This window comes from Equus quagga, chromosome 2, assembly GCF_021613505.1.
Source record: "Equus quagga isolate Etosha38 chromosome 2, UCLA_HA_Equagga_1.0, whole genome shotgun sequence".
NCBI classification, from domain to species: domain Eukaryota; kingdom Metazoa; phylum Chordata; class Mammalia; order Perissodactyla; family Equidae; genus Equus; species Equus quagga.
This window is the reverse complement of record NC_060268.1, coordinates 184,780,464-184,852,153: the sequence shown is the minus strand read 5'-3', so window position 1 is coordinate 184,852,153 and position 71,690 is coordinate 184,780,464. Positions and strand designations below refer to the sequence as shown.

Below are 71,690 nucleotides of genomic sequence, written 5' to 3'. Positions count from 1 at the left end.
TCAGCGCAGGGCGAGACTACATTTCCCACAAGCCTCTTGGCGGGTTAGGAAGGGTCTGAGGACATTTTCTTTATTTGCATGGTGCTCTGTCTTGCTTCTCTGAGACCCAGAGGAGATGGGCGAGGTCTTGCCTGTAACCTACACTTGACAACCACTGGAGTTCTGGGTTGTTATTTGAATGCAAAGTAACCGATAACCACTCTATAGTTAAGAGAAATGAGGTCAGTTTACTTGAGCTGGAGTGAGGGTTGTAACCCAGGAAGGCCTTAGAAAGTGTTCCCTAGAAGCATGGTTTTCAGTACAGTCTTGTATCTTTTTTTTTTTAAAGATTTTATTTTTTCCTTTTTCTCCCCAAAGCCCCCCGGTACATAGTTGTATATTCTTCGCTGTGGGTCCTTCTAGTTGTGGCATGTGGGACGCTGCCTCAGTGTGGTTTGATGAGCAGTGCCATGTCCACGCCCAGGATTCGAACCAACGAAACACTGGGCCGCCTGCAGCGGAGCGTGCGAACTTAACCACTCGGCCACGGGGCCAGCCCCTTGTATCTTTTTAGAACAAAAAACATATATTAAACACACCCAGGTATATTTTCATCAAAATTTCAAAGAGGTATTCAGTTGCAAATTAGCAGGTCAACATGAGGTCATGTCAGGAAAGGGATTAATCCCAATAGGGCGTAGGTGGGGAAGTGTGCATTCTTATCTTTAGAGTGCATTCTTTCATAGTCAAGCAGGTGTACAACGTATGTTTGATAGGCTATAAGTCAGGCTTTTTGTTCAAACAAATCAGTTTTGAACTCAAAAAGTTACCCCATATACCTCAATATGTGAAAATCTCTTGTCATTTTTAAATCCGGATTTGACAAGCTGAAAGACATGTTGTGGGAGGAATGTGGAAATTCTGATGTGAGAGAAACATTCTAGGATCTTAAATGTTATTCCTAATTATATTAGCTTATGACAATGGTAATGGGGTTTTACATGGCACATCTGTTTTTCACTGTTGCATACTGTGGAAATTCATTTTAAATGAAACCTCAAGAAACACACAGGAGGGCCTGTTATGAGAGCTTTCACTCCTATCACACATTTAACTACACTAAAGAAGAAGTGACACACTTGCATCTCCAACAGGAAGTACAACCACTTTACTATGAAGGAAGATTTCTCTTCCACTCAGCAACAGCCAAGCCAAGGAGAAACGCTGCAGCCTAGCCAATGAGAAACACACAGCTCAGCTAATGAGAAACACCACAGATCAGCCCATAAGAAAGGAGACAGCTCGGCCAATGAGAAGCTATTGCCACTCCCATCTGTGACTCTCCTCCAATGGACTTTCCTTTGGAACAGTCCCTTCTTCTCCTTGTTTCCTCTATAGAAGGACCTCTCTCTTTTTTTCTCTGGATTTCTCTGTGGTTCTCCTTACACGCACATTCCAAATTGTAATCATTTGGCTGTTCTTGAATAAACCCATTTTGAGGTTGAAATAGCTAGTGAATTTGCTTTTGAGAACACTAAAACATGAATGGTGAAATATCACAATGTCTGTATTTTATTAAACTATTTAAACCAATATGACAACTGTTGTGACTTTGTTAAATTAACTTTTTTCAAGTAAGTCCCCAGCGTGTGGGATGGTGAACCATAGTTCGACAAAAGACCACAAGGGAAAGTGGAATAGAGAAGCTTATTACTCAGAGCTCATGGAGAAGCTATATGGCATGCTCAGGGGCCACAAGGGGGGTCAAGGCACGGTGCAGCCAGAGTGTGGCAGCACCTGAGGCACGTGTCTTTATTAGGGTCTGCAATTTAAGTGTTTTGGGGTTCCTAGGTTAAGGCCGGATTGGTCAATTCAAAGCAAAAAGAGTGATGTTTTGGTAAGCCCTGTGGGGGTCTTCTCTAAGAAGCACAGAAGGGAAGGTCCCGGGAGGGAGAGAAGCTGTTGCTCCCAAGGGCTGCTGGGGAAGTCATATCAGGAACCTACATTTGTTTGTGACTCTGTGGACTGTTGTGTAGGGCATATGCTTACAGGAAGGACTAGTGTCAGCTCGAGGTTTCAGCAGGCCCCTTGGCCACACAAAATGGATGCTGAGGCAGCAATATCATGGAGTAGTTTAGCTAAACTCTTGACAGCAACGCTCCTTGAATTAATTTAAAAGATGCTAGTTCTCATCCACTAAAGTAATTTTTAAGCCATCAGTAGATGATATTCCACTCTTGGAAAACCTGCTCTACTGCATATACATGAATATAATAGCTGGGTCGTAGGATGGGTGCACTCCAAAATTGTTACGTAAATTTACACTTCCAGTGTCTGGCAATTATTCACCCAGAAACTCCAAATATCTATCCATTCATAAATCTACTTATGAAATCTTTACTTATTTTTCTGAGAGATGGACTTGAATGTGCTCTTCCCTTCCCTGGTTTCTGCCACACACTAAATGAGGCATTCAACACAGTTTCTCACAGCTCCTGCTGCCACTGCTGCACCTCTACAAACAGGGGTAGACCTGGCTTGTGTGTTTGGGTGTATCAGGGCTTCAGTGGCAGGGGTGGGGACTGACTATCTGGCCCATGACCTATCTGATCTATCTCTGTTTTCTCTTTTCCTAAAGCATTACCTCCTCTGTTCAAAGTCATGTATTTTTTCCTGATCCTGCAATTGCCCCTCAGTGACTGCGTTATGCATATCTAGGTATCTCAGCCTTATCTTCTTATTTCCTTCTTCTGTCAGAATCTGGAATCCCTTCCTCAGTCCCCTGGATTCCATGGTCCTCTCTTAAACACCTATTGATGTGATACTTGGAGGTCCTTTAAATCCGGAACGATCGGCAGGAATGCGGGGGTAGGGCATCAATGCCTGATACTCATCTCTCCAGGATATGGAATGTCATTTCCTCTTTCTGTCGCCTCAGTCATCCCATCTGTAAAAACAAAGACAGTAATATAAGCTTGGATCTGTGAGCCTAACCCTGAGCATGCCTCTGACAATATATGGGCCAAGAATGGAATCGCTTTTCCCCATCTATGAATCTAAAGTCCTCAGAGGCAAGGAGAGGAGACTCAGGGATAATACCTAAGTGCTTCGAACTCTGGCCACAGAGACAGTTGTGCACTGCATAGATAAGTCTCAGGGGTGTATTTCATGAAGGAGAAAATGGACTTTCTGGGATCAAGGAGGTAGACTGATACCATGGAGTAGTGGGATCTCATGTCCTTTCCCAGGAATTGTTCCTCTGCTGTTTTTCAATAGGCTTGGGGCCAATTTACCTCTGGCAGCACAAATTGTTCATACTTTCCTAGGGGGAAGCTCCAGAGTCCCTTGTATATCCATATGAATTTTAGGATTGGCCCATCAATTTCTGCAAAAAAGACAACTGGGATTTTGATAGAGATTCAGATAAATCTGTAGATCCATATGGAGAGTATTGCTATCTTAACAATATTAAGCTTTTTGAATCATGAAGATGAAATGTCTTTTCATTTATTTAGATTTCCTTAATTTCCATCAATGACATATTGCAGTTTTGAATGTTCAAGTTTACATTTCTTTTGTTAACTTTACTCCTAAGTATTTTTGTTTTTTGATACTATTGTAAATGGAACTGTTTTCTTAATTTCATTTTTAAAATATTCATTCTAGCGTCAATTGTTTTTTGTATATTGATGATGTAGCCTATTACTTTGTTGAACTTGTTTATTAGTTATAATAGTTCTTAGGAAATTTCGTAGCATTTTCTATATAAAAGATCATACTATCTCTGAATAGAGATAACTGTACTTCCTCTTTTCCAATATGTATGCCTTTGGTTTATTTCTGTTGCCTCATTCTCCTGGCTAGAACCCCAGTGTGATTTTAAAGAGAAGTCATGAGAGCAGATATCCTTGTCTTGTTCCTGATCTTAGAGGAAAGGCATCCAGGCTTTCACCATTAATTATGATGTTAGCTGTAGGCTTTTCATACATGCCCTTTATCAAGTTGAGGATGTTTCCTTCTATTTCTAGTCTGTGGAATGTTTTTTATCATAAAGTGATGTCGAATGTTGTTGAATGCTTTTTCTTCATCTAGTGAGATATCATGAGCTTTTGGTTTTTATTATACTGATGAATTATACTAATTCATTCCTGGATGTTAAACCAAACTTGTATTCTTGGGATAAACCCCACTTGCTCATAGCTTATAATTCTTTTTATGTTTTTCTGATTCTGTTTTCTAGTATTTTGTTGATTATTTTTGTATATTCATAAGACATATTGGTCAGAATTTTTCTTTTCTCATGATGTCTTTGTCAGGTTTTGGTATCATGGCAATATCGGCCTCATAAAATTAGTCAGAAAGTATCTCTAACATTCTATGTTTTGGAAGAATTGATATTAAATCTCATTCAAATGTTTGGTAATACATCACTGATGTTTCCAACTTGGGCTATTCTTGATGTGATTTTTTTTTTTATTACTAATCCAATCTCTTCACTTGTTACAGATTTGTTCAAATTATTTATCTTTTCTTGAGTCAGTTTTGGTAGTTTACGTGTTTTTAGGAATTTATCTATGTCATCTAGATTACCTAAATTGTTGGCATACAATTGTTCATATAATTCCTCTAATACTGTTTAATTTCTGTAAGGTCTGTAGTAATTGTCACACCTTTCACTTCAGATTTTAGCAATTGGAGCTAACATCTCTGTCAATCTTCCTCTACTTTGTATGTGGGTCACCACTAAAGCATGGTGGACAAGTGTTGTAGGTCTGCACCTGGGATCCAAACCTGGGAACCTGGGCTGCCAAAGTGGAGTGCGCTGAATTGAACAAATGTGCCACGGGGCCAGTCCTTCTTTATTTTTTTCTTGGTCAATCTACTTAATGTTTGTCAGTTTTGTTGATCTTTTCAAAGAACGTGCTTAAGGTTTCATTGATTTTCTCCATTGTTTATCTTTTTATTTTTTTATTTTTTGCAAGGGAAGATTTGCCCTAAGCTAACATCTGTTGCCAATCTTCTTCCTTTTTTTTTTTGCCTTCTTTTCCCCCTCCCAAAGCCCCAATACAGAGTTCTGTACGTAGTTGTAAGTTCTTCTCATTCTTCTCTGTTAGCCAACACCACAGCATGGCTATTGACAGATGAGCGGTGTGGTTCTGTGCCTGGGAACCACACCCAGGCTGCCAAAGTGGAGCACGCCAATCTTTAACTGCTAGGCCATCAGGGCTGGCTCTTCTTCATTGCTTTTCTATTCTCTATTTCATCTTTAATCTTTATTTCCTTTGTCTACTTGCTTTAGATTCTGTTTTCTCTTCTTTTTCACGAGTCTTAAAGAGGAAGATTTAGTTATTGATTCAAAATATTTTTTCTTTTGTCATATCGGCACTTATTGAAATAAATTGCCTTCCAAGCACTGTTTTAGCTCCTTCAAATGAGTTTTGGTAAGGTGGGTCCTTATTTTCAATCATTTCAGTATCGTTTCTAATTTCCCTTTGATTACTTCTTTGACCAATAGTAATTTTGAAGTTTGTTAACTTCCAACATGTTTGTGAGGTTTTCCACTTTATTTCTGTTTTTGATTATGAAGATCACTCCACTGTGATTGGAGAACATATTTTGTATTATTTCTATCCTTTTACACGTGTTCTGGTTTGTTTTATGGCTGACTATATAATCTCTCTTGAAGAGAGTTTATGGGCAGTTGGGAAGAACATAGATTTTGGTTTTGTTGGGTGGAGTGTTCTGCACATGTTTGTTAGATCTAGTTGGTCTGTGCTGTTGTTCGAGTCTTCAATTTCCCAGGTACTCTTTAGCCTGGTTGTTCTACCTATTACTGAAATTGGGTATTGAAGTCTCCAACAATTATTGCTGAATTGTCCATTTCTCCCTTTATTTCTGTCAGTTTTGCTACATATATTTTGGTGTTCTATCATTAGGTACAGGTATATTTATAATTGCTATATCCTCCTGATGAATTGACCCTTTTATCATTGTAAAGTGTCCTTCTTTATCTGCAATAACTTTTTTGTTTTAAAGTCTATTTTGTTTAAAATTAGTATAACCACTTTAGTACAGCGCTCTTGTGGTTTTTTTCTTTGAATTATATTTCTTTTTCTATCATTCTACTTTTAATCCATTTTTATCTTTGAATCTGGTGTGACTCCTGTATACCACAAAGACTTGGATTTTATTTTTTATCAAGTCTGACAATCTCTACTTTATGATTTGATTGTTAAATCTATTCACATTTAATATTATTGATATACTTGGATTATTCCTACATTATTACTTGTTTTCTGTGTTATGTCTTTTTTTGTTTCTCTACTCCTCTTTAGTGTTTTCTTTTGCAAAAAGTGAATATTTCCCAATGTAGCATTTAAATTTCCTTAATGATTTTTTCACTACATATTTTTTTAGTTATTTCCTTAGTGATTGCTCTTTGCCTTACCACAGACATCTTATCAGGATCAAATTCATATTCATACTAACTTAATTGCAGTTAGATATAAAAACATTACTTCTATATATCTTTATATCCTCCTCACCCTTTTTAGAGGTATTATTGATACACACATCACATATATAAATACCACAAACTAAACAAAACATTGTTATGATTCTTACATTATACAATTTTATGTCTTTTTAAAAAGTTGAGAAGAAAGAAGAGCAAGGATAAATGTATAGCTTTCATATGTTAAACTTATTTATTGTTCATAGTTCTCTTCAATCATTCTTGTACATTTGAGCTACCATCTGAAGGCATTTTCTTATCACAATACATCTTTTCTCTCACTCATCTCCTTTGTACTGTTGTAGGCAAATATATATCTTCATATATTACAGGCCCAATACATTATATACACACTGTTTTATATAATGCTTTCTAAGTCAGTTAAGAAAAGAAAGTAGGAAAATGTGCATTTATATTGTATTTTTTTGTTTTTTTTATTGAGTTCATAATAGTTTACATCAATGTGAGATTTCAGTTGTACATTATTTCTTGACTGTCACCATATAAGTGCTCCCCTTCACCTCCAGTGTCCCCCAACCCCCCTTCCCCTAGTAACCACTGAACTGTTTTCTTTGTCCCAGTACTTATTTATATTCCACATATGAGTGAAATCATATGGTGCTTGTCTTTCTTAGTCTGGCTTATTTTGCTTAGCATAATTCCATCTAGGTCCTTCCATGTTATTGCAAATGGGATGGTTCCATCTTTTTTATGGCTGAGTAGTATTCCATTGTATATATATACCACATCTTCTTTATCCAATCCTCGGCCGATGGGCACTTGGGTTGCTTCCATGTCTTGGCTATTGTGAATAGTGCTGCTATGAACATAGGGGTGCATATGTTATTTTGGATTGTTGATTTCAAATTGTTTGGGTAGATACCCAGGAGTGGGATAGTTGGGTCATATGGTAGTTCTATTTTTAGATTTTTGCGGAATCTCCATACTGTTTTCCATAGTGGCTGCACCAGTTTGCATTCCCACCAGGAGTGTATGAAGGTTCCCTTCTCTCCACACCCTTTCCAATATTTGCTATTTTTAGTCTTAGTGATTATAGCTATTTTAACACATGTAAGGTGGCACCTTAGTGTAGTTTTGATTTGCCTTTCCCTGATGTTTAGTGATGTTGAACATCTTTTCATGTGTTTATTGGCCATCTGTATATCTTCTTTGGAAAAATGTCTGTTCATTTCCTCTGCCCACTTTTTGATCTGGTTACCTGCTTTTTTTTGTTCAGTTGTGTGAGTTCCTTATATATTTTAGATATTAACCCCTTGTCAGATATATGATTTGCAAATATTTTCTCCCAGTTGGTGGGTTGTCTCTTTGTTTTGATCCTAGTTTCTTTTGCGTTGCAGAAGCTCTTTAGTCTGATGAATTCCCACTTGTTTATTTTTTCTTTTGTTTCCCTGTCTGAGAGGACATGGTATTTGAAAAGATCCTTTTTAGTTCAATGTCAAAGAGTGTACTGCCAATATTATCTTCCAGGAGTTTTATAGTTTCAGGTTGTATCTTCAGGTCTTTGATCCATTTTGAGTTTATTTTTGTGTATGGTGTGAAATAGTGGTCTACCTTCATCCTTTCACATGTGGCTGTCCAGTTTTCCCAACACCGTTTATTGAAGAGACTGTCTTTTCTCCCTTGTATTTTATTGGCAGCTTTGTCGAAGATTAGCTGTCCATAGATGCGTGGTTTTATTTCTGGCCTCTCAGTTGTGTTTCACTGATCGGTGTGCCTGTTTTTCTACCAGTACCATGCTGTTTTGGTCACTATGGCTTTGTAGTACATTTTGAAGTCAGGGATTGTGATACCTCCTCCAGCTTTGTTCTTTTTTCTCAGGATTGCCTTAGTAAATCAGGGTCTTTGATTGCCCCATATGAATTTTAGTATTCTTTGCTCTATTTCCATGAAGAATGTCATTGGGATTCTGATAGGGATTGCATTGAATCTGTAGATTGCTTTGGGTAGTATGGACACTTGAACGATATTTATTCTTCCAATCCATGAGCAAGGAATCTCTTTCCATCTCTTTAAGGCATTATCCATTTCTCTCAGTAATGTCTTATAGTTTTTTTTGTATAAGTCTTTCACCTCCTTGGTTAAATTTATTCCTAGGTACTTTATGCTTTTAGTTGTGATTGCAAATGGAATTATATTTTTGAGTTCTCTTTCTGTAAGTTCATTATTGGAGTATAGAAAAGCAACTGATCTTTGTAGGGTGATTCTGTACCCTGCAACTTTACTGTAGTTGTTAACTATTTCTATTAGTTTTACAATGGATTTTTTTGGGTTTTCTATATATAAGATCACGTCGTCTGCAAACAGCGAGAGTTTCACTTCTTCACTCCCTATTTGGATTACTTTTATTCCTTTCTCTTGCCTAAGTGCTCTGGCCAAAACCTCCAGTACTATGTTGAATAAGAGTGGAGATAGTGGGCATCCTTGTCTCATTTCTGATCTCAGGAGATGGTGCTCAGTTTTTGCCCATTGAGTATGATGTTGGCTGTGGGTTTGTCATATATGGCCCTTATTATGTTGAGGTAATTTCCTTCTATCCCCATTTTGTTAAGAGTTTTACCATAAACGGATGTTGGATCTTTTCAAATGCTTTCTGTGCATCTATTCAGATTATCATGTGGTTTTTATTCCCCAATTTGTTGATGTGGTGTATCACATTGATTGATTTGCAGATGTTGAACCATCCCTGTGTCTCTGGTATGAATCCCACCTGATCGTGATGTGTGATCCTTTTGATGTATTGCTGAATTTGGGTTGTAAAAATTTTGTTGAGAAGTTTTGCATCTGTGCTCATCAGTGATATTGGCCTGTAGTTCTCCTTTTTCGTGCTGTCCTTGTCAGGCTTTGGTATCAGAGAGATGTTGGCCTCGTAGAATGTGTTAGGAAGTGTTCCATCCTTCCTCATTTTTTAGATTAGCTTGAAAAGGATAGGTATTAAATCCTCTCTGAAAATTTGGTAGAATTCCCCAGGAAAGCCATCTGGTCCTGGGGTTTTATTCTTTGGGATGCTTTTAATTGCTGTTTCAATCTCTTTTCTTGTGATTGGTCTCTTCAGATTGTCTGTTTCTTCTTGACTCAGCTTTGGGAGGTTGTAAGAGTCTAAGAATTTATCCATTTCCTCTAGGTTATCCATTTTGGAGGCATATAGTCTTTTGTAGTATTCTCTTATAATCCATTGTATTTCTCTGGAGTCTGTTATTTCTTCCCTTTCATTTCTGATTTTGTTTATTGGAGCTTTCTCTCTTTTTTTTTCTTTGCAAGTCTGGCTAGGGGTTTGCCAATTTTCTTTATCTTCTCAAAGAACCAGCTCTTTGTTTCATTGATGCTTTCTACTGCCTTTTTTGTTTCAATAGCATTTATTTCTACTCTGATTTTTATTATTTCTCTCCTTCTGCTGACTTTGGGCTTTCTTCATTCTTCTTTTTCTAATTCACTTACGTGTAATTTGAGATTGCTTATTTGGAATTTTCTTGTTTGTTAAGGTGTGCCTGTATTGCAATGAATTTCCCTCTTAATACAGCCTTTGCTGTATCCCATATGAGTTTGTATGCCATGTTATCATTTTCATTTGTCTCCAGATATTTTTTGATTTCTTCTTTAATTTCTTCAATGATCCATTGCTTGTTCAATAGCATATTGTTTAGTCTCCACATCTTTGTCCCTTTCTCAGCTTTTTTCTTGTAATTAATTTCTAGTTTTATAGCATTATGATTAGAGAAGATGGTTGTTATTATTTGAATTTTTAAAAATTTATAGAGGCTTGCCTTGTTTCCCAACATATGGTCGATGTTTGAGAATGTTCCATGCACACTTGAGAAGAATGTGTATTCTGCTGTTTTTGGATGGAGTGTTCTATATATGTCTATTAAGTCCAACTGGTTTAGCTTTTCGTTTAATTCCACTGTTTCCTTGTTGATTTTCTGTCTGGATGATCTATCATATGATGTGAGTGGGGTGTTGAGGTCCCCTACTATTATTGTGTTATTTTTGATAATATCTTCTTTTAGGTTTGTTAATAGTTGCTTTATGAACTTTGGTGATCCTGTGTTGGGTGCATAGATATTTATAAGAGTTATTTCTTCTTGATGGAGTGTCCCTTTGATCATTATATATCGCCCCTCTTTGTCTCTCTTTACCTGCCTTATCTTGACGTCTATTTTGTCTGATATGAGTACTGTGACACCTGCCTTCTTTTGTTTGCCATTAGCTTGGAGTATTGGCTTCCACCCCTTCACTCTGAGCCTGTGTTTGTCATTGGAGCTGAGATGTGTTTCCTGGAGGCAACAAACTGTTGGATATTGTTCTTTAATCCATCTTGCCACTCTGTGTCTTTTTATTGGAGACTTCAATCTATTTACATTGAGGGCTTAATGCTTTCATCATATCACTCATTTTTGGTTTTCCTGCATTTCCTTTGTTTCTCGTCCTGTGTGTTTTGATCTACCCATTGAATTATGCAGTTTTTTATGTTGGGTTTCTTTATTTTTTGTGTCTCTGTTCTGCTTTTTAGTTTAGTGGCTACCCTGAAGTTTGTATTCAGAATCTCGTGTATAACATGGTCCATTTTCTGAGGGCCTCTTGTTTCCTTAGTCTAAAGTGATTCGGTCCCTTTCCTCCTCCTCTCCTAAGTTTTTATTCTCATATCTTATTCCAACTTGTGCTGTGAGTTTGTGGTTAAAGTGACAAGATTGTCTTTGTTTTTGATTTTTCCTTCCCTTTAGCCTAATGCTATAGTTGAATATTTGCTATCCTATTCTGATTCTGCCTATGTATTTGTTGCCTTACTCTGTGTTTTGTGACTCCTTTCTCCCTTTTTTCTTTTCTCAGGAATGGGGCCTTCTTGAGGATTTCTTGGGGGGGGGGTGGGTGTGTCTCATGGCTACAAAGTCTCTTAGCTTTTGTTTGTCTGGGAAAGATTTAATTTCTCCCTCATATGTGAAGGATGTTTTTGCTGGATAGAGTATGCTTGGCTGAAGATTCTTATCTTTTGAATTTTGAATACATCATTCCATCCTCTCCTAGCTTGTAAGATTTTTGCAGAGAAATCCACTAAAGCCTGATAGGGGTCCTTTTGTAGGTTATTTTCTTCTGCATTGCTGCCCTGAGTATTCTTTCTTTGTCATTCATTTTTTGCCAGTTTTACTACAATATGCCTTGCAGTAAGTCTTTTTACATTGACAAATCTAGGCGATCTGAAATCTTCCTCCACAGACATTTCCCTCTCATTCCCTAGATTTGGGAAGTTCTCTGCTATTATTTCTTTGAGCACGCTTTCTGCCCCATTCTCCTTCTCTTCACCTTCTTGAATACCTATAATTCTTATCTTGCATTTCCTCATTGAGTCAGATATTTCTCAGAGACTTTCTTCATTTCTTTTTAGTGTCAGTTCTCTCTCCTCCTCTGTCTGGAGCAATTCAACACGTCTAGCTTCGATTCTGCTGATTTGCTCGTATATGGTGTCCACACGAGCATTCAGGGAATTTGTATTTTGTTTTATCTCTTCCATTGTGTCTTTCATCTATAATATTTCTGATTGATTCTTCTTTATAGTTTCAATCTCTTTTGCAAAGTAGCTCCTGAACTCATTGAATTGTTTGTCTATATTCTCTTTTACCTCATTGAGTTTTTTGACAATAGCTATCTTGAATTCATTGTCATTTAGTTTACTTATTTCTGAGTCCTCAGGACTGAATTATGGGTATTTATTGTTTTCCCTCTGTTCTGGAGATTTGATGAACTGCCTGATGTTGGAAGAATGGGGTTTTCCCATTGTGATATTATTCAGTTGCAGTTACAGCCTATCACCACTTGGTGGTGGTGGGGGGTCAATAGCCGTGTACCCTGAGCCCTCCACCTTCAGCCAAGATGGTGTGGCATTGTGCGGGTTGGAGAAGGGGCGCTTTCTCCTGCATGCAGTCCCTGGTTTCCCCATCAGCTCTCGCTATCTGGTCTCCTGGGGTCTTGGCTTGATGAGGTCACCCGGCATGAAAGCTTTCATCCCTTTGGAGGGCTTCCCTAGGGAGTCCTGGGTTATTCCGTAGACATGCGACCCCTCTACTGCTCCTTCCCTCATGGAGCCTCCCCTGGCAGTGATCCCAGTCTTTAGGGGAGAGAATGAAGTTCTCTCTTACCCTGTTCCAGCTCCTCCCAGGGATGCTGCAGCCTCTCCGCCCTCTGTTGTGTGGCTGCCATGACTCTCCGAGGATTCCTGTGCATTTAGGGTATTTTCTGTTGGAACATGCTTGCTCCTTTTTGTTGTATGTTGGAGGGGAGAGAGTCCCGGGCAAGCTCATTTCACTATGTTGCTGACATCACTCCTCTATTGTCTTTTATAGTTACTTAATTATCTTTCTTGGTGCCCTTTGTTATTGTTGCTGTTTTGATATACATTCAAATTACTGTCTGGGGTCACTTACTTTCATCCTGAAAAACTTCTTTTAATATTTCTTGTAAAGCAGTTCTGACTGCAATAAATTTTCTCAGTTTTATCTGGGCATGACTTTTTTACCTTCATTGTTTTTCCTGCTTTTCCTTCCTACATCTCCCCAGTACATAGTTGCATATTTTAGTTGTGGGTCCTCCTAGTTGTGGCATATGGGATGCCCCCTCAGCATCGCCTGATGAGTGGTGACATGTCTGCGCCCAGGATCCAAACCAGTGAAACCCTGGGCCACCAAAGCAGAGTGTGTGAACTTAACCACTCAGCCACAGGGCTGGCCCCACATTTTTTTTTAAGCATGATTTTTGAAGTCTGTATCACATTAATTGGAAGACTAGACAATTTATTTAGCCAATTCTTTATTTTTTTTTCTCCCCAAAGCCCCCCAGTACATAGTTGTATATTTTAGCTGTGGGTCCTTCTAGTTGTGATGGCCCCATATGTTTGGTGGATATAGAATTTTTGGTTGACAGTTTTTTCCTTTAAGCACTTTGAATATGTTATCCCAATTCCTTCTGACCTCTATTGTTTCTGCTGGGAAGTTAGTTGTTAATCTTACTGGGGTTCTTTTTTTTTTTTTTTTGAGGAAGATTAGCTCTGAGCTAACTACTACCAATCCTCCTCTTTTTTCTGAGGAAGGCTGGCCCTGAGCTAACATTTGTGCCCACCTTCCTCTACTTTATACATAGGATGCCTACCACAGCATGGCATGCCATGTTGTGCCATGTCCACACCTGGGATCCAAAACAGCAAACCCCAGGCTGCCAAGAACGTACAAACTTCACTGCTGCGCCACCAGGCCGGCCCCTGGGGTTCTTTTAAATCATAAAAAAGGGATTCCTTTCTAAATAATAAGGGTTCCTTTTTTTCTATCTTCCTCCTTCAAATATTTTTTCCTTGCCATTACCTCTCCTAATTTTTAGGATCCACAATGTATGTGTAGATTTCTTTCTGCTTATCCTACTTGTAGTTCACTGAATTCCCAGATGTGAGCGAATGTTTCTTCATTTGTTATATGTCCTTGGAACTAATTCCACAGACTTTAAATGGTTGCTTTTTTTTGTTTTGTTTTATGTTTTTCAGTTTGGCTAGGGAGTGGGTCAATGGATTTCTTCCCACTATTGTGCAGGAAGTCCTTCCAGGAATCATATAATTTTCAAGTTTGCATGCTCAGTGACTTGTGAACTTTGTAATTCCCACAGAGTAATGACACACTGGCTAGGAAACAAAATTAAACTCAATTGTCAGTATCATAGGAGTCGCATTATTATTTATGAGCACTACAGGATTTGCAGATGCTATGATAACCTGGGTTACTATAACTTAAAAAAGATGTTTTTAATTCTATAATAGGCATCCATGTGTTCATTAAGTGGGTAAAATTACTGCAAATGCCAAAAAACACATCTAACAATGATCTAAAAGAACTGTCGATATCATAAAAGTCCATCAAGCAGCTGAAATAGCCACTATGATACAGAACAACTTAGTAGATAACGCAGAGAAAATAAAAAGAGGTATTAACTAAAACCTTTGCTACAGTATTTGCAGATATATGCCTTCTGGGAACGTATCTTCCCTAAATGTCATATAGGCCTAGGTGGAAGTTCTTAGAAACATTAAAATTTTCAAGGTCTTAAGGAGGACATAATGGATGTCAATTGCAGCCTTGGGATCAGTTGAAACAGCAGGAACTGTGGTTTTTAACACCAGCTATTCTATTGTGGTCTATTTTAGATTTTGTTGTCAGCCACTACCTTGAAGCCACTACCTCTACTACCTTGAGGAGCCTTAACATGGGGTTTGAATGTCTCTGACCACCACCAAGAATGAAGTGCAGGAGACCCATTGGTTGCCCCAGCTAACTCCCTCAGCCCAGGTACAGCTGTGGAGGACAGTCCCTTTCACGTAGGCAGAGCATCAGCATAAGTCTCCACCTTGTCTCTCCATTATTCAGCCTCGGGAATTTTCCAAAGCTAAGGGAGCTCACTCACCCCATTCACAGGGGAGTTCAAGCCATGAATTCCGTATGGCCGGCAGCGTAGACAAAGGCCTCAGCTTCCTATGCCTCAGTGGGTCAGCTGAGATGCATACGACCCAGCTCAGAGTACCCAGCAGGATGGACGTCAGCTTGTTCACGGTGGTTGCCAGCTCAGTAACACACCCTGCGTTGGCTTTTCATCCTCTCCTGTCTCATTTTCCCCATTCTCTTATTCTTGCTTTTTGTGATCACTTCCCTAATAAACTACCTGCACAAGCTCATCCCAGCTCTCTTTAAGGGAATACAAATCGAAGACAAGAGACCCAAGTGAGACAAGGACCCTGACTCTGAACAAGCCAAGGACAAATATAAGAACTCCAGCCAAAAAAGGAACACACCCCCACCCAGCACGGAGGAGAGGCCAGGTCCCCAAGCCAGCAACCCCAGCGCGATCACCCAGCAGAGTCAGTACCACCACCCGCAGAGTCGGCAGCACTTCTGTCGTGTTTTTCAGATCTGATTGCTCCACTGACACTGTCACTTAACGTCGGGTTCATCTGTTTGATGGAAACTCAGTCACACGTAGGATTGGGAGTGTGGTTTCCTATCTGCTGTGTTTAAAAATTACCACAGAAGTAATGTTTTAAAACAACAGAAGCGATTCTCTTGCACTTCCGGAGGACAGGAGCCCGCGATCAGCGTCGCTGGGAAGAAACCCAGCGCGGGCAGGGCCGGCTGCCTGCAGAGGTCTGGGGAGGAGCGGCCGCATGCTGCGGGCGGCCATCCTCCTTCGGCCACAGCACTCGGCTCTGCCTTCTAGCCACGTGGCCGCGTCTTCGCCGCGTTACTGGCGCCCGACAGGGAAGCAGGCAGACGAGCCCCTCGGCAGGAGATAACGGCAGCCACCCCGACACAGGCTCCGAGTCCCGACACGCGACGGCACACCCTCGGCGGCGCCCGTGCAAACTTCGCGGGACCCGGAGCAGGCGGCTCCACGCCGGAGTCACCGAGAGCCTCTTCCGGAGACTGAGGGGAAGGGGCTGCAGCGCGCAGACGCGGCGGGGAAGACCCAGAGGGTCGGGGTCCCGAGAGGGGGTGCGCCAGGCCTTCCTCGTCCTGAACTCGGGGCGGGAGAGCACAGAGCCCCAGGGAGAGCGCCGCAGGCTCCGGCTTGACAGAGGCGGAAAAAGCCCGCTTAACAGAGACAAGCAAGGAGGCCGACCGCAGACGGAGCGGAGCCCACACTGAGGGAGGCGGGCAGAGCCGAGTTCAGACGGAGAGGGGCGGAGAGAGCCGAGTATAGACGGAGAGGGGCGGAGAGGGCCGAGTACAGACAAAAAAGGCCAGAGAGAGCCGGGTCCAGGCAGAGCCCGAGGGAGAAAGCCGAGTCCAGCCGGAGAGAGCCGAGAACAGGCGGGAAGAGGCGGAGAAAGCCGGGACCAGACGGAAAAGGGCGGAGAAAGCCGGGTTGAGACGGAGAGGGGCGGAGAGAACCGAGTCCAGAGAACCCCAAGGAGAAAGTCAGGTCCAGAAAGAGAACGCCGAGTATAGACGGAGAGAGCCGAAAGTAGACGGAGAAAGCCGAGTATACACAAAAAAGGCCGGAGACAGCCGGGTCCAGACAGAGCCAGAAAGAGAAACCTGAGTCCAGACGGAGAGAGCCGAGTGTAGACGGAGAGACCCGAATATAGACGGACAGGGAGGGGAGAGCCGAGTATAGACAGAAAAGGGCGGAAAGAGCCCGGTCCAGAGCCAGAAGGAAAAAGCCGAATGTAGACGGAGAGAGCCGAGTATAGACGGAGAGAGAAGGAGACTGCCGAGTTCAGATGGAGCGGTGCAGAGAGGGCCAAGTATAGACGGAAAAGGCAGAAGAGAGACGGGTCCAGACAGAGCCGGAAAGAGAAAGCCCAGTATAGACGGAGAAAGCCGAATGTAGACGGGGAGAGCCGAGTACAGACGGAGAGGGGCGGAGACAGCCGGGTCCAGGCGGAGAGCGCCGAGTTCGGGGGGGGGGGGGGGGGGGGAGGGCGGGGGCCAGACGGGGAGGGGGGGGGGGGGGGGGGGGGGGGGGCGGAGAGCGCGGAGTCCAGACGGAGAGAGGCGGAGAAGGCCGAGTATAGACGGAAAGGGACGGAGACAGCCGAGTCCAGATTGCGAGGGGCGGAGAAAGCTGAGTCCATGGCTTAAGGCTCTTGCATTGTGAGGGAGAAGGGTCGAGGCAGTGTGGGGGTTTCATGCCTTACCCACACAGCTCGTTTCCTCTTGCATGCCTGTATTACTGAGGGCACTTTCCCTTTTCTCTACCCGTTTTCATCCTGTAAGCACCTGGTGAGTGATTGAAAGCCCCCTCCCTCTCATGTCCAGGACCCCAAGCTATTCCAGTCTGACACACCAACCCAAACTTGGCCTCCAAAAATTCATTAACATTTTGGTGGATTTCTTCCTACCCGCTTGTGCGACGTCGTCCCCATCTGCATGCTCTTTGCCACAGCCAAGCCTGCTTCCTCTCCCCGCTCTCCTTGGAGGGGTGTGTTCCTCCCGGGATTTCAGGCTGTTTCACAGCTGTGTAACATCAGCATCTCATGAGTAAGGAAAGTTTGCCTTGTGGTTTATCTTACTTTTTCTTGTTGTTAGGGCAACACTCTTTCCAGCTTTCTACATCCTTGGTGGAAGTGGAAATCTCAATTTCCTAATCGTTTTCCTTTGGTGAAGTGTACTCATGCCTGAAAATATCTTCCATGTTATAAAGATACTTGTGAATGAGGTTCACATCCAGTTGTGACTTGTCATAAATAGAATTGAAGTTGTTTACAACAGTAATTACTTAATATCTAATGAACATCTACTGTATGCTAGCTCTGATTAAATTGAGGAAATATATCTTGATGACTTTTTTAACCAGTTATGCTGACTCCCATGGGTAGACAAAAAGGATGTTTCATTGTTTGATTATTTTGCTTGCTTCTTGTTTGTTTTTATTTTAACCTAGGTAAAAAGCAGAGCTTGAAAGGCTGAAGAATGTTCAAAATTGGAGTTAACATTGGGTCACTGCTCAGTTCCCTTGGATCAGTGATAGGCTTTAAGGTCAAATTCTGCAGAATGGTAGTAAGGAGTAAAAATATCTCTGTTGGAGCAAGACTTTCTCCAAGACACGCCTGTGTCCCTGGGAGAAAAAAGTATTTTATTAATTGATTTTTGTTAAAACTGTTGAAGGAAAATGAAAGTTGTTAACATACAGAGTTCTGTTCTTTGTCCACTAGGAATGGCTGAGACCTGGAGCCTGCTGTTTTCAGGTCACCCATCAAGTGAGAACAGGTGGGAAGTTGTCGTATTGTCCAGTAGGGAAGGAAGCAATCCAGGCCCTCGTCCCCGGGTATCAGAGGGGAGTGAGCTAGATGTTGTTTTCAGAAAAGTTCACATTGAGCTGAGGGGGCAGCCTCTTTCACCATCTAGAGATTAATGTCAGGTGTGTACAGGAATAGTTTGATCTTTATATTGTAATTGTAGATTGCCGTGTAGTAACAAGGGATGAATGAAGAGTATCAGAATTATTTTGGTAAAAAAGAGGTTTTTAAATATATTTAATTGATGGATTTGTGATTACATTTTAATGGATCAAATTGATAGATAGCCAGAAATATGGAGCTTCATTTACTTATTGAGAAGGGAATGAAGAACTTCGAAAAGTTGCCATTCTCTAAAAATTTATTTTACTGAGGTCATACTGGCTTATAACATTCTGTAAATTTCAGGTGCACATTATTATATTTCAGCTTCTATATAGACTGCATTGTGGTAACCACCAATAGTCTAGTTTTTATCCGTCACTGTACACATTACCCCTTTTGCGCCCCCCCCAACTCCCTTCCTTCTGGTAATCACCAATCTATTCTCCGTATTCATATGTTTGTTTATCTTCCACATGAGTGAAATCATATGGCATTTGTCTTTCTCTGTCTGACTTATCTCTCTTCCTATTTCTATCCAGAAAATGTTTTGCATCAAACCTTTGTGGGCTCAAAAATACTTTACTGTCGTGTAAGACAGAGGACAGCAATGGTTAACACAGTTGTTCCATGAAACCAAGAAAATCTAATAGTTAAATAACGGACTTCCTTCCAGAGAGCCCAGCATCATTTGTTAGTAGATGAAATAACAGGTGGCACATATGACTCTGAGGGGAATGAGCTCAATCACGACACTTCGTATGAACAACATTCACTGTACATGTTGAAGGACTAGTTCTGGGAGGAGTGATACCTTCTGGGAATTGGGACAGTTGATGGTGAAGTATCCGAGCCAGTGGGTGGGGCTGTGGCCCACGGGATCAACGTGAAACACACCCTCCTGGCTCCTTGGCTTTTACTCTCTGTAAACAGAGACTCTAAGACACACGTCCTTGGCCCTGCTTTCACATCCTCGCAGGAGCCAGTACCCAGAGCAACCGCAAGCCTTGAGAAGATAACAGGAAATCTGACCGATAGAGTGAAATTTTGTGAAACCATATACAGAAGGACTAAATTCAAGAAATTGTATGTTTGATACTTTTTGAAGAGAAGCAAAATTATTTCTTATTAAGGGCTTACAAATGGAACCAAAACAATTAGTAATGAACTGAAAGAGAAGATAAATATTGTTCATAAATAAAATCATTAAAGTTGAGTATATAATACTTCTATTTTGCTGAATGAAGATGTAAATATATGATGATGATACATATTGTATATGTAAATCTAGATTGAGGATACATACTGTACATATAAATATGCAATAACTGCATAGGACATCACTTTAGAAGCAATCCGTGCTTGAAGAAATACAAAGTGATAAGGAAAATGTAAATCGGAGGGATATACAAGTGAAGATTGGGCATAAGCTTGTTTTTGGAAAAAAAAAGGAGACCACAAAAGTTATCTTTTAAAATATTGTCTCGGGGCTGGCCCCGTGGCCGAGTGGTTAAGTTTGTGCACTCCGCTGCAGGCGGCCCAGTGTTTCGTTGGTTCGAATCAAACCACGCTGAGGCAGCGTCCCACATGCCACAACTGGAAGGACCTACAACAAAGAATATACAACTATGTACCGGGGGGTTTTGGGGAGAAAAAGGAAAAAAATAAAATCTAAAATATTGTCTCTTCTACATTCTGTTTATTCTTTATTTTGTAAATCTTCTATCATGTTGGAATTTGCCTTTCTAGTCTCTGTTTCTCATAACCTACCTTTCATATTTTATTTCTCTTTATTGCTCTGTAGTGAATTCTGGATAACTTCTTCCAGATCTGTCTTTCAGTACATTATTTCTTCCCTCAACTATATCTGATCTAGCCATTATGCTGTTTAATCCATCTATTATGCTGTAAAATTTTAAATAACTACATATATATTTGAATAACAGCTTTATTGAGATATAATTCACATATTACAAAATGTGACCTATTAAAAGAGTACAATTCAGTGGTTTTAGCATATCACAGAATTATATAACCATAACCACTATCGTATTTTCTTCACCTCCCAAAAAAGCTCTGTACCCATTAATAGTCTATCCCCATTCCCCTTGACCTCCAACAAACACTGGTCTAATTTCTGTCTCTATGGATTTCCTACTTTGGACATTTCATATAAATGGAGTCATACAATACATGGCCTTTGGTCTGGCTTCTGTCACTTATCGTAATGTTTTCAAGGTTTATTCATGTCATAACATGAATCAGTACTTTACTCCTTTTTATGACTGAATAATATTGCGTTGTATGGATATGCCATTTCTCTTAAATCCATTCGTTAGTTGAGGACATTTGGATTGCCTCCATCTTTAGGATCTCATGAAGAACGCCTGCTATGAACACTTGTGTACAGGTTATGTGTGTGTGTGTGCATTCGTTGTGTGATTTTGGGGTTCTCTACCCTAATACCATGAAACTTTTGTGTCCAAACCTAATCACAGCACAGGATTGGACTTTTTCCTCACCCAGACTCCTTTCAGTGATGATTTTCCTTGGTGCTTGTTGGCCTGTGAGTGGAGCTCTTCTGGGTCCCATAGAGCACCTGTTTTCACACCGGGGCTCAGGTCAAGGCCCCTGCCTCACAGGGACCAGGACGCTATTCTGTGCCCATGGGATCTAATCTCTGGCTTCCAGCTGTTCGGATCTCTCCAGGTCCATATTTGCGTGGATCATCCGTCATTCACCAACATTTGGTCTTATTGAACTTGGATTTTTTTCCAGTATGATGAGTGTGTTATGGACTGTTATTGTTTTAGTTTGCATTGTCTAGTAAGGTTGAGTATCTTTTCATACACCTACTCACCATACTTGTGTCCTATTCTGTGAATTTTTTGGTTTTATCTTTTGTCCATTTGTCTCTTGTCCTGCTTTTCATTTCCTTAGTGATTTTGGGAGTTCTTTACATAATTAAGAAATTCTTTATTTGTGAGTTGTCCGCATTACAGGTATTTTTTCATGGTCTGTAGCTTTGCTTTTGCCTTTGTGTTGCCTTTTGTTATACAGAAAATTTTCCCTTTTGATGTAATCACATTTAGCAATGCTTTCCTTTAAGATTTTTCCTTTAAGATTTCCATTGTTTCCATTTGTGCTTTTCTGTCATGTTAAAAAAATTCTTTCCTAGCCTAATACCATAGAAATATTCTCCCATCTAGTATTCTAAAAGAATTAAAATTTACTTTTTACTTAGTAGTAAAAAGTAGCTTTATTAGGTAGTTACTTAAAAAGTCTAGAAATTTTTTCATGGTGTGAAATAGGGGTTTTATTTTATCTTTTTCTCCATGATTATTTACTGGGCAGCCTTTTCTTTTTCTGCTAATTTCTAATGTTCCTCCACCGTATGTATCTATCTGGATCTATTTCTAGGCTCTCTATTCTTTTGTTTTTTGTTGAGGTAACATTGGTTTATAACATTATAGAAATTTCATTACATCATTATATTTTGATTTCTGTGTAGATTACATCATGTTCATCAACCAAAGACTAATTATAGTCCATCACCACACACATGTACCTAATCACCCCTTTTGCCCTCCTCCCTCCCCTGTCCCCCTCTGGTAACCACCAGTCCAATTGCTGTCTCTATGTGTTTGTTTGCTGCTGTTTTTATCTTCTTTTTATGAGTGAGATCATACAGTATTTGACTTTCTCCCTCTAACTTATTTCACTCAGCATGATACCCTCAATGTCCATCCATGTTGTTGCAAATGGTAAGATTTCATCCTTTTTTATGGCTGAGGAGTATTCCACTGTGTTTATGTACCACATCTTCCTTATCCATTCATCCCTTGATGGGCACTTAGGTTGTTTCCAAGCCTTGGCTATTGTGAATAACGCTGCAGTGAACATAGGGGTGCAAGTATTTTTACACATTTGTGTTTTCATGTTCTTTGGATAAATACCCAGCAGTGGAATAGCTAGATCATATGGTATTTTTATTCTCAAATTTTTAAGGAATCTCCATATTGTTTTCCCTAGTGGCTGTACCAGTTTGCACTCCCACCAGCAGTGTATGAGGGTTCCCTTCTCTCCACATCCTCTCCAACACTTGTTATTTCTTGTCTTGTTAATTATAGCCATTCTGACAGGTGTCAGGTGATATCTCATTGTAGTTTTGATTTGCAGTTCCATGATAATTAGTGATGTTGAACATCTTTGCATGTGTTTGCTGGTCATCTGTATATCTTCTTTGGAAAAATGTCTGTTCAGATCTTTTGCCCATTTTTTTAATTGGATAGTTAGTTTTTTTTGTTGTTGAGATGTATGAACTCTTTATATATTTTGGATATTAACCCCTTATCAGATATGTTTTGCAAATATCTTCTCCCAATTGTTAGGTTGTCTTTTCGTTTTGTTGATAGTTTCCTTTGCTGTGCAGAAGCTTTTCAGTTTGATGTAGTCCCATTTGTTTATATTTTCCATTGTTTCCCTTGCCTGGTTAGACATTGTGCTTGAAAATATGCTGCTAAGACTGATGTCAAAAAGCATACTTAGGCTGTCTATTCTGTTGCATTGGTGGAAGACCACTATTTTAAAAGCTGCTATTGTCCAGTCAATCACAATATCTGACAAGGAAAAGTACTTGTTATCGCTGTTACTTTAAAAAAAATTGCATGACTTTTCTTGGTCCTTTTCCATTCTGCATGAATTTAAGGATATCCTCATTAAGTTCCATGAAAAACACAATTGGAAGTTCTATTTGAACTGCAATGAATTTGTAGATTAATATGGGAAGAATTATCATCCTTGTGTTGATTTTTCTCTACTAACATATTAAATCTGTCTATTTACGTAGGTCTTTTTTTATGTCCTTCATTAGTTTGTCAATCTTTGCCCTAAATGTTTTGCATAGTTTTTGTTAGATTAATTCCTAGGGCTAGATTATTCCTTATAATTTTTTAGTCCATTTTAAATGAGTGAATATTTTAAATGAGTGAATAAAATAAAGAATGTTTTAAATGTTTTTTAAAGTACTTTTTTTATTTGTTGCTGATATATCTAATCCATTTTTTCTTTCTATCATATGAGTTTAAGGTCATAAGTTTTTTATCACTAAAATATTATATGTGTTCCTAAATCAAAAAAGAGGAGTTCCATGGTATGCATTTTCTTTCCTATTCTCTTCTTGCTGCCCATATAATTTTCCTTTATATATCTTACTCTTGTTTGATTCTAAATACATTCCAATTTCTATTAACATTTCTGGTTTTTTATATTGAATATTTGATCTATTCCTTCACACTCTTTTTTTCTTAATAAGTCTTTCTAAAGGTTTGCTGTTTTATTAGTTTGTTTTCCAACATCTGGATGTTATTTATTTTTTGATCATTAGTTTCTGCTTTTTGTATTATGACTTCACTCATGCTTTCTTAGAGTTTTCGCTCATTCTTTTTCTATCTTCTTGAATTTAATAGGTCACTTATTAAACTCAGTCTTTCTTTTCTTTTTTCTAATATTCATCTTAGTTTTTCTTTAGTTCCATCTCACAAGCATTTCAAGTGGAGCTTTTATTTAATCACTGGTTAGAGAGGCAAGCCTAATAGGAATTATGAGAAATCAAGAGTAAAAACTCCTACATATTTTTCTCCTACTCTGTTCTAGCATATAAAAACTTTCTTGTCCATGATTACTAAACTTCCTGTTAAGAAGACAAACAATGTTTTTGTGAAATTTTCACTTACAGAGAGAGTCAGCCAATGGGGCTAATAGAAATATTATTTATATTAAAATGTAAAAATCAGACACTTAATTGTTGTAATAAAAATGTATAGGGGGAAAATATGACTGACCTTAGGAGTGAAGAACTGTCTGAATTGGTGTCGCGGATCGCAGCGTGAGGCAGACTGGAGGGGAGAGTATCCATGTATCTCTGGACCTCATGCACCACAGCATCTATGTGGGGCATCTGGGTCCTGTCGCTCATGCAGGAGCATCAGTCCTGGGCCTCAATCTGTCAATTTCCTTGTGAACATTACCTGCATTGAAAAAGTGGTGTCACTCATGTGCCTTCCAGAGTCCCTGAAATGTCATCCAAAACCAGGCTAAAGGGTTGCAGAAACTTGCTCAGTCCTACAAACTAGCGAAGGAAAGTGTTTCCTTCAATGACTTGTGCTGTATTGGAGGCTGTGGTGAGAACCGGTTGGTTTAATGGGAATCGCTGGTGTTGTGGGCCGTGCTGAAGGCGCTCCATGAGGGGATTCTGTCAATGCCTGACTCTTCCTCACATCGGGATGAGAACTATGGGGGCAGGGATTACAGCTGTTCGATCTCACACAGATCCTTGCAAACAGATAATACCGAGAATTCTGCCTCAGATGCCAACCAAGATGCCACCATCCACCATTATTCTGAACATTTACGAGAAGTGGAGAGGGAAAGTGCGTGCTAAGTGCCTCTTTTGTACCAGGCGATCGGCTAGAAACTTGTTCACATCCCTTAGCATTTAGTTCTCCCAATAACACTCTGGGGTAGGTATTAATATTCTTATTTTTAAGGGGAAACAACTTAAAGTCAGGGACATTAAGTCACCTGATGGAGGCTGTCTGACTCTGTAGCCGGGGCTGAGATGCAAGACTGCTGTACTATAACCACCGTTTCTGGTCAGCAAAACTGCCTGAGCCCAGAGAGTGTTGATTTCCTTTGAGTTTTTAAGAGAGAACAACTATTTTAGTTTCATAAAAAGGCTCCAGAGAAGCGCAGAATCACTACAGACAGGTCTTTAGCTTTCACTCTGTGTTGTTTTGTACCAAGGGGGAGACTGAGTCGAGAGAGCACACATGCTTGTCCTGAGTCCCATGGCCAGTGTGTAACGTGTGTGACAGGTGTGTCACACTCCTGCCCTCATGTGCTCGTTACCTTTGTGTGAAACGAGGTTTCAGATTCAGAAACTAACTCCTTCCTCTTTTACATCAGGCACTGCTCAACAAATTATTTGTGCATTTTGTATCATCTTTGTCGTGATTAAATATGCTAGTTCGTTTAGTGCCTACTTGTATAGACAGTCTGTGCAGGGGTTTCCAAAGCACACTTCAAAATTTAGGAGTAGTGATCACAGTCTTGAAGCTGTTCAGTACCATTGACATATCAATTCAATTTCTAGAAATTTATCCTAAAGCCTTAATTTAAAATTTCCAGTAGAATGATCTTTTTTGAATTATGTGTGATTGCAAAACATTTAAAACAATTAAAGTTCTCCCAAATAAGGGATTGGTTAAATAAATTATGGTGTGTCTACAGTATGAAAAACTTTGAGCTAAATTAAAATAATTCTTTGATAGAATGCTTAATAATGTGCAAACAAGCCCTTGATATATTACTAAGTGAAAAAATAAAGTTACAATGTAGTGCAATTCCAATATTGCTGTGCATATACACACAGAAAGGGGGTGGGCAGGAGACTGTCCAAAAGTAGAGGAATTTTTATTTAAATGATAGGATTACTAGTACATTTTAAAAAATGTTGTCTTCACAATTTCCCATATATTCCAATTTTTTTTTAAAGATTGGCACCTGAGCTAACAACTGTTGCCAATCTTTTTTTTTTTTTTTTTTTTTCGGCTTTACTTCCCCAAACCCCTCCATACATAGTTGTATATCTTAATTGCAGGTCCTTCTAGTTGTGGCATGTGGGATGCTGCCTCAGTGTGGCCTGACGAGCGGTGCCATGTCCACGCCCAGGATCCGAACCCTGGGCCGCCACAGCGGAGCGCGAGAACTTAACCTCTCGGCCACAGAGCCGGCCCCCTATTCCAATTTTTGTACGATGGACCTGTATTAATTACCTTTTCAATCAGGAAAAGCTAATAGATCAAAAACATGGAACTGGCTGTGTTGAAGAAGTGGGGTGTCTGTCTCCGGCTCCAGGGCCGGCCAGTCCACAGCCCCCTCCTCGCGCAGCCGCGGAGCTCCCCTCGCCTGCCGCCTGGCAGCACCCTCCCTCACCCTCAGCGGCGGCAGGAACAGCAGCGAGAGCTGCGGCCTAGTGGCAACCATCTCGTCTCGTGTAGCGCCAAACAGACCCAATGCAGTGGCTTCTAGGTTCTCGAAGTTAAATTCAGAACGTGCATGGGTTGCTTTTTTCCTGTGGATAATGGAGTAATCAGATATGTGATTTCATAATAGGTTCCTTTTTAGCAAATACTTTATTTGTAAATAGGAGATTCGCAATGAATATTTATGGTGTCTATGAATGCATTACTTTGTTTTTATGTCATTTTTTTTGCCTAGGTGATTTTTATTTGATGCCTAATTGGTACTCAATGAAAGTACAAATTTTAATGCTTTGCATAATGGAAAAATACTGTTTAAAATGTTTCACTTTTCACATAGTTTTGAAGAAAAGATAAAAAAATGTGACCTGCCTGTGTATAAACACGTGCACATAACACATTCATGCATGCATGCACACACACGCCTGTGTGAGAGAGAAGCAAATATTCGACAGCTCTGAAGGCTGGCGAGCTCCGTCTAGGCATTAGGGAAGGAGATGATCTGTGCTCCTGAAGAGTCCCAAGTAGCGATGGTGGCACCTGGCACTCTCAGTATCAGCCAGTTTATGTGTCGTCTTTACCCTGGACTCTGAGCTCCTTGGGCATGCACTGAGTGTCACTGGGCGTTTGCTTGCCCAGCAGGTGCTCAGTGAACACACAGTGAACACTGAGTGATGAGTCAATGAAAGAAAGGCAAATGCTCCGTTATATGCCCAGTAATGGTAGATAACGCTGCTAAGTCCACAAGACCTTTAGACGGAGGCTTGCAGAGCACGGACTAGAACGTGTATTCCACAAGTTTGTGCACCCACCCCTGCCTGCATGGAAGTCTAAGAAGAGCGTCTATTCCTGTCCTGAGACTGGGGGGGGGGGGGGGCACACGTGATCTGAGGGCTGCACAGCAGCCAGCCCCTGCGGAAAGATGAGGAAAGTCTGCTCTTACTGCACCTCCGCCGTCTCTGGAGAAAGCAGTCCATGTAGTCCCAGCTGCTCTCAGGCTCCGCAGGCCCCTGTTGCTGCTTCACTCTTCCAAAATGAAATTTTTTTATATTCTGCATGTTTTAAAAAATACTCTGGTATTTTCCAGGGAGAGAGTGAATGAGTGACGGCCACAAATTGTAGAGCCCTGAGGGGAGAGCCACACTCTTCCTTCCATCATCAGGATTTAAAAGCGCAGAGAGCACTGTGTGGTATTGAAGAAACTCTTTTAAAGGGGAACCTGCTCTCCCCAGCGCCGTCCTGTTGTCTCTGGCTGCAGTTTCGTGTTGCCTGAAGCAACTCCGTGCTGTGCAGCTGCAGGGATCTCCAGGGCTGCCTGTGCATTGAAACGTGCGGCAGCACCTCAGAAGAGGCAGAGGGAAGCCTGAGCTCCTTCCGCAGGTCCCTGGCTGGATCAAATAAACCTGCCTCTTTTCCACAGCTGCCACTCCCTCTGCCCAGGTGGTCCGGCCCTGTTGCCTACAGCGGGACTCTGCACTTGGGCTGACCCTGGGCACCAGCCGGAGATAAGCCAACCACCAGACAATCACGACTTTACCTGGGCCCAGCAAGAGCTTGATATGGAAAAGAACTCCTTCGACAACCAATCCGTTGCAGGAATTCCTCACCTTATAGTCACAGCACTCATTGAAGAGGACAGAGCAGATCATGTTGAGGGAACACAGCGAGGCTGAAGGCAGGGCCCAAGGGCTGACCTGGCAAGAGCTAAAGTTGCAAAAATCAAGAAAGATTCCCATGGACACAGGTTCCACCCACACTGCTCCCCTTTAAAGTAACAGTAGCAGGAGAGGTGTATAGTTTCCAGATAGAAAAGCGGGAAAGCAGTTCCAGCAGGAGTGTCATGGATCTTAGGAAAGAACAAGAGCACTAAATGGAACTTCCACTGGGGGACTGGCCTGTGGGGAGCACATGCCAACAAAAGACACCAACACAAACCAACCCTCTGTCTTTGCGAGGGCCTTTGCCAGATACTGGGCTTCCTCCTGGACACGGTCCTCAGTGTTCCTTCTCCCATCCCAAAGGTCCTCAACATCTTGAGAGTAAATTGAGGACTTTGCTTCCATGTCTCACCATTGCCCAACGCAAGTCCTGGATGGGGAAGCCCAGGTCAGGAGCTCTGCCAGCCACTGAGGAGCATCCAGACTCAGAGGACGGGGAGGACGTGGTACCTGATGGGGCACTTGACACTACAGGGTGGCCTCAGAAACTGTTCAGAAGGATCAGAACATTATGAACTTTTCCTTTTCTACAGACAGACAGCAGCATTTACCCCAGGCCAAAGCTAGAAAGTCAGATTTTTAAAAGTTCACGGAACATTGGCTCTTCCATGGAGGAGGTCGCCTGAAGGACCTCCCCCTCAGACTCGTCCCAGCGTGGCTCCTGCTGGGCTTCCCAGCCAGAATGGCTGCTCTTCTCCCCGTGTCCTACCAGAAAGCCCATCAGGAGATGCCCCACATCCAGGTGACAAATCAGAAGTCAGTTCTGCTGTCCTCACTAGACAATTGTTGGGAAACAGATATCTGAGAGCAGAGAAAGCTCACATCAGCTACCCACATTAACCAATGCAGGAGACAGAGATGGTTCAGGTAAATTAAAGAATGCAAGTTAACATCTTCAGATTGATTCGACAGGATCTTGGCACCATGAGCAAATAACAAGTGCTATAAAAAGAATGAACCAGGATGGAAGAAAGATGTTGTAAGAACTAAAAATGATTATTATCTGTATTTCTGACAATAGTGGACTAGGTGATTCTGATCAGTCCCTCTGCTGGGATAGAGCAGAAATGTGGCATGGCTGTACACGTGGTATGTGAGAACATGACTGAAAATGCTGTAGAGCCCACAAGGGAAGGAGGAATTGTGGGGACACTTTTCCCATAGAAGCATCTGCTGACTCCAAAAAGCACAGATGTGAGACAAAATCTGAGCAGAGCTATCACACATTTCGCAAGGAAAGGGGCAAACAAACAGAAGTCAAGCCTTCCAAGGTGGGGGGTTCTGATAAACATCCTAGATCAAGGGTGAACTGGCACGAGACCACCCGGAACAGGACTGCAGCCCAGCCTCAAACCCTCCTGGTCCCTGAAGAGTCAGGGGGTCAGGGCTTGCCGGTGCCCCACCTGCTCGAAAGAAGTCGATCCTCTCTGTCGGAAGGTGTCATTAAAGCCTGAAATTATGTCTGTGACCTTTCAGATAAGGTGTCTGGAACCTAATCAAAAATTAGTAGGCATTCAAAGAGAGAATGCCACATGGCCCAAGCAGGAGAGAATAGATGATAGAAATAAACTACCTGGGAATCCATCTAGTGGTGGCATCAGACACAGACTTTAAAACCATTGTGCTTAACAGGTCAAAGGGTTCAAAAGCATGATTGAGAATTCTGTCATAGATCTGAAAACTAGTCCAAGAATCACTCCAAAGAAAAAACAGAATACCTAAAATGAAAAATTCAATGATTTATACACAACTGAAGAGAGAATTTGTGAGCTGACAGATTAGAAGAAAATATCTAGGCCAAACAACAAAAGTTAAAGACTTTGAAACTTCCAAAGTGTAACTGGAGTTCCAGAAGGCCAGGAGAGAAGGGACAGGGCAGAAGCAATCCTTGACAGGATAATGACTGAGAATTGGCTCAAACCAACGCATACATTTTGAAAATTCAGAAACAGGATAAATACAAACAAAAAATTTAGGCACTTCAGAGTAAAATTGATGATAAAAAATAAGGAAATAATCTTAAAAGCAGCCAGAAAGGGGCAAAGTACTCATCAGCTTCAGAAGGATGGCACTATTAACTGTAATTTTGCAACGGAAATAATAGACACCAGACACAAGGAAATGACATCTTTTTTTTTTAAAGATTTAATTTTTTCCTTTTTCTCCCCAAAGCCCCCCAGCACACAGTTGCATATTCTTCGTTATGGGTCCCTCTAGTCATGGCATGTGGGACGCTGCCCCAGCGTGGCTCGATGAGCAGTGCCATATCCACGCCCAGGACTCGAACCCACAAAATACTGGGCCACCTGCAGCGGAGCGTGCGAACCCAACCACTCGGCCATGGGGCCAGCCCCTAGGAAATGACATCTTTAATATACTGAAAGAAAATTACCACTAACCTAGAATTCTTTATCACTAGAACATCTTTCAAAAATTAAGATGAAATTAAGGCATTTTGAGGTGAATGTAATCTGAAAGAATTTGTCACAAGAAAACCTGCACTAAATAAATATTAAAAGATGTATTTTAGGCAGAAGTAACATGATTCCAGTCTTTCACCTGGCACCTATATATGTATTTTTTTGAATATAGTCCTAGGGATAAAATTACCGTTCATAGGACATGTGTATTTTCTGCCTTAGTAGATAATGCCCAACACGAGCAGACACGTTCAGGTATGTTCCCAGCAGCATTATTGGTCATGATCACAAACTAAAAACACCTCAAATGTCCATCAAGAGTGGAAAAGGTAAATAATACCCATTCAATGGAATGTCATATAGCAATGAAAATGGATATACCACATCAGCTGTAACAAGGATGAAGCTCAGAACCATACTTTTAAATGGATAAGGCCAGATCCTGAAGAGTACCTACTGTATACCTCTATATATACATGGTCCAAGACCAGGAAAAATTAAATTATGGTGTTAGATGTCAGAATATTTGGTACCTTTGGGAAAGGGAAGAACGTAATGTTTGAGCAAGAGGGAAAAAGGAGACTTCTGAAGTGGCGGAAACATTTTATTCCTTGATTTGAGCAGTGGCCACACGTGTGCTGACTTTGTGATAATTCAATGAACTGTACATTTATGACTTTTGTACTTTTCTGAGTAGCTGCTAAAACTGACTGTTGAGTAAACGGTTAAGGGTGCTCTGAGTAATAGAAACAACAAGTCTTAAGACAAAGTTGGTGATCTGAGAAAATCTAGGAAATCTTTCCTAATGTGGAAATAAAGAGGAAATAAAGAGGGGGGAGAGTGGGGGAGATGGGAAGCATCTGTGGGCGGCGGTGGCAGCAGCAGACGCAGGACGCTGTGTGGGATTGCTCAGGGTACAGAGAGCCAGTGGGATTCTGGATGTCTTTTCAAGGTAGAGTGAGGGGATTTGCTGCTGGCTTGCATGTGGTGTGAGTGACAAAGACGAATCTTGCGTGACCCCTGGCCTCTGGTCTGAGCAGCTGTAAGCCGGGGCTGGCGTTTCCCTATGGGGAAGGCTGGAGAAGTGGCGGATGCACAAGTGCAGCTTTGGGCAGGTCAACGTGAGGCGCCTATGAGCTTTGCAGACAGGTGCTGAGGAGCTTTTTCTCAGAGACTCGGGAAGTGAGAACATCACGGGGGTGGGAGGGGATGCTGCTGGAGGTTTGAGGAAACAGAAGGCAGGAAACAGTCTCCTAGGAGAGTGGCGGGAGCAGGAGGGGATGTCCTGTGGTTGCAGGCAGCATGGAGGGGCTGCAAGAGCTAAGGGACCAGTGAGCATATCCACATATGTCTTCCTGAGCCTGACACTGCAGAGGAGCAGACGTGGGCAGGGAGAGAATGGACTTAGAGGGCCGGCCCTGTGGCTGAGTGGTTAAATTTGCGCACTCCGCTTTGGTGGCCCCGGGCTTTGCTGGTCCGAATCATGGGTGCGGACCTAACACCACTCATCAAGCCATGCTGAGGCAGCATCCCACATAGCAGAGCCAGAAGGACCTGCAACTAGAACATACAACTATGTACTGGGGGGGCTTTGGGGAAAAGGAAAAAAAAAAGAGAACAGACTTAGAACCAGAGCAAGTCAGTGAAGCAGGAGTGAGCGAGGGAGGGGAGCAGGCTAATGCCAAGGAGAGAACAATCGCAGTGGGACTCCAGCTGGGCAGGGAGGGTGAGGTGCTGACGTGGGCCAGTGGGGAGAGCAAAAACTGAGGAGTGTCATTGACTTGGACCCCAGTGCCACTGCAGCCGTCTCCAAGGCAGCCTGTCTGGGCCCTGCAGAAACTTCTAGACCACAGGGTAGGCTAGGACATGTCTACCCACCCCACTCTCCTTCACTTAGGTCAGAATCCATCACCATCTGAAGACCTCCCAGCCTTGCCAGTCCCCCCACAGCCCTCACAGGCCCTTCCCTAGTAAAACACCCTTTATCCTTGTGTCCAGGTCTAGGAGGCATTGGATGAATGCAGGGCAAGGATGTGGAGCCAATGGGCTGCAGGTCTTAGTGGAGCAGACTGTTGACCTTGAGGTCCTGGAGGTGCAGCTGGAAAGCCAGGTGGGCAGGGGGCACTTTGAGGTCATGCTGACGAAGTGCAGTTATTGGCATTGCCCACGCTATGCTGTGGACACGCTCCTCACTCAGAGCAGGTGCTCCATTTGTTACGGTTCTCTGTCAGTGGAAAGGGAAGGGGCCCTCTCACGTAAGAGGTCGTGAGAGGGGGCTCGGAGAGCTGGGTGAATGACCCAGGACCACCCATCAGTTAAGAATGGAGCCATTTTGGAGAAGCCATCCCTCATGGCCTCTTTAAAGAGAGAATCAAGTAAACAAAAAGGGAGACATTCTAGCCCCACTGAAAGAGACGTCTGCTAAACCTCAGTGCTACTGCAGCCCTCCCAGCCTTAGCTGGGAGATCTCAGCAAAGCACCTGTCCCGACCCGCAGGGAGCAGCCGGCCATACCTGAGGGGCTTCCCTGGAGAGAGGGGAGCACACCCGAGGGTTCATGGAAGGATGTTCCCAATGACTGGAAGAGGAGGTGGAGCAGGAGGGAGCAAAAGCCCAATGCCTGGCTCCTCTCCACATAGAAGCAAACGGCAGGAAAGTCACACAATCACCAGGGGGAGGCGGGGAGACCTGACAGCTGCGTCACTGTCTGGGTGGGCGGCAGCGGGTGACTCTTCAGAACAACATCAGTCCTGATGCCTGCAGAGACTCAATCCTGCAGTGAGCGGGCCACAGCAGGACTGTCACTGAAGGCAGCGGGTTGTGATTGCAAATCAAATATGAGGGAGATCTACACGTTCCCTGAACGATGGGTAGAAATGTGATTTATTTGCATATCTAAAACTACTCACCTCAGACCTAAGCAGTCACCAGCAGTGTTCATATTTTCTCTTTATTTCTCACCCCGATACCTAGTCATCAATTTGACCCTTCACCCAGACTAGAAAGAAGACCCGAGAGGGAGGATTTGGGTCTGTAGGCGGCCGTAGACTGAGTCCTGCTCCAGCAGACACAACTGACAAGTGCAAGAGGGTCTTTCACTGGATCCCGACTCCCCTCTCCCCAACCAAATCCATGCCTGACCTTCTCCATCTCAGGCAATGCTGGCTCCATCCAGAAATCTGGACCACACCTGTGGCACCTGCTCCTGCCTTCCCACCCTTATCATACCCTTCAGCACCTGCTCTCCCCATTGGGCGCCCTCTGCACTGGGCCGCCACACTCACCCTTGCTCCATTCAATCCATTTAGGACACAGCAGTCAGAATCTCTTTTAAACACACAGATCAGACCATGTCATTCACCTGCTGAAAAACCTCCAGTGGATTCCCAGGGATTTAACTGAGGGTAAAAGCCAAACCCTTAGGAAGACCTCCATGACCCTGCCTGGCCTGGACCCTGCCTTCCTGTCCTGCCTATCCCAGGACAGGGCCTCCCTCCGCTCAGCTCCTGGAACACCCCAGGCCTCAGGGCTTCAGGGCATCTCCCCTGCCTTTCCCTCTGCTGGCAGCCCTTCTCACCTCTTCCCGGGGACTCACCTCCACCTTCAGCTCCCAGCCTCCCAGCACTCTCACACCACACTGACCCTCTTCTCTCATATCACAGACGGTGACTGAACATTAACTGGGACAGTTCACTGTGTCGGGACGGCGCCTGTGGAGTTGAGGACAGTGGGCCAGCAGCCACTGCACTTTGGACTCCTGGGAACAGGGCCTAGCTGTTGGCTCCACCCCCAGAGAGATGCCGTGCATTTCACGCCACCCTCCCATGCACCGGCATCTTCCATGGGTGGCACCCCCGACCCCAACCCTTTGCACTAACTCTTCCTTCAACAGGGAACGCTTTCTTTTCATCCCGCCACAGGCTTCTCCCTCACTTTAATTGGCATTTATTTGGTTATCAACAAGATTAGTACTTTTAGGTTTACTAGCCATTTGTATTTTTTAGACTATCGGTTATTTGCCCATTTTTCTAATGGGATATTAATCTTATTGATTTTCAAGAGCTCTTTATGATACAGTCAAATTTCAAAATAGGCAACTCTTTCATATCCCCAAACAATGAACACGGTAATTTACTGAACGTGTTCCCCAGATTATGTATCAGTTTGTCAAATTTTGTGTCAGGATATTCAAAACAATTTTTACATGAGAAATAATGACCGTTTATCCCATTTTTTGGCATAATAAAGTCTGAATTTTTAAAGTAAATCTTCATTTTAAGTGGGGAAACAATGCAAAGAACATGAAGAAAGTCGTTACCTCCCCACCCAGCCTCACCCCTGCAAAGTCACAGGGTCTAATCTTTGGCTGCACGTTAGATCATGGGGGAGCTGGTGAAATGCCAGGCCAGCACCCCCCAGATATCCCAATTTCTTTGGTTTGTGGAGGGCCCATCACTGAGATGAAGACTCTAAGTGCTTCCAGTGGCCAGTCAGAGCTGAGGAGGGCACTCCAGGGTCCTGCAGCTCTGACCTCAGCCTCAGGCCACGGGAGCTCATCCTCACCTGGCCCATTCCTGACTCAGGGCCTGCGGGGATCAGTGTCATGGCCTTTTATCAGCACTACAGGGAACTAGGCAGGGCATCATTTTCCCTGGCCCCAAAGACCCCCAGGGAGTTCCCTCCTGAACCAGGCTCTCCCACTGCTCTGGAGCCCCGAACATCCAAGCCCCCACCACCAAAATAGCAGGAGTCTTGTCTTGGCTCACCCAGGCACCTGCGCACTGCACGGTTCAACCTCAGCCAGGAAGAGCTTCTCTGGGGGCTTCTCCAGACAAGAGTCTTGAAGTGAGAATGTCCACTCCTCAGAAATTCACACCTAGGCTGTAACTGACCCCGGTTCAGAGAAGCGTGTGAGCAGTGCCCAGGAATGCCTGGGTGACCGCCTACCAGAGAACAATGTGGAAACAGAACGCAGTTGGTTAACTTTTCCCTTCAAACTGTAGTTCCCAAGAGAAACAACTGCTATGTATGAACAGGCCACCAGGCCCTTCCTTTGGGAGTGTTGGCAGGAAATTCACACTCAGTAGGTTGGCAGGGAGCTAGGGATAGCAGGAGGGCTCAGCATCATGTGGCCTCAGTGGGTCCTAAGGCCAAGATTGCCTGGCAGGTCCACCTCTGCGTGGAGGCTTCCTGTGACCTCCCCGCGTCAGGGTCCTCCAGGGTCGAGAGTCATCTTCCACCACCCCCCGGGTCAGGTCTCCAAGGCCGTGCAGGCAAGGGCCAAGGCCTCAAGACTCCACCTGGGTTCTAGTGTCAGGAAGCTTCTACAGCGCCTGGCCCACCACCCCACCCCACATGCACTCACTCCTGCTTCACATCACAGCACCTACCCTTGTGCCTGCTGCATCTCACGCATGTGCTTTATGTCATACACACGTGCATGTTGGATCCATCATCCACACACACACACGAGCCTTTGTCACGCCAACTGCTCCCTGGTCCTCTGATGGAGCCTGTGATGTCTAATCAGAACCCTTGATTTTTGTACACGGTCAGCTCCGAGGCAGGAAGTCCCCTTGCTCCCCATAGGAACAGCTGTGATTTCTGAACTGGGCCCATTTTGTTACTTCCCCGTCTCTTCGGAGTGACAAGACTCCTTCCCTAGTGGGGTTATGGCACCTTGAAGTGCGTTGGCTCTGCTCTGGGCCAGTCAGGAAGCTGGTAATTTGCCACCTCTTATTTCATCCTTGCACAATCTCAAAAAGCTCTTCTTCAACTTAATGATATATTTTAATTTTTATTAAATCCACCCTAAGAGCAAGTTGCACACTTCTTACAAAGTAACTCTCTAGTTATTAAAATATGAATTTCTGCTAATTCACAGGGTCCACCAAGCCCTGCTGATGCCCTGCCCCATGCAGGCCTTGTCTAATTCTGGATGCTTCCAGAAGGACCTGCCAAACAGACTGGCGGCCCCTGCTGGAGAGTGGAGTGTGCTCCAGGGATCATGCTCCCCTTGGGGGCTCCCTTCTGGACTCACCGTGCAAGCTCCTTCTCCATGAAATTGTCTTTTCTTGATACTACTTTCATGCATTGATTTTCCCTCCTTGCACTCCCAGAGGTTGTTTTCCTTCCATGTCTCGAGGGTACCTCGTTTCACCTGTTTATAGGGAGGGAGGTGATACCACTAACCCAGGGCCGCCTTTGCACGTTGACTTCTTTGAACCTCCCACAACCCAGTATGGTGGGAATGACCCACTAAAATGAGGAGGAAAATGCATTCTGAGAATTCAGTCACCAGTAGGTGGCAGAGCATTTTTGTCCATGGACAGCCAGCTGGAGCGGCCTTTGTTTTGATTGTTATAATTTTCAGAGGTTTTATGTACTGCCCATGGTAACCATGAAGAAAATATGTATAGAATATACAAAGTGAAAGGATGGAAAAAGGTACTCCATGCAAATAATGTCCAAAAGAAAGCAAATGTGGCTATACTACAATGACAAAATAGGCAAAAGTCAAAAATTGTTACAAGAGACAAAGAATGCTGTTATAGGAGGACGTGACGGTTAATTCGCCAAGAAGATATAACATTATAAATATCATGCACCCACATCAGAGCTCCTAAATATGTGAAGCAAATACTGACAGAATTGAAGGGAGAAATAGACAGATCTATAAGAGTAGTAGGAGACTTCAACACCTTCAGTGCCGCACTTTCAATAATGGAAAGAATGACCAGACAGAAGATCAGTAAGGAAACAGGGGACTTGAACAGCATCATAGGCCTTCTGGACATACCAGCCATATACAGAACACTTCACCCAGCAACAGCGGAAGACACATTTTTCTCAAGGGCACATGAAACATTCCCCAGGATACACTATATTGATAGGTCACTAAACAAGTCTGAATAATTTTTATTTTATTTTATATAAGCAATATTTTATTATAAAGTACATAAAATTATTTTACTTGATTTGTACTAAATCGATATAACTTGACTGCCATTTCAAAGTCCTTACATTTAAATTATTTTTTTTACATTTTTTAAAATTTATTTTTATTGCACTAACATTGGATTATAACAATATATAACTTCCAGGTGTATACCGTAATATATTTCAAAGTCTGTGTAGATTACATCATGTTCACCAGCCAAAGATTAATTACAGTGCATCACCATGCATTTGTGCCTAATCACCTCTTTTGTCCTCCTGCCTCCCCACTTCCCCTCTGGTAACCACCCATCCAATCTCTGCTGCTATGTGTTTGATGGTTGTTGTTTTTATCATCTACTTATGAGTGAGATCATACGGTATTTGACTTTCTCCGTCTGACTTATTTCACTTAGCATAATACCATCAGGTCCATCCATGTTGTCACAAATGGCTGGATGTCATCATTTCTTATGGCTGAGTACTATTCCATTGTGTATACACCACATCTTCTTTATCCATTCGTCCCTTGATGGCCACCTAGGTTGTTTCCAAGTCTTGGCTATTGTGAATAATGCCACGATGAACATAGGGTTGCAAGTATCTTTATGCATTTGTGTTTTCAAGTTCTTGGGAAAAATACCCAGCAGTGGAATAGCTGGATCATATGGTAGATCTATTTTCTGAGGAAAATCCATACTGCTTTCCATAGTGGCTGCACCAGTTTGCACTCCCACCAGCAGTGTATGAGGGTTCCCTTCTCTCCACATCCTCTCCAACACTTGTTCTTTCCTGTCATGTTAATTATAGCCATTCTGATGGGAGTCAGGTGATATCTCATTGAAGTTTTGATTTGCATTTCCCTGATAGCTAATGATGTTGAGCATCTTTTCAGGTGCCTGTTGGCCATCCATATATCTTCTTTGGAGAAATCTCTGTTCAGATCTTTTGCCCATTTTTTAATTGGGTTGTTGGTTTTTTCTGTTGTTGAGATGTATGAGTTCTTTGTATATTTTGGATATTAACCCCTTATCTGGCATATGGTTTGCAAATATCTCCTCCCAAATGTTAGGTTGTCTTTTTGTTTTGTTGATGGTTTCCTTTCCTGTGTAGAAGATTTTTAGTTTGATCTAGCCCCATTTATTTATTTTTTCTATGGTTTCCCTTGCCCAGTCAGACATGGGACTTGAAAATATGCTGCTAAGACCAATGACAATGAGCATCCTGCCTATGTTTTCTTCTAGAAGTTTCATGGTTTCGGGTCTTACATTCAAGTCTTTAATCCATTTTGAGTTGATTTTTGTGCATAGTGTAAGGTAGTGGTCTACTTTCATTCTCTTGCATGTGGCTATCCAGTTTTCCCAACACCATTTATTGAAGAGACTTTCCTCTCTCCATTGTATGCTCTTGGCTCCCTTGTCAAAAATTAGCTGTCCATAGATGTGTGGGTTTATTTCTGGGCTCTTGATTCTGTTCCATTGATCTGTGTGTCTGTTTTTGTGCCAGTACCATGCTGTTTTGGTTACTATGGCTTTGTAGTGTGTTTTGAAATCAGGGAGTGTCATACCTCCAGCTTTGTTCTTTTTTCTCAGGAGTCCTTTGGCTATTCAGGGTCTTTTGTTATTCCATATAAATTTTAGAATTCTTTGTTCTATTTCTGTGAAAAATGTTGTTGGAACTTTGATAGAGATTGCATTGAATCTGTAGATTGCTTTAGGAATATGGACATTTTAACTATGTTAATTCTTCCAATCCAAGAGCATGGAATATCTTTTCACTTCTTTGTGAATTCTTCAATTTCTTTCAACAATGTTTTATAATTTTTGGTGTACAGATCTTTCACCTCTTTGGCTAAGTTTATTCCTAGGTATTTTATTCTTTTTCTTGCAATTGTAAATAGGATTATATCCTTAATTTCTCTTTCTGCTACTTCGTTCTTAGTGTATAGAAACACAACTGATTTTTGTATGTTGATTTTGTATCCTGTGACTTGACTGTATTCCTTTATTATTTCTAAAAGGTTTTTAGTGGATTCTTTAGGGTTTTCTATATATAAAATCATGTCGTCTGCAAATAGTGACAGTTTCATTTCTTCTTTTCCAATTTGGATCCCTTTTATTTCTTTTTCTTGCCTGATTGCTCTGACTAGGACTTCCAATACTATGTTAAATAAGAGTGGTGAAAGTGGGCCTCCTCATCTGGTTCCTGTTCTTAGAGGGAGAGCTTTCAGTTTTTCTCTGTTGAGAATGATATTAGCTGTGGGTTTGTCATATATGGCCTTAATTATGTTGAGGTACTTTCCTTCTCTACCCATTTATTTCTGCCTCTTCCGCCTTAGTCAGGATGGTTCCTTCTTGTGGGGGTTCTTTTTATCCAGTTTACAGTTTTCTCTCCAGGGTAATTTTTCCAAGAATCGTTGTAACTTGGCTGTGTTCATGGGATGAGGTGAGATCAGAGTCTGCCTACACTGCCATCTTCATAAGCTCTTCCTGAATAATTTTTAAAAGGTTGAAATCATACAGTTTAAATAGATTGAAAACATACAAACTATCTTTTCCGATTACATGGAGTGAAACTAGAAACCAAGAGCTAAAGGAAAACTGGAAAATCCACAAATACATGGAAATTAAACAATCAATGGGCCAAAGAAGAAATCACAAGGGAGATTAGAAGATATTTGAGACCAACAAAAATGGAAACACAGCATACGAACACATATAGGATGCTGATAGCAGTGCGAAAAGGGAAATTTACAGATGTATACACTTTTGTGAAAACGGATTTCAAATCAACAACCTAAATTTACACCTTAAGTAACTAGAAAAATATGAACAAACTAAACTCAAGGCTAACAAAAGGAAGGAAATAATAAAGATTAGAATAGAGATAAACTAAATAGAGACTAGTAAAACAATAGAGAAAGGCAACAAAACCAAGAGTTGGTTCTTTGAAATATCAACAAAATTGACAAATCTTTAGTTGGATTACTTAAGGAAAAAAGGAAGAAGATTGAAATAACTAAAATTAGAAATGAAAGGGGGGGCATACAAGGTATTTTACGTAAATAAAAAGATTATGAGTGGAACTCTGAGCAATTGTATGAAACACACACACACTTGCCATCAACTGATCTTCAACAAGGATGCCAAAAACAGACCATGGGGAAAGAGTGGTCTCTTCAATAAATGGTGTTAGGAAAACTGGATCTCCACATGCAGAAGACTGACACTGGACTCTTCCCTCATGCTGTATCTAACGATCAACTCACAGTGGATGAAAGACATAAATAGAAGACCTGAAAACATAAAACTACTAGAAGAAAACATAGGAAAAAAGCTTCTTGACATTGGTCTGGTCAATGAGTTTTTTTGACATGATACCAAAAGCACAGGCAAAAAAAGCAAAAATAGACAAGTGGAATTGCATTAAATTAAAGAGCTTCTGCACAGCAAAGGAAACCATCAACAGAGTAAAAGGGCAACCTACATATTGGGAGAAAATATTTACAAACCATATGTATGATAAGAAGTTAATATCCAAAATATATAAAGAACTCATACAAATCAATAAGAAAAAACTTCCAAATAACCCAATTAAAATACAGGCAAAGGACATGAATAGACATTTTTCCAAGAAAGACATACAAATGGATAGCAGTTATATGAAAATGTGCTCAACATCACTTATCATCAGGGAAATGCAAATCAAAGCCACAATGAGATATCACCTCACACCTGTTAAAATGATTATTATAAAAAGACAAGATAACAAGTACTGGTGCAGATTTCAGAAAAAGGAACCTTTGTGCACTGTTGGTGGGAATGTAAGTTGGTACAACCAGTATGGAAAACAGTGTAGAGTTTCCTTAAAAACTTAAAACTAGAACCACCTTATGATCCAGCAATCCCACTTCTGGGTATATATCCAAAAGAAATGAAATCAATATCTCAAGGAAATATGTTAACCCCCAGGTTCATTGCAGCATTATTCACAGTATCCAAGACATAGAAACAACCTAGAGCTCTATTGATGTATGAATAGATTAGAGAAGGTGATGTGTAACTATATATGTATATCTATAGAGGAATGTTATTCAGCCTTAAAAAAGAAGGAAATCTTGACATTTGTGACAACATGGATGAAGCTTGAAGGCATTATGCTAAGTGAAATGCTTAGCTTTTCACTAAGCATAATGCTTAGCGTTGTGCTAAGCCAGACAGCAAAAGACAAATACGGCATGATCTCACTTACATGTGAAAACTCAAGCAGACAAGCTCACAGAGGCAGAGAGCAGAAGGGTGGTTGCCAGGGGCAGGAGGGAAGGGGAAATGGAGAGATGTTGGTCAAAGGACACAAAGTTTTAGTTTTGCAAGGTGAATAAGTTCTGGGGATCTAATGTACAGCAATGTTACTGTAGCTACCAACACTGTATTTTATACTTGAAATGTGCTAAGAGGATAGCTCTTAAGTGTTGTCACCACAAAAAGAAAAAGAAAAGAGAATGGTAACTAGGTGAGGTGATAGATGTGTTAACTAGCTTGATTGTGGTGATTATTTTGCAATGTAGACATGTATCAAAACATCAAATTGTACACCTTAAATGTGTACAATTTATTTGTAAATTATATCTCAATCAAACTGAAAAAAAGAAAAAAGCATTAGGCTATATTAAAATTTAAAATTTTTGTTAAAAAAGTATAAACAAAGTTAAAAGATAAGCTACGTATAGGGTGAAGAGATTTATAGTGATATATATGACAACCTCAGCTTAGTATCCATAACTTCTAAAAACCTTCTGGAAATTAACAATGAAAGATAAGGAAGACTTCTGGTTCTGGTTCTGCATATAAGGAGCTAGGAAGTCACCACTCCATCTTAACGAGGAAAAAGCTGGACAGACTGAAAAATCGACCATTTTTCTCAGCTGCATAGGAGAGGGGAGGGCAGGGCAAACCGTGCTCCCCAAGATTGGAGAGACAGACAGGCAAATACAGGGGGTCCCAGCTTACAGAGCAGAGACTCACGAGTGCAAACTGCCATGGAACCCAGTGCAGGGTAGGAAAACCTGAACTGGAAGAGACAAATTGCAGGAGGCTCCGTGGAGACGTCTCAGAGTTAAAAACTCCAGGGGGATCCAGTCATATGGGGGCCTCCACAATATGTGAGATTTACTCTAGGTGCTTGACCAAGTTCCCACAGTAAATATCCGAGAAAATCTCCTCATGCTTCCAGCATGGGGAGGGGAAGATCCATGTTGTGATACACCAGAGCAGTCTGTTCTTCTTCAGAGGGCAGGCCTCAAGGAAAGGAGTTAAGAGAGCCTGAGCTGCTGAGGTTTTACCAGAGCCTCACTGACCTGGGGAAGGGACTACTCAACTCAGGCCCACTCTAGCCACCCTGTCCCACTTGGCAGGGGGAGAAAAACAGAAACCCTTGTGCAGTTCCCAGTCCAGAGACACAGGCTCACTGAAAGACTGAGCCCTATCACAGGACTTAGAACGCGCCCCTCCCTCCGTCTCACCTCCACTGCACTGAAGGCCCATTTGCAGCAGTTCCTTTTACCTGGGACATCATGTCCAGCTATCAAGAAAAAATTTCGAGTCTTACCAAAAACCAAACAGCACAGAGTGAAGACACAGAGCGAGAATCAGACCCAGACAAGTATCAGACCAAGAATTTAAAACACTGTGGTTAATACGCTAAGGGCACTAATGAATGAAGTAGACAGCGTGCACAGAAGATAGGCAACATAAGCAGAGAGATGGAAGTCCTAAGAAAGAACCAAAGGGCAATGCTAATGATAAAAAACACTGTAACAAAAATGGAGAAGGCCTTTGATGGGCTTACCAGTCAACTGGACATGGCTGAGGAAAGAATCTCTGAGCTAGAGGATATATCAATAGACTCCTCAAAAACCAGAATGCAAAGAGATCAAAGACCAAAAAAAGCCAGAATGGAACATCCATGGACAGAGGGAAACCGCAAAAGGTGAGACATACATGTAATGGGAATACCAGAAGGAGAAGAAAGAGAGAAGGGAACAGAAGAAATATTGAAACAATAATCACTGAGAATTTCCCCAAATTGATGTTGGATACCAAACCACAGATCCAGAAATCTGAGAACACCAAGCAGGATAAATGCCCAAAAAAACCCCACAAAAAACAACTCACTACACCCAGGCGTATCATTTTCTAATTAGAGAAAATCCTGAAAGAAGCCAGAGGAAAACAAACCCACCCACAGAGGAGCAGAGACAAGAGTCACAGCCGCCTTCTCCTCAGAAACCACACAGGGAGGATGAATGGAGTGAAATATTCAGAGTGTTGAGAGAAAACCCACCAGCCTAGAATTCTGTATCCTGCAAAATCATCCTTCAAAAGTGAAGGAGAAATACTTTTGCAGACAAACAAAAATTGAGGGAATTTGTTGCCAGTAGACCTGCCTTGCAAGAGTGTTAAAAGAAGTTCTTTAGAGAGAAGGAAAATAATACAGATCAGAAACTCAGCTCTACATGAAGTAAGGATATTTATATCCTTTATATGTAATTTATACTTTATACTTTATATGTAATTTATACTTTAAAGTATGTATTTTCTTCCTTATGTATGTTTCTATGCTTATGTTACAGATGTAAGTGAAATGAATAATAATGATGATACAAGGTAAGGAAGGAATTAGGATTTTGTTGGTATAAGGTACTCATGCTACCTGTGAAGTGGCACGGTGCTACTTTAAAGATGACTTGGATTAGTTACAAATGTAAACTCTAGGCCAATCACTATAAAATTTTTAAAAAGAACAATAAGTGATGAGCCAGCCCTCATGGCCTAGTGGTTAAAGTTCGGCATTCTCACTCCTGTGGCAGCTTGGGTTTGTTTCCTGGTCATGGAACTGTTACCAAAACCGAAGTGGGTTTCCTCCTGGGGAGTTAAGTCAGACTCTCCACCAGAAGTAGTTGTCTTATAAAGTAAGGTATGTTTGCAGCAAATAGGAGACCATGAGGAATCATTTCTAGAGTCATGGCATCCCCAAACAGAGGGAAGCAGGGACCTTTTATTTCTGATGGGGAATGAATATTCAAAAGGGAGATGTGGGCATTTGCTTGTGCAGTCTCAGGTGGAAAACTTGCTTCCACATACACTGCAGCTGATGGTAATAAGGCCTAAGCTCCTCCTGGAGAGATCTTAGCATTAAAAATAAGGCAAAGGTCATAGGCATCGCTCTTGTGGTGAGGCTTGGTCTGGTCCAGGGAGGTTGGTGACTGCATCTCCTTAACATCACAAAAGGAAAAAGAACAAGTTGGAAAAACAGTTAAAATATCCAAACCCACCCTTGAGTTCCTTGGGGTAATTAGTCGGTGACAGAACCACACCACCTGTCTGTCAGTAGCCATGCTGTGGTGGCAGCTCACATAGAAGAACTAGAAGGACTTACAACCAGAATATACAACCATGTACTGGGGTTTTGGGGAGGGAAAAAAAAAAAGAGGAAGATTGGCAGCAGATGTTACCTCAGGGTGAATCTTTCCTTGCAAACAACAACAAAAAAACCCCAAAACGCAGGACCCAACTATATGCTGTCTACAAGACAGAACAATATACCCAATGACATCTGCATCTTAATCCCAGAACCTGTGAATATGTGCTTCACATGGTAAATGCACTTTGAATATGTGATTAAGTTCAAGATCCTGGGATGGGGAGATTATCCTGGGTTATCTGGGTGGGCCCGATGTTATCATGGGATCCTCCTAAGAGGAGGCAGGAGGGCCAGTCAGAGGGAGATTGGAAGATGCTACACCGCTGGCTGTGAGACATGACTCACTCGGGAACACTTTCTTAGAACTTTCAGTGTTCTGAGGGCTCTGCACGCCTAACCTGTCCACCCTCATCTATGCAGTAGACAAGGCCTTCTATCATGCCCGTTTTGCTGGTGAGGAAGTCAAGGCATGAAGGCTGAGCACACAGAGGACTTCTAGGTGTGTGCCAGCTGGGTGGGGACCAGGTTCTGGCTCCAAATTCCTCTTCTGTTTTACAACATTAAGGTTTAGTTCACTGAGACGATTAATTATTTCCTTGTTTCTGTCTCATTTCATGCGGGGGTCCTCATGGACTTAGAGTTTCTCCTTCCAGGTAACAGGGCACTTTTTTTTTGGCTGAGGAAGATTCACCCTGAGCTAACGTCTGTGCCAGTCTCCCTCTATTTTGTATGTGGGTTGTCCTTACATCATAGCCACCGAGTGGTGTAGGTCCGCACCCGGGAACCGAACCTGGGCCACTGAAGTGGAGCACGCTGAACTTAACCACTAGGCCATGGGGCTGGCTCCTGCAAAGTCACATTTTAATATTAAGAGACAATAACAGATGTCTCTGTTGACTTTTCAGACATATTTTAATCTTACAACATGGCGCAGAACGATGCTCATAGTGAGCCCAAAGGACGACTTCATACCCTTGGGAAAGATGGTGGGGGATACATTTTTGACATAACTAAGAAACCTCTAAAGGCATATTATTTGCCTCTTTTCCTAACTACAAAATGGTGTCCATGTTCTTTTTTGTGAAACCTTTATGACAGATAGTGACTCTGCTGCCTGGCTAGTTCTACTTTTTCAGCAGAGGGGAGTTTCAGCTACAATGATAGGCCTTGTTTACATTGTTTCCAAGAACTCAACATAGGCTCAAACTAATTCAGTTTCTTTAGTTAGTTTAATTGGTTTTACACAATCTTTTTTGGACTTTGCTTTCAAATTCTATCTGAAGAATGATTCTGGGAAGCAGCCTCTCCGGCCGAGTGATCCCCGTGGAGCCCTGACTCACTGAGCCGTGAGGGGAGGGTCTTCCTGGCGGCACTGAGTGGGCGCTGGCAGGAACCCTAGGGCATCAAGGGGCCCAGGGGTCTTCTGAGCACCTGTCCCTCATGCTCACGAGCGGGGAATGATGCAGAGCTTGTAATTGGGTGGGATGTTGCCAAACCCAGTCGTGACGGGGCTGAGGTCAATATCCTTGGGGTCAACCAGAGACTTCAAGTTAAAGTGCTGCAGAATGGCAGTCAGGAACAGAAACAGCTCCATGCGAGCCAGGCCTTCTCCGACGCACACGCGCTTTCCTGGAGGTGAGACAGTACTGATGAGACACTGAGGCAGCTTCAGGAGACAGCATTGCTGCAGGTGAGGCAGCAGAGGGAGAGCTGGGCGGGAGGAGGCTGTGCCCAATCTGTCATCCTAAAGCCGAGTTGACCCCTCTCTGCCCGTTGAAAGGGAGCACAGAGTAGATTTCAGTATAAGAGTACTAGCGACAGATGTGTTCAGGGACCAGCCTTCATCTGGCCTCAATCTCCAGGACTCGGCTGCAGAAACCTGCGTTAGGTTGGGAGAATGGTCTCTGCAGGGCTCACCCCCATGTCTTACAGGTAAAAGTGGGACCGCCATTGGAAGCCAACACTCCACCAATGGGTGTTAAGGCTATCAGGTTGGTTATATGATCTTCCCTCACAGCAGCATCTGAGGGGAGACCCTGGGAAGGAGGCCAAGGGCCGGGAGGGGGGGACACTGAGTCACAGCCAGGGAAGGTTAGATGGTCCTAGGGTGAATCCAGGCAACCAGACGCTAGATTTTGTTAGTAACCCTTGTTTAAAATTATGGAGAATTAGGTAATATAGTTTTGAAAGGTTTTCACTAAGTTCTGTTAAATGAAGAGTTTTAGCACTGAGTGAAGTGAAGTATCTACTCTACAGAGAAAATAATTCATCTGTAACCCCTCAGTCCCAGGACTCCTGGTGAAACAGTCACTTAAGCTCTCTGAACATGGAAGATCACCTTTGGGATGGGGTGCGGATCCGGGATAAGGGAAGACGCTGCGAGGAGCAGAGAGCAGGCATTAGGAGCAATTCCCCAAGAAGCTGCTACTCTTGAACTCTTCCTACCTGCGGAAAATGCCTTGAAATGGTCGCTGTACTTGAACTTTCCGTTTTCGTTCAGAAAGTGCTCTGGCTTAAACTTCTCTGCATCAGGGAACTCTTGGTTGTCATACAAGAGTGAATCCAGTGTCGGAATTACGACTGTGCCCTAGAAGGAACAAAGGCTGTCTCAGTCAGTGACATTTTTCAGCTGGAAGCCCCCAGTGAAGAAGGGTGTTTTGAAATTTACTTTATACAAGATAGTATGTTTCCACTTGGGGGAGTTGTTTCCTTAAGGACTAGGAAGAAAGCATTTGGGGGTCAGGGCCAGAGGGTGATGAGTGCTCTCATCTTTTCAGAGGAGTAGCCCAGGCTGGAGTCACTGTTGTTCATTTCTGGTGTTAGAATATACCACAAACCCCAGGCACTGTCTGAGGAGTCCTTTTTCCAGGTTTTCTCAATTTCTAGGGTCACCAGGTCCATGTGAGGACTGCTGGGGAAGCAGACTCTGCAGAGTGGGAGTGCTAGCCCAGCTCCCACCTTTCAGCCACATCTGCCAAAAGGTGGTGTCCTTGGATGCCCCCGTCCCGTTCCCTGGCGGGCTGGCTGATGAGCTGGGAGGGCGGTGCTCAGGATGTGCGCTGCAGGCTCACAGCTGACCTTAGGGATGACATATCCTCTGAACGCTGTGTCCTGGGTTGCTACATGGGGCAGGTTGGAGGGCACAAGGTTGATGAATCGCTGAATCTCATGCACCACAGCATCCATGTAGGGCATCTCTAGTCTGTCCTTGAAGGCAGGGATTCGGCTTGGCCCAATCACACTGTCAATCTCTTTATGAAGTTTCTCTGCCCAGATATGAGTGGAATGAATGTAAAAGGATTAACTCCAGGCTGCTCAACATCCACCCACCTGTCCCTCCACTCATCCATCCATCCACCTAAACATCCACGCGTCCATCCATCCATCCACTGACCCACCCATCCACCCACCCATCCATCCACCCAATAGATGTTTATGGAGCACCGTAAGCAGTGCTTCAGGGTGCCCAGGTCCTTTGGATTATTGGATAAGTCCTCCACAAGTGTCAGTAAGTGCTAAGCTCTATGAGGTTATTTAGAGTCTACAGCATGTTTTGGCTTCTGTTATCTTAGCTGATCATGGCTAATCTGGTTCTTGCCTTAAAGTAGGAGAGGAAAATGACAAAAGGCTCTTGGAAATCTCTACAGATGGTTCCCAACTTACAATTTTACAACTTTATGATGGTGCGAAATCAATATACATTCAGTAGAAACCATACTTCAAATTTTTAATTTTGATCTTTTCCCAGGCTGGCAATTTGCAGTACGATCCTCTCTCACGATGCTGGGCACTGGCAGCAGCCACAGCTCTCAGTCAGTCCCGCGATCTCAATGGAAAACAACTGATACACTGAAAATATTCTGTCCCCATCCAACCATTCTGTTTCTCACTCTCAGTACAGTATTCAATAAATTACATGAGATATTCAACATTTTGTTATAAAATAGGCTTTGTGTTAGATGACTTTGCCCAACTGTAGGCTAATGAAAGTGTTCTGAGCCCGTTTATGGTAGGCTAGGCTAAGCTATGATGTTCGGTAGGTTAGGTGGATTAAATGCACTTTCCACTTAAAATATTTTCAGCTTACGGTGGGTTTATCAGAACGTAACCCCACTGTAAGTCGAGGAAGATCTGTAGTTGGAGGGAAAGCTCTGTGTTAATTATTACCCCAGGCTGGTTCATTGCATGCTTCTAAGAAGTATGAAGGTGAAGGCAGAACGGCAGAAACAGACAAGCACAGACTACTGCTTGAAGGACTTGGAAGCAGGAGTCTGGGAGTCTCTCTCTTTCTGGCAGAGGTAAGAGCAACCTTTAACAAGTTGCTTGGCCACTCTGAGTCTGAGGTTTCCTGTGGGCCTTTTAATGTGTGGAGTGAACTGTAAAGTTATGTACAGTATGGAACCAGGTAAAAATGTAAAACACATGCAACACCATGGATTGTATGCTGATGCTTAGTGAGTGTTAAATACAAGAAGTCGTGCACGGGGATGACACATAACCGTCCTAGGACATTGACAAGTCTCAGGGGCCATGAGGAGGGGCTTCGGCTGGCTCTGCAACCTGTTTTCTTTTCAAGGGCTCTGAAGAAAACACTGCAAGATGTTAATACACGTTAAGTTTGGCAATGGATGTATGAGGGTCAGTCATGTTTATTTTCTGTCTTTTTCTCTATATTGGAAATTCCTCACCATTAATGACATACAGCATTTTTTGAGTCTACAGTTCCCCTAGCACAGAGTGGTCAGAAGCTCTGCTAGAACTGCCAGACCTGTGAAACTGCCAATCCTGTGGACTTTCGGCTCCTTCCCCTTCCCCTTTCTGTGAGACAGAAAAAGCCAAGGCTTTGGAGTCAGATGGACCAGGTCTGATCCTGGACAGGTCACGTATCCATGTTCTTGGGGGAATGACTTCATATCCTGTATCCACCCTCAAGAATGCAGTGTATTAAAGGGTGTCCCCTTATGGAGCACTGTAAGCAGCAGGAGCCAAATTATTGTCAGCAGCAGCAAGAGTGGCTCAGCTGGTGAGGAACTCCTTGGAGCAGGGACAGCCCTAGCTTTGCACCAAGCCCAGTGAGAGGCAGGGGCTCTAGGCCTCAGCACTGGCCGCTGAGGGCACCCTCGCCCCAGGCGGTGGCTCCCTTCCTTTGTCTTTCCCTGGACGTTTGAACAGACTGGCCTGTTAACATATTGGTGCCCCTCACATTGCCTCTACTTGGCCCATGTGGGTGCTTCTAGTGGATGACACTTTGCACATGTGGCCCCTGAAGCCACGCCTTCTCCTCCAGGGCACCCTGAGTCCCACCTGACCCAGGTGCTGGGGAGGAGCCCCCAGCAGGAGCAAAGGGGGCCAGGGCAGCAGGCAGCCTTGGAATGCTTCTCCCTTGGGCTTCTTTCTTCTGATCCTCTTTCTTCCAGTAGGGTAAGTTATGGCAGGAGGGCCTTGCCTGCCCTGCCCTGTCTCCCTGCTCTGCTGAGAAAGCAGGTCTCACTCAGGGATAATGTGCACGCTGTTCTCACTGTCATAAATAGGTTATCCTGTGGAGCAGAATGCAGACAGCACTGCATTTCTCCACTCTGGTGTTGTTTTCTTTCTACAATCAGGGGTGTTTCAGTGGGGGTGTGGGAGGACCAGTGTTCAAGAGGGCCAGGTGCCCATCATGTACAAGAGCACGACCCCTCAAAGGATTTATCCCGTCATCCCAGTGTCATTCCCGCAAAGGTTCACAAGCAACATCAGTTTCCATTTAGCAGACGGACAGCTGAAGCCTAAACGCTCCAGGCGATCATCCAGGTGCGACTGCGCGCGCCCTGGCGTCCTCGCCTGTTATTTGGCGTACCTTCAACCTCCGGGTGTTTCAAGAGAATCAGGAGCCCGTATCTCAGCGTGGTGCTGGTGGTCTCTGTCCCAGCAAAGAACATGTCAGCCGTGGTCACAGTGATGTTTTCCAACGTAAACAGGGGCTCCGCACTGTGTTTCTCCTGCGGATGTTAGCGACAGGTGGGTTCAATAAGGGGACGTCTTCAAACAGATGAGAAACAGACCCTTGTCTCCTTCGGCAGAAGAGAACCTGGCAGCCCTGTCAGCTCCACAGAGAGGAAGGGGCAGGTGTGCACGAGGCTGTCCCTCGGAGACACGATCATCTCCATTGCACAGTGGGGGAAACCGAGGCTCCCAGAACACTGGCCCTGGGCAGGACTCTGCCCCCAACCCAGGCCGTGGGGTTCTGTGCTGGTTCTAAGCATTGAGGGCCGTCCTGGGGGGTGAGGCTCCCCAGGTCCTGTGTCATGACCTCCAGCAGCCCGGGGTGGAGTGTGCAGCCTCTGCTAACAACCCAAAACTGCAGGGGCTGCCCTTGGCCTCTTTCTGTCCCCATGTTCAGCAGCTTTGGGTCCCAGGAGACAGGAAGTCACCAGGAAGCCAGACAGCTGGGTGCAGTGAGGGGCCCCACTGACAGAGGAGATTCTCAGACAATCTGGGGGAGTTACCCAGGGGAATCAGGCGTGAAATCCACCTGCTGTTCTGGAGCTGCAGTGATGCCAAAGGAAAGAGAAAAAGCTCCCCTGATCTCGGGTGGCGGGGGGGACCCGGGGGGCCATCAGGCAGATGATGCTGGGTGGGCCTGTTGTCATGCACAATTTGCGGTTTCCATGCTGACGCGGAACACAGAGGACCTCTCCCCAGATGAGGCATGGTCATTGTCAGTCGGCCAGAAGTGGTTAAGAAGCATGGCTCGGAAGAAGCCGATGTGAGGGACCCACTCACCCCATCCCACAGCCCCCTGAGGGATTCCCCAAGGAAGACCGTCTGTTGGCCAGCGTGGTGTACGGTACAGTGGTCATTAAGGTCAGCCAGGCAGGCTGGCTGTCTCTCGACATGTATGGGAGCAGCATGTGGTGGTTGTGCTAAAGCCAGTGTGTTTGTGTGCAACTGAGAGCATCAAAATCCACCAGGTGGGCAGTCTGGACACCAGCAGTGCAGGTCACAACATAAATCTGAAAAATGCACCCCCCTCCAGAAAACCCATCTCATAACGGCCAAGTGCTTGGTGTCGCCTGGCGTCTGCAAGTCAGTGTGTTGCAACGGTACCTTCTCCATTTCCATGAGCAGGTTGTCGGTGAAGTCTCGGGGGCAGTTGGGGTCCAGTGACTTATGGTGCTCCTTCACTCTTTCTGAAGTAAACTCTTTAATTTCAGACACATTTTTCATTACTTTTCTATGGCTTCCAGGCAGGTAGCGCAGATAGGTTGAAAAATAATTATAAGCCTACAGAGAGAGGGGGGAGATTATCTTACTATGTTTTTTCCAGAGGCAACATGTTCTGTGTGCTGGGCTAACACCTTCCTCCAGACCCAGAGCTGTGGCCACGGCTACCGAGGCGCCTTCTGAGCACCACCTGGCCGGGCTGCGCTTGCCCATGGGGGACACGTTCATGGGCACGCATGTCACGTGTCTAGTGGGGACAGATGTTAAAAAGTGACACGGTGAGTCCCTAACAGGTTAGCAAGGGGGACGCTGGCCCCACAGATGTCTCCAGAAGGAATACGCAGGCTCTCTGGCTCTAACAGAATCTGTGCGATTGAAGACGAGCGCAGACTCCTGAGGAAGGAGTGAGGCCTCACCTGGAGCCAGGGGGTGCTGAGCAGGTAGAAGTTCTCGTTGAACAAGTGCATCAGCCTCTGACACGTCTTGTCCTCGTAGTCAAAGTGCTTGTGGAAGAGGATGTCGGCGATGACGTTGAAGGGCCCGCCGCCAAGGACAAAGGTGGGGTCGAAGGGCTGGCCTGGAAAACGAGTGAGCTGTCAGAGCCCTTCACACGCGACTCAGCCTCCCCACCGGCATTTACCAAGCCTGTGAGAAGACACACTGAAAACTGATGATGAACAGAAGACAGTGAATGTTTGAACCTGTTCGGGTCTCTTTTCAGTTACTCAGGACATAACGGTGACACACTGGATCACCACTCCTACTCCCCCGAGACCTGGAGGAAACCCGACTTGTAAAATGGTGTCTGTGGATTAACACCACCTTCTTGCTGGCAACCGCCATCAGGGGCCCAGGCCAGCGCTGCCCCCAGCGGTCTGGCAAGGAAGCCGTCCTGCCTGCGCTGTACCCACCCTGGGTCTTCCTGAGGGCCTCCAGCAGGAAGTGGGTTTCCCTCTGGATCCGCTCCTCATTGCGCTGCTTCCCCATCCCATAGTCTCGGAGGATAGTCAGGGAGAGCCGCCGGGTGTCCTTCCAGCTTGGTCCATTATTGAAAATAACTCCTGAAGAAGAGGGAGCCGCAGATGAGTTACTGAAAATGCCCAGGTGGGGAGAAGGGGTGGGATGAGACAGGCCTGTGTGCTCTGGGGGTGCAGGGAGGGACCGAAGCACTTAGAACCAGAGCAGAGGCAGAGAGCAGCGCCGGCCTCAGGCACCGGGCTGCTGGGTTTGGGGAGAAGCCTTTCCGGCCCCTGCTTGCCTTGTGCTTTCTCCATCGCATCGCTCCTCTCCTGGGCACTCTCTTCTTCAAGCCATGTATTTACTTTCTCTCTTTGTCCACTTTGCCTTGCGTCTTCCCCGTGTGAAATAAAACCTCACCTGACCACCAAGGAAACCTTCCACCCCTTTCCTGTCTGTTGACAAAATTCCTGAAAAGCCATTCTGTTCTCTGTGGTTTTTAACCCTCACATTATTAAGACCTCAACGCAGCTCTGTGGCTTCACAGAAAGTGTCCTTACTAGAATCCGAGGGGTCACATGGCTCCCCAACCAAGCAGGCCATCGGATTTGGGAAGACCCTTCCACGTGCACGCAGAGGTCTGAGCAGGACCGGGCATGGGACATTCTGGAAAGAAGTCTGGCTGGGCTGAGAGGGGCGGGGAGGAGCTGAGGTGAGGTGGGGAGCAGGGTGGTCTGCGCTTGCCGGGCTGAGAGTGTCAGTTCTACCCTAAAAGGATGCCTGAGTGGCTGAGGGGGAAGCACCCTATGGAGTCAGGAGAAGAAGCTTGAGGGCAAGAAGCGGTTGCCGTGGAGACAGGCGAGGGAAGGGACAGCATGACTGCTCGCTGGGCACATGTGAGCACAAGCGCAGGTGGCGTCGAGGCTGCCATGTAGAGATGCTGTTCACTAAGTGAAAGACCCTGGTGACCTTGGTGGGGGACTGGACACCAGCGTCCTGAGTTCAGGACTATTTGCGCTGAGCTTCAGATTCCTGTGGGACCCTGCGTACCATGCTGAGGGCAGGCTGGAGATGTGGCCTGGCAGCCCAAGAGGGAACCTGTGGGAAAGACGGTCCAAACACGCACATTTCTATGGGATCAGCCCAGCTGAGCCTCCAGCAGCTCCGACGTCTCAAGTCACTGGGAGAAGACACACTGACCCAGGACACAGGGTGGATGAGCGAGGGGCTGGGAGGGGCCACAGACTGTGTGCTGAGGAGGTCGGAAGGGCAGAGCTGTCAGCTATGCCTGGAGCCCTGAGGGCCAGAGAAGGCAGGAGGGAAGGAAGGAGGGAGACAACGGCCGGTGGACCACCCTGAAGGGTTTGTGACAGGGGAAGAGGACCCTGGTGGTTGAGGAAGGAGGGGCAGAGAAGCAGTTAATTTAAACATGTTACTGGGAAGAATTGTTTAGCAAATGAGAGATACAGGAAAATGTGAGGAGAGAGAGACAGACAGAGGCAGAGAGAGAGACAGAGAGAAAGAGACAGAGGGAGATAAAGACAGAGAGGGAGACAGAGAGACGGAGACGGAGACAGAGACAAAGAGAGAGCCAGAAATACAGCCAGAGAGACAGCAATAGAGAGACAGAAAGACAGAGAGAAAGAGAAAGAGACAGAGACAGAGAGACTGAGAGAGACCCCAGAGGGGCCGGCACTATTTGGGACGCAGGGCAGGCTGGAACACAGACAGCGGAGGCTGCTCTCTTGGCGCTCTATACAGAGAGACTGGAATGACGGGTGCGGTTCCTGTGCAGCCTGCTCAATATTACACTAGTAATGAACCTTCATGTCATCATTCCTGGGGGACCAGATGCATCCCACGTCCAGGCCCTGGCTGATTTTCAGGGTCAGCTCTGGGCTGTGTGGGACATATAAAAGTAGGACTTTGGAGGCCCTGGCAGGAGGCAGCAAAGTCCCATTGAGGCCAACCTGTAGAATGTGAGTGCTGGCCACTGCCTGGCAGCATTAAGGGCCCATGACGTGGACCAGGGATGGAAGGTCAGGGCTCCCCGAGCCAAGATGGAGTTCCTTGACCCAGAACTGCTCTCATGGGGCTCTCCTCCAGTAACGCTCCTCTTGTGTTAATGACAAAGACCGAGGTGGTTGGTTTTGCCTTTGGCAAGTCCAAGAAGTAACACAAACTCACAATATCCAAGAGAGAAAACAAATGCCATTGATTGTGACATGATATAACTTCGGGAATGTAGACTGGGAAAGTAAAGTGAGAACACTGCCCACTGTAAGCGCGTCATTTGAAAATTGAAATTAAATGGATAAACGTTTTCTAGCGGTTCATCACCAAAGTTGCCTCAGGAAGAAGTAGAGGCTTCCGAGTTCCAGAGGGTAGACGGGACCCAGTGTTTGTTCTAATATGCTTTGGAATCTCACTAAAACGGCAGTAAGCAAGCTGAAAAGAATAAGCAGGTAAGCTCGGAGGACAGGACAGAGAGAGCAGCAGGCCGGGCAGAGAGCTCTCGAGCTGAGACCAGGAGGAGGGGGCCCCCACCCAGCAGGTGTCCTCCATGGGCTCCAGGACCTCCCAGGAGACACAGAAGGTGGGGTCTGAAGCCAGGAGTCTGATAAAGACCAGTTAGACCCCCAGACCCTAACTCTCTTCCCCCTACAGGAGGAGACAGGTGTGTCTCATGGATACGGGGAACTCAGGGTTCTGGAGACACGGGGTGCAGAGGAAAGAGAGGCGAGGCTGGGGAGACGGGTCATGTGGAAGTCTCATTCTGAGCTGGGGCTGCCTTCACAGCACACTTCTGGGTCTCAGAACATCCCCAGGTGGGTATCGGAGGCCCCTCAGCGAAGGACATGAACTGCGGCTGAGCAAAGCCTTGCAGACAAGCAGAGTTTCTGTGCCCATCGTGGGTGAGGGGACCTCAGCGGATGGAGCCCCGAGACCAGGAGCTGTTGAAGCTGTGAGTGGAAACAGCTCCCAGCAAAGAGAGAGGAGGGAGAGGCCGTGGAGGCTGGAAGGTCTGTGGGAGGAGGCACAGCTCAGCCAGCAGAAGCGTCTTCCTCTGTCATATTTCTCTGTAAACAACTGCCTGCTGGTCGTTTTGGGTACAAGTCTCATGTATTAGCTTTCATTAAAATGCATGCTGCGCACTGATTGAATGACCCGACGCACTGACCAGCACCTGACCTGCCTGGGGATCTATCCTCCTTTCCATCTTTACAGTGTTGTTGCTGTGCTGTTGTCTCAGTACCGGCTGGGCCCTCCTGTTGCCCTTACTCCTCTGTGGGGGTGTTATAAGAAGTGGGACATACCATTGTCCTTGTGTGCCTGGAACATGGCGATTTCTCCCCTGCCGGACAACTCATTCTTGTAGTTGAGCAGGACCTCCTTCACGGCCTTGTAGCCATGCATGACCACGACACGCCGCGAGCCCAGGTACAGGGTGAACACCGGCCCGTACTGCTCTGCCAGCTGTGAGACCAGCAAGCAGCAGAGTGAGACCGTGCGGACTTGGGGAGGAAGAGGGCAGTGCTTCCAACTCACCCCCAAAGTCGTCTCTGTTGACCAAGAGAACCCAGAAGGATCTGGGGAAAGATGGTCTTCATCCAGCCCGACTTGGAAGACTCTCCCACAGAGGCTTTCTTCTGCAGGGAGCGTGATGCCAGCACACCTGCACACTTGGCCACACACATCTGGGTGTGCCTAACTCCTCTCCCACCTGGACACCATTAACTCAGTGGGCCAACTCGTCCTGAATGTCCCGCCCCTGAGGCCCCTTTGCCCACATCCACCCATCACCCCACTGTCTGCTGTCCTCAGTCAAGGTCTGGACCCCAGGGCGCTGTAGGAGGACCCGGAGCTGGCACCGTCCTGACCCCTGCAACTGAGCCTATCCTCTGAGGTGCATGAAGCGCCATCAACACTCTCCTTGATACAAATACTTTCCAAGCCTGCCCTGTGCCCTGTGGCATTCTTTTATTAACTCATTTAATAGGTTTACTAACTCATTTAGTTTTTAGATTTGTTAGCTCATTCACTACGTTCACAATGATTGTTGTAGGAGGTACCGGGTAATTTGGTCAAACATTTCACTTTTTACCCTCTTCTTTGGTGTCTGTAGAGAGGTGCAGGTTGACACCAGCCAGTGTGAATGCATGGCTCTCCTTGCATTGCAATGGCAAACAGCAGCTGCCCTGGCCACACCGGCTTTCTCAAAACCCACCTAGCGACAAGGGGCCTCCAGGGCCAGCCATGGCCAATGCCCATTCGAGCATGCGGTGCCCAAGGTGTACCACTAGCTAAATATTGAACATCACTCCTGGATGTTACTGTTACTGTAGTTAATTAATAACAGGCGGGTATTGAATAACAACTTGTCTGACAATGAGTGAAGGCACACATATTACATCTAATCCCTAAATTCTCGTCCCTGAAATCACCAGTATTTCTCTTACCCTGGTGAAGGACTTGGGAATATTCTTGAGGTCCAAGTGGAAAAGATTCCCAATGATGGGCAGTGGGAAAGGACCAGGGGGCAGGTTCCAGCTGCTGTAGATCTGCTTCCAGATGGAGATGAGCAGCAGGGTGGCCACCCACACCAGCAGGGCCACCGTGATGCCCAGGGCAGCCATGGTGCTTTGGGATCTCTGCCGACTTCTGGGGATGCTCCCGTGGAAAGGCAAAGCTTTTATAATGCATCCTTGAGAAAGAGGGTGACCAGCTGACCAATGCCATCTTCTTTTTCCTCTGGCCCAAGATCTTAGTTCATTATTAACTATTGTTGGCCCACTGTTTCAAGGCTGATTCCTGTAGCAGTTGCCTCTTAGAAGCTCCATCCAGGCACCCCTCTGACAATGCCTGGGCTCTGTCAACACCGGTTGCTGGCACCAGTACCAATGCCGGTAAACACAGCACCTAGGGAGCTCCACCAACCCATAGGTCAGAATGTGGGGTGCGGGACCGTCCTCTTCTTTGACCCTAATTGGACAAGGAGCATTCAGGTTTTGTTTGCATGTGTTTGTTTGGGGTAGGATTTATGTAAGGCCACATCAATGAAGGGGTATTGACCTCTGGCAGGAGTTTTGGGGGTCTTTGCCCTCCTCTAGTGTTCTGTGCCTCTTGAACTGGGAATCGACATCACTGGTCAGACCTCGGGTCCTGTCCCAGTTGAACTTGCTCTTGCTTTCCCCTTCCAGGGGCCAATGTGGCTGGCAGGGTCCATTCCTCAGGATGGAGGCTGAGTCGTCTTGACCCCTCTACCCTCTTCTTTCACCCAGCCAGGCTGGCCTGGACAGACACCCATCGAGGTCCACATAGCACTTCTCGTGCTTGGTAGTCCCTCCTGCTGGTGCCCGAGGGAGGAGCATAGTCAGCCTCCCCTCGAACTAGAATTCAAGCCCTGACTGGTTGGGGTGAGGATAGGATGTGTGTGAGGTGGGCCTCGTGGCTCCCATTGGCTGAGAATAGGTGCACGTGTGCAGCTCATCTGAGTGTGTGCATCCTGGGGAGGGAGCCCATGGCAGCTGCTGGGGAGCTGGACTCACAGGGGTGGAGCCGTGGTCTGGGGCCAGGCACCACTATTCTAGGTCCCCGGTCATGAAGCTGCTGGGTGCCCAGACAACATCAAATTCTCAACACAGGAACACGTGTTTGGAAATAATGACTTGTTTTGAGTACTTCTTTTCAGAAGCAAGGCCTTTCTGTTTGTCTTGCATCTGTTTCAATTGCCTGGGCCTTCTAGGACAATGTTGGCTAACTGAGATGATGGGAGCGCCCTTGCCTAGCGCCTGGCAGGAATGGGGTACTTTTCCAGGCTCTTCATCACATCTGTTGTTGGTTGTTTTGTGGCAAAGAGACACTCATCCTGGGACAATTTTCTTCTTTCTCTAGTTAACCAAGAGTATTTAGCAGAGATGAGTGTTGAGATAATGATAACATCTTTTTAATTGAGACAGTCTTATGATTTTTCTTCTTAAACCTGCTGGTTGATGCTGGACTGAAACATTGTTTCCCATGAAAGCCTTACAGCCCATCAGAGCCCAGGTCCTCACTGTTGACAAGGAGCCACTCTGTCACAGCTGATGGAGTCAGCTCATTAATAGCATACTTAGCCATGCTGCATTTACATCCATAAATAAAATTGGGTTGCAGAGTCTTGTGTTTTATTGGTGCTCGTGTAGGAATTGTGCTAACTCTAGAAACAATTTAGGTGCTCTCTTGACTGTTGAAGAAACTTTAAATTGGGGGACTTATCTGGACTTTGAAATCTTGATAGAACTCACTAGTAAAACAATATGGAGAGGCTTTATTAAATTGAAACAATTGTTTATAAAGATTAGAAAGATTATCTTAATTAGGAAAGTACGACTTACTCCTTGAAACACATTCAAACAACAGAGAACGGGATGAAGCAAAAAGCAAGAGTCCAGACTCTCCCCACAGAGGTGGCTTCCTTATTTCAAGTCCCATTAAGAAAGAAATAATGCTGACATTTCTTTTTTATTATTTCTGATCTTTATTTGATTTGATCTTACTAAAAGATTTCTTTTGCACTTTAATTCCATGAGTCAGTCTTGCGCATACATTTCACAGGGAAATGTAAACGAGTATCTGGGTTGAAGTGCACTGACAACAGAACTCCTGTGCGCTGGCCTCTCGCTGCCACGGCTCCCACACCTGCAGAATTAGTGCAGTGACTTTCTTTTGGGTTCTGAGACTCAATTCCAGCGGTGAGGAGGGGGTTCCTCCCACACCAACAAGCAAATCTTACCCACCAGCAGGTGTCTGAAAATTCAACTCAATTCTGACACTATGTACCCAGAGATGGAGTCAGATTCCACAGCTTAGGGGTTCAGTCCTGCAAGACTGCCCCATCCCCACTTCAGACGCCAGCTGTAGGTCCATGTTGTCACCCGTGTTTCTGATAGACTGGCTATAGATCAGAGGTTCCCACGACCCCCTCCTCGGGTTCGATTAACTTGCCAGAATGGCTCATAGAACTCAGAGAAACATTTTACTTACTAGATCACGGGTTTATTATGAAAGGATATAATTCAGGATCGACCAGATGGGAGAGATGCATAGGGGAAGGGGTGTGGGAAGGGGTGTGGAGCTTCCTGGCCCTCTGCAGATGAGCCACTCTCCCAGCACCTCCACGTGTTCACCAAGCAGAAAGCTCTCCGAACCCAGTCCTTTTGGGTTTGTGTGGAGGCGCCATTACACAGGAACGATTGATTAAACCGTGGCCAGTGGTGATTGAACTCAACCTCCAGCCCCTCCCCTCCCCGGAAGTCAGAGGTGGAACTGAAAGTTCCAACCCTCTAATCACACGGGTAACTCCATCAGTAACCACCCCCACCCTTAGCTGCTTTCAAAAGTCACCTCATTAACACAACAAAAGACACCCTTATCACTCTCAACACTTAGGGAATTCTGAGGGTTTTGGGAGCTCTGTGAGCCAGGAACTGGGGATAAAGACCAAATATACATGAGAAATATATTTTGGTCATTTAAATGACCAAATATATTATCTAAGTCACAATATTGCATGCAGACTTGAAACGAAGTCCTGGGAGACTAGCAGAGACCTTTTCTAAAAGGCTCCCCGCAATGCTGTTAATGGCACAGAGGACAATATGTTGTAGGAAAGCCAGGAGCACTGACAGCTCCAAGGGAAAAGTGCGCTTCAGAAGAGCTGTGCCTGAACGGCTTCCTCTGGATACAAGTCCCTTGTCAGATATATAATTTGTAAATATTTTCTCCCCTTCTGTGGGTTGTCTTTTTACTTCCTTGGTCATGTCCTCTGAGCACAAAAGGTTTAAATTTTGATGAAGTCCAATTGATCTATTGTTTCTTCTGTCACTTGTGCTTTTGGTTTATACCTAAGAAACCACTGCCTGGTCCAAGGTCACAAAGATTTACTCTCAGGTTTTCCCGTAAGTCCGTGATCCTTTTTGAATTAAGATTTGTATATGTTGTGAGGTAGGGTCCACTTGCATTCTTTTGCATATGGATATTCTGCTGCACCAACACCATTTGTTGAAAAGACCATTTCTGCAGTGGAGAAAGCCCCAAGAGTGCTCATTGTCTTGCCTTTTGTATGTTGACCTACAACTTTGCTGAACTCATTTATTAGTTCTAATAGGTGTTTTTTTTTTTGTAGATGCCTGAGGATTTTCTATCTACAAGATTATGTCATCTACAAATAGACATAATTTTACTCATTCCTTTCCAGTCTGAGTGCCGATTGTCTTGGCACTCTTGTTGAAAATGAACTGACCAAAGATTTGAGGGCTGTTTCCGGACTCTCAGTTCCATTCCATTAGTCTGTATGTGTATCCTTATGCCAGGACCACAGTGTCTTGGTAACTGTAGCTTTATAGTAAGCTTTAAAATTGGAAGTGAGTCCTCCAAGTTAGTTGTTATTTTTAAAGATTTTTTTAAGCTATTCTGAGTCCCTTGAATTTCCATATGAATTTTAGGACCACACTGTCCGTTTCTGCAAAAAAGACAACTTGGATTTTGGTAGGGATTAAAATAAACACTCTCTCAGTTCTAGGGGTATTGACATCTGTGTTTGTCTGCTGGGGCTGCCATAACGAAGCCCCGTAGACTGGGTGGCATAACCATAGAAAGTCGTTTCTTACACAACTTTCAGAGGCCAAAAGCCTGAGGTCAATGTTAGAGATGGGTTCTTCTGAGCCCTCTCTCCTCGGCACGCAGGTAGGTGGCCACCCTCTTGCAGCCTTGTCACATGGGCTCTCCTCTGAGCATCTGCCCCCCAGGTGTCTCTCTCTGTGTGTCCTCATCTCTTCTTCTTCTAAGGACACCAGTCACATTGGATTAGGGCTACCCTAATGGTCTCATTTTAACTTCATCACCTCTTTAAAGGCTCTATCTCCAAATACAACCGCATTCTGAGGTCCTGGGGTTAGAGCTCCAGCATACGGATTTCCTGAGGGACATGGTTCAGCCCATAACAGCCGCTCACCGATGCTACGTCTTCTGATCACGGAGATAGAATGTCTGCCCATTTATTTAGATCTTCTTCAGTTTCTTTCAATGATATTTTGTAGTTTTCACGTTCAGGTTTTATCCTTCTTTTATTAAATTTATTCCTAAGTACTTTGTTTTTTAATGCTATTATAAATGGAATTATTTTCTTAATTTTACTTTTGGTTATATGAAAGTAAAATTGGTAATTCTATATACATTGGTAGCATAGAGAAATACATTGAGTTTTGTATATTGACCTACAACCTTGCTGAACTCATTTATTAGTTGTAATAAGGGTGTTTTTTCTGTGGATTCCCTAGGATTTTCTATCTACAGGATTATGTCATCTGCAAATACACATAGTTTTACTCATTCCTTTCCAGTCCGAATGTCTTTCATTTCTTTTCTTGCCTAACTGCTCCGGCACCTCCAGAATATGTTGAATGGAAGTGGTGAGAACGGACATTCTTGTGCTGTTTCTGATCTTAGGGAGAAAGCGTTCAGTCTTTCACCATTGAGTATGACGTTCGCTGTGAGATTTTCATAGATGCCCTTTATCAGCTGGAGGAAGCTCCCATATATTCTTTCTTTGTTTAGTGTTTTTATTATAAAAACATGTTGAATTTTGTCAGAAAACTATTTCTTATTTGAGATGATCTCACAGATTTTATCTTTTATTTCTTAATAGTGTGCATTGTATTTATTGATTTTTATATGTTAAGCCAACCTAGCATTCCTAGGATAAATTCTACTTGGTCATGGCATATCCTAACTTTTACGTGTTGCTGGATTTGGTTAGCTAGTTTTTGTTGAGGAGTTTGAGTGTATATTCACAAGGGATATTGATCTGTATTTTTTTCCCTTGTGATGTGCGTATCTAGTTCTGGTTTGAGGAGCCTCACAGGCCTCATAATACGAGGATGTAAGTGTCTATACACAGAATACTTAAATTCTACATTTACTAGAATTCACCACTGAAGTCTTGTGAGCCTGGCTCACATTTCTTTGTTGGAAGTGTTTTGATTACCAATTCAATCTCTTTACTTATTATAGGTGCATTCAGATTTTCTATTTCCTCTTAAGTCTGCTTTGGTAGTTTGGGAATTTGGGTTCTAGGAATTTGTCTGTTTATTCCAGGTCTAATTTGTTGGCATACAGTTCTTTATAGAATCCTTGAATAATCATTTTTGTTTCTGTAAGATCATTAGTGATGTTCCCTCTTTCATTCCTGATATTAGTAATTTGAATCATTTTTCTTTTTTCCTAGTCATTCCAGCTATATCAATTTTTTAAAATGTTTTCACAGAATCAACTTTTGGCTTTAACATTTTTTTCTATTGTTTTTCTTTTTGTATTTTGTTGATTTCTGCTCCGGTCTTTATTATATTTTCCTTCTGCTTGCTTTGGGTCTAATTTGCTCTTCTTTTTCTACTTTATTAAGGTGGAAGTTTAGGTTATTGAGTTGAGATCTTTCTTCTTTTTTAATATAGGCATTTGCAAGTATAAGTGGTATAAGTTTTCCAGGTATATACAGATATAGGCACATACAGATATATAGAGGTATAGACATTTACAGGTGTATCCAGGTGTAGGCACTGACAGGTATATCCAGGTGTAGACATTTACAGGTGTATCTAGGTGTAGGCACTGACAGGTATACCCAAGTTTTCTCTAAGCGGTGTTTTAACTGCATCTCATGGTTTCATTTGTTGCATTTCCATTCTCATTCACTGTAAGTATTTTGTAATTTGCTTTGTGATTTCTTCTTTGATCCACTGGTTATTTGGAAATGTATTGTTTAATTCCCATATATTTTTGACTTTCTAAAATGACATCTTTTTATATTATAAGCCTATCAACACTATCTTATAATTCTTGACTTGGGCAGTTTTCTTTTAACTCCAGGAAGAGAAGGAAAGAGTTAGAAATGAAAATACATTTGTGCTGTCTTTTGTGTTCATCAGTGTAGTTGCCTTTACTGTCGCTCTCTGTTTTGTCATGTGGATTTGAATTACTTCCCAGTATCCTTTCATTTTAGCCTGCAGCACTCCCTTTAGTATTTTTTTTTTCTGCTTTATCTCCCCAAATCCCCCGAGTACATAGTGGTATATCTTAGTTGCAGGTCCTTCTAGTTGTGGCATGTGGGACGCTGCCTCAACATGGCCTGATGAGCGGTGCCATGTCTGCGCCCAGGATGCGAACCAGTGAAACCCTGGGCCACCGCAGCAGAGCGCATGATCTTAACCACTCGGCCACAGGGCCAGCCCCTCCCTTTAGTATTTCTTGTAAGACAGACCAAGTAGTGATGAATTCTCTCAGTCTTTGTTATCTGAGAATGTGTTAATCACTCCTTTTGTGAAGAATTTTTTTCTGGATATAGAATTCTTGGTCAATAGTGTTTCTCTTTCTACACTTTGAGTATGTCATCTGACTGCCTTCTGGCCTCGGGGTTTCTGATGAGAAGTCAACATGATTTTGTGAGGATGGCTTACACACCAGACTCGCTTCTTATCTCTGCTTTCAACGTTCCCTCTGTCTTTGTCTTCCGACAGTTGGTCTATGATGTGTCTAGGTGTGGCTCTCCTTCAGTTATTTTACTTGGAGCTTGTTAAGCTTCTCAAATAGTAGATGAATATTTTTTTTTTTTAATCAAATTTGGGAAGTTTTGGGCCATTATTTTTTCCAATAGTTTTTTTGTCCACGTCTTTCCTCTCCTTCTGGGACTTCCATTATGCTTTTGTAGATATTATTGAGGATGTCCCACAGGTCTGAGGCTGTGTTTGTTTCCCTGTGTTTGACAATTTCTCTAGTACTCTCATTGCTCTTAAGGAGGAGAAGACCTTCAGTGTTCTTACTCTGCCGTTATGGAAGCACTTCTCTTGCCCGTCCCTGTCAGAGTTATCTCTAACTCTTATTGAGGAGTTTTCCAAGAAACTTCTGGGAACGTGAAATTGTTTTTATTTTTGATTAGAATATGGCAAAACCTATCTGCAAAAGAGGTTGGAAAGTGAGCATTTAGCTTTTCTAGACTTTGTAATTGGAAGTACTCAAGAAGAAAGTAATTGGGAATGGATGTTAGATGCGCCAAACTATGTAAACAGTTTTCTGTGTATTCTTTCAAACTTTTAAAAAATGTGTATAAACACACACATTTTCTTTTCAGAGAATTTTATCATAGAAATCACCAAATTACTTTATTTACAACTCTCCATCATGCTTTCCAACGGCTGGATAATATTCCATTTTGCGAATATGTCATAGTTTGTCTATTTTGAGTTGATGAACAGTTAGTTTTCCTCCACCCTTTTGCTGTCACTAACAGTGCTGCAATGATACCCGTGGAGATGTGTTTTGGCTCAGGCATGCATATATTTCTGTAAGTTTTGTGGGAATGGGCTTGTTATATCATTGGATATGCAGACTTAAGATGTTAACATATATACAAAATTGCTCCTCAAAAAAAGCTGAAGTACTTTAAAATCTCCCCACAGTAGTGTAGGAGCCAGCCCGGGTGGTCTAGTGGTTGAGACTCAGCACTCTCACCACCTCAAGCCGAGTTCTTTCCCCCATCATACTGTGGCAGCCATATGTTGCTGTAATGTTGAAAGCTATGCCACCAGAATTTCAACAACTAGCAAGGTCACCCATGGTGGACAGGTTTCAGTGGAGCTTCTAGACTAAGGCAGACCAGGAAGAAGGACCTAGCCACCCACTTATGAAAAAAGATGGCCATGAAAATCCTATAAATAGCAGCAGAACATTGTCTGGTATAGCACCAGAAGGTGAGAGCATGGCACAAGAAGACCACGCAGGATTCAGCTTTGAACTGAACAAGGTCGCCAGGAGTCGGAGTCAACTCCACGGCATTAACGACAGTAGTATGGGAGGGCCAATTTCTATATATCTTCTCCCAACACTGGATGTTGTCAGTTCCTAATAAGTGAGAAATGCTATTTCATTAGTTCAATGTGAATTTCTCTTATCAGTAAAGAAGCTCAGCAGCTTTTCATCCATTTATTAGCTACTTGAATTTCTTGTTTAATGAAACAGCTATTTATTTCTGTTTTATGTGTTAGAAATAATTTCTCCCAGGCTCTTCTTTGATTTGCCATATAGAAATTTAGATGTTTCTATAGTTAAAATTTTCAAACTTTTCTTTTCTACCTTTTAGAATTTAGATCATGTTTAAAAAGACCTTCTCCATCTTGAAATTACAAAATGTTTATGTTATATTTTTGTCTTTGCTAATTGTGTAATTTAAAATTTGTCTTCTAAAAAAATCTATGTGATATTGTCATTTCTAAGCAAGGTGTGTTGATTTCTTTCACTATAATTGTGTTTTATTAAATTGTCCTTTATTTTAAAAAGTTTACTTTGATATATTCAATGCACATTCAGACTCGGTGATTTGTCTTCTAAAAAATTGTGCCTTTTCACAGCACAGACCTGTATTTGTCCCTTTGATAATGGTTGCCGAGTGTGTTTTCTTCTGTTCATTCTATTGTTTAAGTATCTATGTTGTTTTGTTCTTGATGAATGCTTTGTGTGCACCCCACAGAGTTGATGTCATCTGTAAGTCTGTCCTCTAATGGGGGAACGCGCAGTCCCGTGTCTCCTGATCGCTGGTCTGTACTGCTGGGTGAGCTGCGCAGCCTTCCCTCCTGGTCATGACGGTCATATTCTGTTTGTTCCTCTTCTTCCCTGGTACTTTGGAGTCTGTGTGTCCTGTTGTTGTTCTGTTAATGGTTACCTTGAGTCTGAAAGCACATTTAGACTCAGAGTTCTTGACAAACTTGAACAATTAATCAATCTCTTTTGATCTGAACAAAAAAGACCTTTAGCCTACTTTTCTTCTCCACTTCCCATGCGGTGGCCACTCCACCTCCACTCTCAGGAATTTTAGTTTCAGAATATTAGTTTTAAATTTGTTCAGATGTATTTTCTCCTACTTTATAAGTCAATTTGTAGCACTTTCATTAATATTTATAGCCACCTTATCACATGATTATTTGGCCTCACGTGAAACATACTTTACTCGTCTCTTCGTCTGTTACTTCTCCATCAGAACTTGTCTTCCTTGGATTCCTGCCCTAGACGTGTAGAGTCTCCCTCACTCTACCAGGTTTCATAGGGAGGGGACAGGCCACATGAGGGACACGTTTGGAATATGGTCTGAGCCCTTCCCCTCAGGATGGTTGCTGGGCCGCAGCATTCCCGCAGGCTCCGTGACCTCCCTCCACAGGCTGAGTCCTCTCTAGTGGCAGACGCTGTGGTAAAAACGTTTTCTGTCAGGCTGACTTGGTGTGCTCATTTTGCCCTCCTTCACCCACACAAGAAGGATGTATAACTATCCCAGAAGGTCTCTAAGAGGCAACTCAGCTGCCAGAAATCCTTAGACCACAGAGCTAAAAGGTAGAAGAGTCTTACTTGTCTGGATACCCAAAGGCTGTGGATAAGAACGGAGTGGGGTAGGATGGAGCTGAAAATATACTCCAAAGAGTTGATTTAAGGATGCTGTCCTAGAAATTTCCTTTTATTTTGTATGGTAAAGTGTTGAAGAACCCCAAAATAGATATTTGGGCAGACAAGTATGAAGTGTCCAATGCACTTGGTTAAAAATAATGACCTTGAGAAGAGCCAACAACCTTATCCAAGTAAAACAAAAGCAGAGAACACACAACATCCAGTGTCCCAAGGGTAAGCCACCTTGGCCCAGGAACAAAGCTTCCCACATCAAAGGGACTGGGGTTATATGCGTGTGTTCTCTTATCTGTCAGTTGGCTCCGCTCCATCTCTGAGCTGCTGTTCAGATTCCGGGAGCAAGCAGCACTGTTTCCCACGTGCAAAAGTGTTAGCCACGCTGGGTAGAGGAAGCAGCGCTCCTGGATTCCCTCTGGTGGCGTCATCTCAGCAAGACTCCAAAGGAGACCCCAGCACATCTGTGGTGGCGGGGCTTGGCCACAGAAGGGTCTCCAAGAGGGCAGTTGATGCCTGTGGAAGATGAGGGTCCCTGAGGGAGGACTGGCAGTCATGGTACCCACCAGAGGGTGCCAGAGCAAAGCTAAAGGAAGCAAAGTCCAAAGCAAATTTGTCCTTTACTATCTTTAATGTCACGTCGATACATTGAGAAGAATGTGAGAAGTGTTTCTTATGTAAACCATAAGCACAATGACATAAGGACACCAAGCAACCTGCTCTTCCCGCTCCCACTGCGTCCACCTGCTTCTATCACATTCCGAGGTAACCACTGTTCTGGATTTTGCTTCCAACATTCTCTATGATTTTCTTTTTTATGTTTTTACATTGTTTCATTTTTCTTACTTTTGAACTTCTAAAAGTGATTTCATAGCATTTATATTCTCTGAGGCCTGAATTTTTCACTTGTTGTTACCTCTATGCACCCGTGGCGAAGTATGGCTGCAGGTCATTGACTTCACGATTATCCAATATCCCCTCAGATTAGTCCCAAGCTTCTGCTGTTGCAAAGAACGTTGTTCAGCACATTTCATGCATGCTTCCTGGAACACCTTGAGAGAATATCTCCTGGCCAAGTGTGCACCTGGGCAACATAATATACGATACCATATCATTTCTCAAGTGTTTCAACCCATTTACACTCTTACCAGTGTGTCTAAGTGGTCCTGTGGATTCACAGCCTCTCCAACACTTACTACTGATAGATTTCTAAACTTTTACCCATCATAACTTTTGGGCATAAAATGGTATTTAATTGTGGCCCCAGTTTTCATTTCCCTGATTATGAATAAAGTGGAGACTCTCCTTAGTCATCAGAATCGTGTCGCCTTCTGTAAAATGCCTGCCCACATATCCAGCTCTCCTCTTCTGTCTTCTCTCATTGTTCGTAGGAATGCTTCACACATTCTGGTTAATGATCCTTTTTCAGTTTTATGTGTTGTGATGATTTTTTCCACTCTTTGGGCTACCTTTTCAGACTCTTTGTGATTTTTTTGATAAACAGATATTTAAAAATTATCAGTCTTTTATTTTGGGGTTAGCCCTATTTTGGGTTTAAAAAACTCTCCTTATCAGAATGATCAGAAAGATAGTTGCCCATTTTTAAAGTTTTACTTGTCACACTTACATCTTAAATCCATGTGGAATTGATTCTTGTGTAAGGTAAGGGCTAAGGACAAAGCTTGTTTTTCCATATGGATGTGAGCTGTTCCAGGACGAACAACTAGGCCTTCTGGTCTAGGACAGCGCCCCTTCAAGTGTGCTGCACAGCCCGATGCTGCCTCCGAACCTCTGCTCCGTCTGTGATGAGATCAGCACAGAAACTGAGCGGGAGCATGCAGGAACACGTGTTTGCAGGAAAACACACACACTTCAGTGTCACTATGCTCTCCAAACACATGATCTTTTTCCTAGTAATTCACTTTTATTATGTTTGTTAAGAAATATTGGCCCCATGGCCGAGTGGTTAAGTTTGCGCACTCCACTTCAGCGGCCCGGAGTTCTCTGGTTTGGATCCTGGGCGTGAACCTACACACGGCTCATCAAGCCATGCTGTGGTGGCGTCCCACATAGAAGAACTAGAATGACCTACAACTAGGATATACAACTATGTGCTGGGACTTTGAGAAGGAAAAAAAAGGGGAAGATTGGCAACAGGGCCAATCTTCCTAAAAAAAAAAAAGAAGTTTTTTAAAAAAGAGAAATATTGGCTCATGACAGATTGGAAAACAACAGAAAACATACCATAAGCCAACTCTTTCTTACAGATAGCCTGGGAGGCCCTGGCCTGGAAGAGCCCGTGTGCGCAAACGCTCAGCTAACGCTTGGGTGGTGGCATGTCCTATCACGGCAGGTTATTCAAATGTATTTCCAGCTTTAAAAAATATTCTTTGTTTGCTTGACTTCATGATGGACAGAGGACTGTTAAAATTGTGCACGTTTCCCCCCATAGGTCTGTCAGTTCTCATTTTAGACATTGTGAGCCTATTTGATCGAATGTGCTGAAGTTAGCATGCCTGATCGCGCCTGTGTCTTACAGGCTGTTGTGCTTGGCGTTAACATAGCTGCCTTGGCTTCCTGTATAAGGTGGTGGAGCCCAACTTGGCCGACAGTAACCTGGGAAACCAAAGGGTCGTGGGCGGGGCCGTTGTGGGCTTTCCTGCACCTGGAGCCTGGGGCGGGGCTGGGATTTGCAATGAGACTCAGACGTCTCACAGGAAACTCCTGCCCAGCCCAGCAAGGCCCAATCTCCCTGCGATTTCACACCCTCCACCTGACACAGGACCACAGCTAAGCACCCATATTCAAACGTGGGGCAGAAGGAAACATTGTGTGGTGAATTTGTCACTTTAGTGCCGTTTGCCACCCAGGGGTGTGACTTCCAAGGGCTCACCATCCTGCTGGCAGTCCACCTTCCCTCCTCCATCTCTGGCTCATAAAATGACTTTCAGTTTTCTCATAGGTTAGCTAAGAAGTAACGGAAGAGTGAAGACAGGACTGTGAGAAATATTGACCACGAAGAAAAGCTCACATTGGCAGAAGTGATGAGGTAAAAATAATGAATATGAACAAAAAAACTAATTGATGAATCAAATCTTCATTGGATAATTTAAGTAAAGAAACTAATACAGATGAAAACCATTTAAATAAAATTAAAATGGAAAAAAACATTAGGCATAGTTTGCTCTATACAGGAAATTGACCAAGATATTAAACCATATTAAGTGAGTTTTGGTGAAGTTACCAATATTGGCACAATTCTGTTTTAAAAGTACATGTTTATGAGAGAATGTCACCTGAGTTAAAATATCCTTAGACTCAAAATATCCTTACAGAAACACTGGGGCCCAAAGGTCTCTTGGCTTGCTCCCTTTTAAACGTCATCCAGGAAGACAGCTTCAGCTGTGGTCGAGGGCTCCCTGGTTACATAGCAGGGAGCTGGGGACCTCTGTGGTTACGTTTCAGCTCCGCAGCCTGCATCTCCTAACTTAGTAAATAGAGTTGTCTGGCACTTACCACACACACTTGCAGTTAAATTTGTCCAAACACAGTGCTTTCAATCCTGGCTGCACATCAGAATCACTAAGAGGACTTTTAAAACTACCCATGTCCAGAATCCCTCAAAGAACCACGCTAGAGCATCTGGTGTGGGGCACGGCCTGAGGGAGGAGCAGCACAGAGGCGCGCACAGATCTCTGCTGCACAGGTGACACCTGCAAGGGCTCTTCCGTGGAAAGGCTGGCGAGGCTGTCGAATGGCTCAAAGTACATGGGAAGGATGAAGGGGAGGCACAGCAGGGGACTACGATGAAAGAAAGAGCAGCACTGGGTCCAGAGAATGAAAACAAGCATGAAGGAGGAATGTAGTTAAGAGATGGAGAGTTATAAAGTCATAAAGCTTATAAAGTTCATCTGGGTTTAGGTGAAAAAGGAGGAGCAGAGTACATGCAAGTCATTATTTTCTTTGCTATGACAATTACAATAACAGCAACAATGACAATGACAATGATGAAAATGATGATGGTGATGATAATGATGGTGATGATGATGATGGTGATGAAGGTGATGGTGATGATGAT

At 43.8% G+C, this 71,690-nt stretch overlaps 1 protein-coding gene and 1 long non-coding RNA gene across 2 annotated transcripts; both read right to left on the bottom strand.

Moving 5' to 3' along the window:
* Positions 1–19,926: 19,926 nt before the first annotated feature.
* Positions 19,927–34,241, bottom strand: LOC124236173 (uncharacterized). Its single transcript, XR_006887653.1, has 4 exons — positions 34,152–34,241; positions 28,027–28,123; positions 24,221–24,406; positions 19,927–19,983 (listed from the first exon to the last, which is right to left on the bottom strand). It is a non-coding gene; the product is annotated as an uncharacterized LOC124236173 (long non-coding RNA).
* Positions 34,242–46,184: 11,943 nt separating this feature from the next.
* Positions 46,185–57,803, bottom strand: LOC124234745 (cytochrome P450 2E1). Its single transcript, XM_046652148.1, has 9 exons — positions 57,598–57,803; positions 56,455–56,614; positions 53,092–53,241; positions 52,597–52,757; positions 52,064–52,240; positions 50,814–50,955; positions 48,053–48,240; positions 47,420–47,561; positions 46,185–46,603 (listed from the first exon to the last, which is right to left on the bottom strand). Exons 1-9 carry the CDS (start codon positions 57,772–57,774, stop codon positions 46,419–46,421), a joined length of 1,482 nt encoding a protein of 493 aa, XP_046508104.1. The 5' UTR covers positions 57,775–57,803; the 3' UTR covers positions 46,185–46,418.
* Between the last annotated feature and the right edge of the window lie 13,887 nt (positions 57,804–71,690).

What these genes read in the sequence shown, in the direction of transcription:
- LOC124234745 (XM_046652148.1), bottom strand. Translation starts at nt 57,774, where the DNA reads ATGGCTGCCCTGGGCATCACGGTGGCCCTGCTGGTGTGGGTGGCCACC. An exon ending in CCAGGCACACAAGGACAATG is followed by an intron (nt 53,242 to 56,454) that starts GTATGTCCCACT and finishes CCTCTTCTTCAG; the next exon opens with GAGTTATTTTCAATAATGGA. An exon ending in GAAACACCCGGAGGTTGAAG is followed by an intron (nt 48,241 to 50,813) that starts GTACGCCAAATA and finishes ATATCTGGGCAG; the next exon opens with AGAAACTTCATAAAGAGATT.